We start from the raw sequence: 71,109 nt of genomic DNA, 5'->3' as shown, positions 1-71,109 counted from the left end.
CTGGCAGGGTTTTGGAGGTGTGATCTGGTTACGGTGTTTGACTTACCGGATCTTGAAAGGCTGTGCTTACAGAAGGCGTGGTCATAGCGCAAAGACCTTCCCTGCCTTATCATCCATTCCTCCCTTTCTCCCCTCCCTCCTCACCCCGATGCTCAGAGTGGTTTCCAGGTTTGGCCTGCATTCCCTCTTTATAATCTGATGGAGTCTGGCTTTAGCCCTGTTATTAGTATTTTTTTTTTTTAAATCAAAATTGATCCTAGGAAGATCTCAAATTTGTTCTAAGATGCTTTTCTTGGAGTCCCTTTCAGTGCCATGCACTATGATAAGAGTCTGGGAGATAAGGACTCCAGCTCCGGCCGTCCACAGCTTAGGAGTAGGAAGGCAGACAACAAGCAGGAAAAGGAGCAAGCAAGAGCTTGAGAGTGTTAAGATAGTGGTGGAGGAGGATGTGTGTATCTCTCTTCGTCCCCCTGGAAAGTGTTCTTAGGGAGGCATGAGGCAGCACCAAACCCTGAACAGGAAATGAACTTCATGTGTTTGAGGGACAATGAAAAGTCAGTATGGTAGGTACGCTTTGGGGAGAGACTGGCCAGAGAAGTGGGCGGGACCCAAGAACTGAATGGGGTACGATTGTGGAGTGACCTTTGGAGACTTAGGTGAGAATGAGAAATGATTGGATCCCAGAAGAAATGATTGGGAGTCTAAACCATGAGAACTGGGCGAGAGTGAGGGATCTAATTTTTATTTAAAAAGTGCATTTCTAGTGTGCATGGATTCTGCTGGTTCTCTTTGAGTGATCTCTTGGTTGTATTTTTTTTCCTTCTGCCTCTGTGGGTTTTCTCCAGTGCCACACCTTTTCCTTTCTGCTCCGCAAAGTCACCTCTTCTTGTTATTCCCAATCGTGACACCTCCTGGCAGACTGCCCATGTGGGCCGTCTTCCCATGGCCCATCTTCCAGTCCCAGCTGCTCTGCTTGCTCTTAACCACGCAGTCCTATCCAGTCTTGACCATAAATCCAAGCTGTTAGATTTCTTAAAAAAGCTTTTAGGTTTTCCTTTAAAACGACTCACTTTGCACTTTCCTGATTTCTGTCACTGTGCCTGTGTGGTCCCAGGAATCCTGCGTTAGCTCTGAGCCCTCCCACTTCCTTTCCTCTATAGTGGAACTGTCATCGAGACCTGCTGGCATTCCTGACTGTCCCGGTTCTCTCGCCTGCCACATGCTGGGTCATCTTCGGGTTACTGCCTTGAGCTTCTTTGGCTAGGATGTTTCTAGAGTTCTTGAGCGCTATTCTTCCCCTTCGGCCGAACTTACTTCCTGGCCTACCCCTCACTCTGCAGTCATGACCAGTGGGGTTTCTGTATTCTCTTTATTTCTAGAATTTTGCCCAATGTGCTGCAGCCCATATTTGGTTAAGTCCTTTAAGGTAGGAATGGGGTATGCTGATGTGATGTCCCTGTTCGGACAGTGGACATTTGTGCATCTGGTATCTTGCTGGCAGTTTTTTTTTCGGGCATATTTCTGCCCTGTGGTTTAGGGTACCACTTGGTATCTGCCTTCTGCATCCTAGGAACTTGGGGCAACAAACCAGATGTGTAGGCCCCCTTTGTTGCTTCAGATATTGTCTATAGCCTAAAGGAATTAACTTTTAAGGAGTAAGGCTCGTGTGAGGAGGATAACACCTTTGTTTATTAAAAAGAGAAAAACGACGCCCCAGATTACAGGAAAAAAGGGAAGAAAAGAGAAATTGGGAGGATTTGCCCCATCCACCTTCCCCCATGCCTTGACCCTCCCCACCCTAGTTAGTGGTTCTCTTGGGCCTACATCCTGCCAACATGTAAGCACCATAAAAACTTAAATAAAATTATTTTTTAAAAAGAGAGACAAGTGAAAATGCCATAGTTACTACTGTACACGTTGAAGGCACAGTGAGTCGCTTGGAACACAACAGATCCTTGGGTTTAGTGAAATAACTTTAAAAGGCAAGTATTTTGGGCCTGGCGGCGTGGCTTAGCAGCTAAAGTCCTCACCTTGAACGCGCCTGGGATCCCATACGGGTGCCGGTTCTAATCTCGATGGCCCTGCTTCCCATCCAGCTCCCTGCTTGTGGCATGGGAAAGCAGTGGAGGACGGCCCAAAGCTTTGGGACCCTGCACCCGTGTGGGAGACCCGGAAGAAGTTCCTGGATCCTGGCTTTGAATCGGCACAGCACCAGCTGTTGCACTCACTTGGGGAATGAATCAAACAGACGGAAGATCTTCCTCTCTGTCTCTCTTCTCTTCCTCTCTGTGTATCTGACTTTGTAAAAAAAAAAAAAAAAGAAAAAAAAGAAATTGTGAAACATCTTTGATGGTGGAAATTTGCCATTATCTTCAACTTTTATCAACAAATGAACTGTGGTACATATAAATCCCCTTCCCCCACAATGCAGACAGCAAATCGACTTCCATCTCTGTATTTAGCATTTTAAAAGATTTATTTATTTATTTCATTATTTGAAAGGCAGAGTTATAGAGACAAAGAAACAGAGAGATCTTCCATCCTCTGCTTTATTTCCCAAAAGGTCAAATTGGCCAAAGCTAGGCCAATCCAGAGCCAGGAGCCAGGAGCTTCTTATGGGTCTCCCATGTGGATGTTCTCTTAGGTGCATTATGAAGGAGATGGATGAGAAGTGGAGGAACCAGACCTTGACCTGGCACCACAGGGGATGCCCGTGCTGCAGGCGGAAGCCCAAGCACAATGGCGCCAGTATTGTCACTTTGAGAATATTGCATATGTGGAGTAATATTACATGCCAACTTTTGAAATGGGCTTTAAAATAGTATTCACATTGCAAAACACCCTTAGAATCCAGCCAAGTTGTTGCATGCATCAATGGTTCATTCTTTTTGTCCGTTTGTAGTAATCCATTGTATGGGTGTCTGAAGTTCAGACATTCACCCGTTTTAGGACATTTTTGGTTACTTTCAGGTTTTGGCTGTTGTAAATAAAACTGCTGTGAACCATTATGGGAGTAATTTTTGTTTTTCTGGGATTATTGTCCAGGAGCAGGTGGGCTGGGTTACACTATGTGTGTGGTCCGGTGGCTGTAGAGGACCCTCATTAAACTGATGGCTGTCGGGGTCCACCTGCTACCTTCACTGCAGTGGTGGGGCTGTGCATGTTGCCAGTTTCATGCTTTAATTCAATGATTTGAATGTTTTTTTAATCTTATTATTTGTTAAAATTATGTGTGTGTGGTGATGGAAGAGGATGGTATGCAAGGTGGCTGGTTCACTGGGAGAGCTCATTGCTACGCCCACAGTAACCAGTGCATGTTACTGTGTAGGCCTCATAATGATAAGGGCTCATTGTAGGTCAGCACATTCTAGATAGCACCTGCCCGTGACAAAGGACTTGTTTTGTGTCTCATCTCCTTGGAGGTTGCTTTGTGGAGAAGTCAGAGTAGACTGTCCAAACTGAGATGCAGCCAGTGCGGTCAGCCAGGTGCTGAACAACTGGGGACGATTAGTGCTAGATCATAAACTAAAGACTTTGAAAAGGAAAAGCCTTTGGATGTGAACATAAAACTATGGAAGGCAAGTTGCAGTCATGGAGTAACAAGAAATGTGGGATTCTGAGAGTGCACCAGTGTCTTAGAGAGCCTTGGTTAATTTGGAGAGCACAAAAGCATCTTGTGGCTGCACCTGTAAGCATCTCGTGGCTGCACCTGTTACTGTGTAGTCATTCAGTCTCTTCAGCGGGTAGTGGAGATTGGCTGGCAGGTTCCAGGTCCATCACGTCTGGGTAGAAGTCTCAGGATGGATCTGGGCACTTGGGCTGTCTGGGGCTGTCTCCTGGGGTGTTGGGTTGTTTTGGGTTTCCGTGCTACTGTTTGTCAAAGGGTGGCAGGGGCAGGACAGAGGGGACTGGAGGTTCGCATGAACAATTTGGGGGGGGGCAGTTGTCAGACACTTGCCGCAGGCATGTTGGAGGATTTCACGTTGTGGAAACTGAAGTGTTTAGATATTTCAGACCCACAAAACTTCTCTTTATGCCCTACAACCTCTCTTTGGTTGGTGACCATTCATTGCATGAGATTCTTTTTCTTTGTGAAGCGTTTTATGCAGAGGTGTGCATATCCCCGGAGCAACTGAAATCATGAAGGGGCTGTGTGTTTCCTTGCTCTGGACCTACATGCTTCTTCGGCAGGCCTTGCTGGCCAGAGGGTAGGAAATTGCCCAGCAGGAAGCAGATAAAGTCCAGTGTGCTGTCTTTAGCCTCCAAAATGGTTTATTCAAATGAAGGATATTCAGTGAACCCAGCAAAAACAAACAAACAAAAGCTAAAGAAAACGAAAGCGTGGTGATGATGGTTTTCCCAGGCCATTAGCTGCGATCTGGATGGAAAGTGGAGCAACTGGGGCAGGAACTGGCATTCACGGTGCCACAAGACCAGCCCCAACTGCTACAGTCTGAGTCACCACCACAAAACTGCAGAAAGCAAGTCCATCACCTCTGGGTTCCTTCTGCTGTCCGTGATCCCTGGCAACCACTAGCTTGTTAAGTCCTTCCCTATAGTTTCGTCTTCTGTAAAAACGGATGAAATGGAAGCATCCCGTAGGTAGCTTTTGGGATAGGATTTTTTTCTACTTAGAAAAGCACATTTCTCCACATTCGTTTTTGGTCATGAATTGTAGTATTCCGTTGTGTAGATGTACTGCAGTTTAACCTTTCACGTGTTGCATGGTGGTGATTATGTATAACATTGTGGTGGGAATCATGCAGTGATTGTGCGTAAAGCCACGCTCGCTGTTTCTGTGGAGGTTATGCTGTCAACATGAGATTTCAGCCTCTTTCCATAGAATGCTGACAGTACCGTTGTTGGGTCCTGTCACAAGCTGTGTTTAACTTTTTAAAAAGTGCCGAACTATTGTCTGATCTTCTGCTTCCATCTTGTCCTGCGTGTAGTTTGGTCCTTATTTTGCTCTAGTTATTCACTTAGGCCTGTGGTTTTATCTTGTCGAGGTTTTCGTGTGTACTTTCCCCGTGGACAGCGATATGAAACATCCTTTCATGTGCTTACTTGCCATTTATTGCTTTCCTTTGATGAGATGCCTGTTCAGATATACTCTTCCTTTTACTGAACTGTATCCCTATTGTTCAGTTGAAGAGTTCTGTGTGTAGTATGAATATAACTTCCTTTTCTGATAATGTGTACTTGTTTTCTCCTAGTCTGTGACTCATATTTTCAGTCTCTTAACCATATTTTTCACAGAACAAAACTTTTTTTTTTAAAAAAATTTAAAGTATGATTTGTCGATTTCTGTTTTTCAATGTGCACATTTTTGGTGTAGTATATAAATTCTTTGCCAAGTTCAAGGCTGTGCGAATATTTTCACATATTTCCTTCTATGAATAATGTAGTAGTCTTACATTTCATATTTAGGTTTTTGATGCTTTTGCATTATTTTCATAATTGTTTGCTCACTAGATGTAGAGGGGAGAAGGGGAGAAATCTTTTATCTGCAGGTTCACTCCCTAAATATCTACAGCAGCCAGGGTCAGGCCAGGCTGAAACCAGAAGTGTGTGCATTAATTAGCAGAAATCTGAAATCAAGAGTGGAGCTGGGACTTGGACCCAGGCACTCTGACCTTGTAGCAGGCACGCCAAGTGGTGACTTACCCATTGTGTTAAACACCATCCCTTGGATCTTTTCGTCTCTGAATCTCTCTGTACCTTGTGGTGGGGAGGGCTTTATTTTCTTCTACAATGATCTTAATTCCTACAATGCCGAGACCAGAAAGATGGATATCTTGCTGCCAAACTACTGTGTCAAGTTTCTCCAAAGGACGACTGTGTCTGGGACCCAGTTTTGCCTAGAATTTTGCAAGCATGTTAGCCAGTGGAGGAAAGGGAAAATATGTGTTTGGAGCTGGCACAGATTTCAGTGAACTTTCCCTTTCAGATTTTCAGCATGCCTTCGTTGTATGCAGAACAATAAGAAGTCCTTGTTAAGTTCACAGTACAGAGACATATTCCTATTGATTCCCTTCCATGTCTTTAAACTAGTTCTTGAGTTGCCCTTTTCTCAATTTCTTTGGAAGAAAAAAAATGAAATAAATAAACATGTTTTGGGGTTCAAGATCATTATTTTGTTTATTGGACTGTTGGCTAAGATTATTTAAATAGAGTCTGGCATGGTAGCCTAGTGGCCAAAGTCTTCTCCTTGCACACGCCGGGATCCCATATTGGTGCCGGTTCATGTCCCGGCAGCCCTGCTTCCCATCCAGCTCCCTGCCTGTGGCCTGGGAAAGCTTTGGGACCCTGCACCTGTGAGGGAGACCCAGAAGAAGCTCCTGGCTCCTGGCTTCAGAGCAGCTCAGCTCTGATTGTTGTAGCTGCTTGGGGAATGAATTAGTGCATGGCAGATCTTTTTCTCTGTGTCTCCTCCTCTCTATATATCTGATTTTTCAATAAAAATAAAAAATAAAAAATCTATAAAAATTATTTAAATAGAATGTAGTGAGCATTTTTGAGTTTTTTTGGGGGGGCGGGTCACCATTTATTGTGGTTTCCCAATGTATAATTCTCTCCTTATTTTGGGATAAATGCCATAAACCTGAGGATTTGAAATAAGAATACTATCTGGAGAGTAAACTTTTTGCAAAAATGCAGCAGTTCATAAACCAGTAATTATTGTGATTGGAAAAAGATTACATTGACTTCTGGTGTAAGCTACCATGGAAAACATGCTAATGGCTAGACTGGTGAAACCCATTGCTCAGGCAAGTGCGGGGGCAGCAGCTCTGATAAGAGATCGTCAGATGCAGCCAGGACTCTCACAGGACTTGGTGATTTTTCCGTGAATGTCTTGCTCTCTAACATGACTTACCTTTGCCTCTTGGATTGGTGAAGGATTGGCTTGGAGAGAGAGCGGTAGGTAGGAACACGGAAGGGGAAATGGGAGCGCTGTCGTCATCCTGGGATTGATGATGTCAGTTCGGAACAGACGTTTCTGGAAGAGCTGTTGCAGATGTTGTCTTCATCTGTGAGCGTCAGTGTCGTTAATGAGTCTGGAGACAGGCTGGCATTGTGGTGAAGCAGGTAAAACCAACTGCCTGAGATGCCAACGTCCCAAGCAGGTGCCAGCTTGTGTTCCAGCTTCTTGATAATGACCTGGGAAAGTCAGTGGAAGATGACAGAACTGGTTGGGTCCTTGCCCCCCGTGTGAGAGTTCCAGATGAGGCAGCTCCTGGCCCCTGGCATCACCTTGGCCTGGCCCTGGGCATTGTGGCCATCTAGGGAGTGAACCAGTGGATAGCAGCCCACTTACACCATCTCTCCACCCATCCTTCTCCCCATAAATCTGAATTTGAAATAAAAACCAATAAAATGTAAAATATAAAAAGGAGAAGAAATCAGAAGAGTGGGAAGCATGATGTGGTTTTTAGGGTAGAGGACAGGATCAGCTTTGGGCTGGCCATAGTGTGTATGCTTTGTTTGTAAGGCAGACTTTTGTCATTTGAGAATTAACATAGAATTTTACATGGTAAACTAAGTATTTTTTGTTCTCTTCTTGAGCAATAAGATTAAAAAAAACTATATATATATATATATATAACTCCCAAATTGCATTATCCCTTCTTCTCTTGTTTGGTATTATTTATGTTTTGTTGAGAGAGAAGTGAGGGAGAGAGACAGAATAAAATTTTAAATGACGAATGGGTGTGTTAAAATAGAAATAATGAATTCATCATCATCAGGAAAAATGAGGGGCAAGGAGAGGCTCAGCCTGCCTTGGATTTGAGACCTAAGTAGAGGAGTGAGCTGGGCGGTCCAGGTCGAGCTGGCTCTCCAGTGAGCGCTGTAACCGCAGCAGGTGTACTCAACCTCCCTGTGGCTCAGCTTCGATGCAGGGAAGAGTGAGGGCCAATCAGTGACCACCTAAAGAGCCTGGATCAGCGACTGGCACATAGCTGATGATATTATCGTAAACTGTAGGGTCACTTGATAAGAAAGGAGCTCTGAGGATGGGATTGCAGTCGTAGAGGCATCAGCCTGTGGGTTTGGGTGTTTACGATCCAGTGAAGAGGGGAAGGCAGTGCTGATGTTCTCCCAAGGCAATGCTGATGTTCTCCCTGCTGTAACCTTGTGGTGGCTTATTAAAGGTTCAAGCGGTGTGAAGGAAAATGACACTGGAAGTAATGACCAGTCCATTCCCAGGAAGACTATTGCTGGGCTGGCAGTGTGCCCACCTCGGCAGAGAATGCTCAGGAAAGTCCAGGAGCAAAGAAGGGAGCAGGCCAGACGAGGGTGATTGGCAGGAAATGCTTTGTGCTGCTTTTCTCATCAGAGTGATGATGTCTACACCTATGCCACTTCTAGGATTTGCGTGTCTCAGTGTGTATGGTTTTGTATTGCATATAAGTGTATATGCATACACATTTATCTAGATAAGCTTGCGTGCAGTCACATGTACAACTCTTAAGGGGACATATAATACATTTTTGTGAACATGTACTTCATTGTCATCATTTCCTAGATTGGAATAGAGAGCATTTCCAGTACCCCAGGATTCCTGGATGCCTCCTTTAGTCACTTCGTTTCTTAAGCTGAGTAGTGTTTAGACATGTGTCATTGAAGATTACTTTCATGCAATAAGAAATTTGGACAAAATGTTTTTTTTCCTAACATGTTGGTGCTGAAAAAGCTTCATCTAGACACAAAATTGATTAGCTTAGATAGAGAAAAAAGGAAAGAGAGCAAGATTCTTCATTATATGATCCTTACCAGCAAATTTACTCTTTCTGTAATATAAGGTGATTGCTTATTTATGAGGCCTTCTCATTTCTTATGACTCAGGCAACAGCGTCTCTCCCCTACTTGAGTCTGGGCTGTTGGAAGCAGGCTGCAGAGCACTGTCTCAGGCCAACAACAGAGTGAGTGGGAGATGAAACCCCAAGGTCAATAGAGATAGCAACCACAGGAGACCTGACACCCTTGGAGGCATTTTCTTGTCCCAGGTTGAGTCTGCGGCTGGCCATGGCACTGCCGCTACTGCTGGGCTGTGCTGCCACACCTGCTGATCTGCCCTGATGCTACCGTGAAGAGTCTCGAAGGACCCTGGGTCTTTGGGTCACCCGCTTCAAACTCAAGGCATGGGGGAAAACAGAGTTGAATCTAGGTATCGACTGCCACAGACAAGAGAGGCGATGAGAGCTACTGTACCTCAACTCAGACAGTGGGCAAGGAGCCCCTTGTTCAGACACCCTTCAGACAAAAACAAACAATGAAGAACCTAAAAGGCACTTGTCCGTGACATGCATCGAGCTTCTTTGATTGAGAATGTAAAATAACATGGTGTTATTGAAGACATAAAATAACTTGGTGTTTCACTGTTAGCTTAAAGCCATTATTTATAGCAAAAATGGATTGTACCTGTAGTCTATAGCATGTGCAGATTGTTTTCATGTGTTATGTAGCAGATCCCACGTAGGTACAGTCCAAGTATGAAGATGCCCATAAGCCATTCACTGTGGTGTTGAAGGCGTTCATGAGCTTTCATAGGTCTAGAGCCTTGAGTTCAAATAAAATTATTTCTATGAATCCCTTTGATAAAAATACACTGGCATTGCAAAGAAGTCTCCCTTGTTCTAAGATGAGGTGTAAGTGCTAAGCAGAGTTCCTTCTTTATGCACTGATGTGGCGTCACCTGCTGTGGCCCAGGAGCAGCTCAGAGCTGAGAGCCACTCAGATTGCGGTATTACAAAGAAAGAGCATAATCTCTTACTAAAGGAAAGGTTTGTTGGGAATGAAGAGCAATCTGCACTTAAATCACTTGCCATTAAGAAGTGAAGGATAGGGCAATATCCTAGGGGCTAAAGTCCTTGCCTTTGCACGTACTGGGATCCCATATGGGAGCCAGTTTGTGTCCCACTTTCCATCCAGCATCCTGCTTGTGGCTTGGGAAAGCAGTCAAGGATGGCCAAAAGCCTTGGGACCCTGAACCTGTGTGGGAGACCAGGAAGAAGCTCCTGGCTTCAGATTGGTTCAACTCCAGCCATTGTGGCCACTTGGGGAGTGAACCCCTGGACTGTCTTTTTCTCTGTCTCCTTTATGTAAATCTGACTTTACAGTAAAATAAAATAATTAAATCTTTAAAAAATGAAGGAGATAAATGAGATAATAATACTTTTACTGCCTAAATTGATTCCAACTCTAAATTTATTTCCTCATTTTTAATTCCTTCTTTAAAAACATTGATTTATTTCAAAGTACCTCCACTGGATCACTCCCCAAATGGCCTAGCAGATCAGGGCTGGGTCAGAAAGAAGCCATGAGACTGGAACTCCATGTAGATGGCGCAAGCGAGTGGCAAGGCCCCAAGCACTTGGGCCATCTCTGTTCTTCCCCAAGTGCATTAGCTGGAAGCTGAATCAGGAAGTCAGCTGTGACCCAAAGTGGTGCTTTCATGGGTAGCAAGGGTAGCAAGAGGTGATCCGAAGTCAGCTCTACTGAAATACCAACCCCCTGATTTAATTCTTGTCTAAAATTGGCGCCCCTGCTTCAGCGTTCTTGAGGGATCTTGACAGATCTTGGGAAGTCCTCCTTGTGTCTGCGTTGGTACTTCGCTTTGGTACATTTGTCCCTCAGCCTTCTTGGAGCGGTTGCTCTGGGACCCCTTTGGCTGTCAAACCCCAGGGCCCCTCCAGACTCTTCTGTAAATTGATACAGCATTGCCATGCAAGCCACACATTCCGCTGTGCCCTGTAAGTCGTTGCTGAGTTATTTGTAAAACCCAATACGTTACTGTTGACTAAGTGGTTGTTCTAGGGCATTGTTTAAGAAATAATGACATGCAAAAAAAATCTGTATGTGTTGAGCAGACACGCCTTTCTTTCCCTGAGTGTTTGTGATGGAGACGTGGAGGGCCTACAGGAAGCTGGAATGCCCAGGGTCTGTGTGGAGCCGCTGTGTTCCATTACCCGTGCTATTTATTGGCAGCAGGATTGTGTGACTGTTAAATAAGCCTTTGTTGCTTAGATTTTGCTTCTGTTTTGTTGTTTTGACTTGAGTAAATTGGGCAAAGATGGTACTCAGCACTGGTGTAACCGGTTGTGCTGGTCAGAGCCTGGGGTGCTGGTTGGCCAGTGTTTGCTGGAGGCCTCTCAGGCCCCTGGAGTGTCCTCCACAGGCTGAGCCCGAGCCCTTGAGAGCTCGTGTCTGTGTCTGCTTTGTTATGGAAACAGGGCCTCTTTTTGGGCAAGCCCAGCTGCCTCAGGTTCTTGGTGACCCCTTTGGGCTTTTCCAAAGGGTATGTTTTTCAGCATTGCCCACAATAATATCAGTGATCCAAGAAGGAGGTAATTTGAAGGACTGGTTTGAAGGCTTGGAGATAATGTCTGTTTCAGCTAAATGACCTTGCTTTAAAAATATTTAATTAAGCTAAATACTAGAGGAAACATTTATGAATGCGAAGGCCTTGTGAATATTACAAAATTCCTATTTAGGATGCAAATCTCATAACTAAAAGACGTCCTGTGTTTCCTGTGGTCCAAATTCCTATTTGTTTTCCACTGCAAGGATACTGTTGGGGCCCATGTTGGGGCATAGCGAGTTAAGCTACTACTTGCAACTCTCCCATCCCTTTTTGGAGCGGCTGTTTGAGTCCCATCCACCTGCTGCTCTTCCTATCCAGCTTCCTGCTAATGTGCCTGGGAAGGCAGCAGCGGATGGCCCAAGGACTTGCCAAGTGAGTGAGCAGGATGAAGTTCCTAGTTCCTGAAACTTTCAAGAGTGAACTGTTTACAAATTCCTCATAAAGTATCTTCTTTAACCAAATAATTGGTGAACTAAGGGAATTTATTGAAACATTCCAGAAAACGTCCAGCCAGGGAGTGGACGTAGATGAAGATGGTGTGATGATGCCAGCTCCTTGTCGATGCAGGGCTGCTGCCGCGCTGACGGAACGGCGGAACGTAGTGTGTTGGATTTGCTCCGTTGTAGACCTCAGCCCGAGCCCTGTTTTGTGTTTCTCTTTCTCCTGTTTTGGTTCTGGGACTTGGCCTGTTGCTTAGGTCAGGCCGTTGTTAGGGTCCTTTTGTTCTCTTTGTTTTTAACCCTGTCCTTTTCACGTTGTGATGAATCTCTAAGCTCCCTTTAGCTACTGCCACCCTCTCGTCTTTTCTGAGAAATATATAATATCAGCATGATATTTGGAAAACTGCAATGATGACAGTAAAGGAAATTGTCGGTCATACAACCACCGCCCATCAAAATATAGAAAAGTGATTGTGTTTTTTAATATTGAATGTTCATTTATTCATTATTATTTTTGCTTATGCAGCAAAATTTTATTGACTGCTCTGTGCATAGTAAATATTGCCCTAGATTTTGGGAATATAACAAAAAGCTCATTGCTTTCCATGCATGAAGATGGGATAGGAGAAAGCTAAACCGAAACTGGTGTATAAGCTTGTGAAAGACTCTTATGTCCAAGGTTGGGCTTTCTCAGAGTAGCAAAGAATTGCTGTTGCCGTGGAAGCGATATTACTGTTTACAGCAGTATTTGTGAAAATGGAATTTGTCTTCTGTATACCAGTTAGAAGGATTATAAGAGAGTACTTAGAACAGGTTAAGGAAAATGGAAGTAAAAGAAAAATTTATTTTGGTGCAAAAAATTTTGAATCCCATGTGTTTCAGAGTTCTTTAAAAGTTCATGCAGGCCCAGCGCAGTAGGCTAGTGGCTGGGGTACTTACCTTGCATGTGCCAAGGTCCCGTATGGATTCTGGTTCTAATCCCGGTGGCCTTGCTTCCCACCCAGCTCCCTGCTTGTGGCCTGGAAAAGCAATCCAGGACAGCTCCAAGCCTTGGGACCCTGCACACAAATGGGAGACCTGGAAGAAGCTCCTGGCTCCTAGCTTCGGATTGGCTCAGCTCCAACCATTGTGTCCACTTGGGGAGTGAATCATTGTATGGAAGATCTTCCTGTCTCTCCTCCTCTCTGTATATCTGACTTACCAATAAAAAGAAAATAAATCTTTGAAAGTTCATGCAAAACATAGTGAAAAGGCTTTGCCTGGGTTTCAGATTTTTGCACATGAACAAATAAAATCTCTCAATTTTACATTTTTCACAAAACATTGAAAAATCTCAAGATATACACAGATATGAGGAAATTTGGTTTCCTCATCTCCTCCACCTTCTGCTGCTGCTTCTCTTTCTAAGAAAAGCTTAAAGCTCCTGACCCTTTCCACCCAATACCAGGTAATAGGAGATAGCGAAAAGGGTGGTCTGATGCGGTGATGGCACAATCCATTAGGATTTGCCTTCTCAGTCATTCAGATAAAGTTGTCTCCCAAACAGATACTTCCCCCTGGGTTGCTTTCCTGGATGGTTTCTCTGTGGAGGTGGCAGGTGTCGGGGGAAAGAGTTGGGCTGGGGGATTCCCTGGCTTCAGCCCAGTTCTCAGGGGTCCCATCCATCCTTGCGTGCCTGGCACAGGTCTGTGTCTGCACTTGGGTGGTTGGGTCTGTGTCAGCCGTGTGCTCCTGGAGCTTGACTCTGCTTCTCAACCTTTGCCCTGCGTGTCCGTGTCACCCCATAGGATCTCTACAATCCTAGGACACATCTTTCTTCCTGTCAAACTGGGCCTAACACCTCTCAGCTCGCTGCTATCTCTGTGTTCTTCAGAAATGCACGGGAACTTCTGGCTCCATCTGCTCATATCAGAACTGAATCTGGATGGGGCTACCCGGAGGACACTTTTCCCTCGGCCTGGCTTCCACACTGCTGTGTCCTCTGTGCTCTGCCCATCTCCTGGGCTAATGCAAGAGCAGCTTCTCCAAGTCACAGCGGGCCAAATGCTACTCGTCCTGCAGTCCCTACACCTTTTCCATCTCGGTGGCTGAAATGTGAAGAAGAGATCAGGACTCTAATGTTTGCATCCTTCCCCTGCTTGTTCTGTGGGAGAGTGAGTTTTGGGGTTTCCCCTGGTAGTTCTTCCCTGTTCTGTCCTGAGGCCACAAACTCCATCCCTAGCCTCTTTTAGAAGTTTTGTCTTCTGTAAGAGACCTTTTTCTTAGAAGATTCGTTAATTTTTATTGAAAAGGCAGATATACAGAGAGGAGGAGAGACAGAGGGGAAGATCTTCCATCCAGTGGCTCACTCCCCAAGTGGACACAATGGTTGGAGCTGAGCCAATCCGAAGCTAGGAGCCAGGAACTTCTTCTGGATCTCCCATTTGTGTGCAGGGTCCCAAGGCTTGGAGCTGTCCTGGATTGCTTTTCCAGGCCACAAGCAGGGAGCTGGATGGGAAGTGGAGCTGGCGGGACTAGAACTGGTGCTCATATGGGATCCCGGCGTGTTCAAGGTGAGGACTTTAGCTGTTACACTATTGCACTGGGCACTGTAGGAGACCTTTGATCTGAAGTTTTCAGAGTGTGTTGCTGATCCAGCCTGCCCTTTGCTGCCCATTGCCTTGCTGCAAGGTCATGCTTTGAATGCCTCAAGCTGCTGTGTCTGTGTTTCTGAGTTACCAGTTAGTACTGGTATTGAGTTTCAGTTAGTATCGGTAACTCTAACTGTGCAAGTTTGAGAATATGTGCATCACGCTGGGATTTTAGGTTCCTGATGCTGAGGTGTGTAAGTACGTCCCAGGCGACTGCTAACTATTCCACTGACAATTCCGTAGCAGGAACACGTTTGTAGAAACAAGTTATTTGTTGTGCTCATGGAACAGAACATCATGATCAACTAATTTTAAAATGTTTTCTGGGGACTGTATTCTTGAGGAGGCACTAAATAACCACAGGCCAGGTGTCACACGGGGAAGCTCTGAAACACCAGGTGGTGGAGGCAGCTACTGGCCGAGGGAGGGCAGGTGCACGTTCTCCCATCAGTCCTGCCTGTTGGACCAGCAGTGGCTGTAACAGACAAATGCCTTGATGTGTTTTAGGGTACTTTGACTATGGAAATTGGTTTAAGAAAGGTTAAGAATGAGGTGCTACACTAAGTTATGCATGCTTTTCCATAGAGATACTAGATAATCACCATGCTGAAAAGAGTAAGTAACTCTATGAATAGATAGGACATGGGTCCTGGAAACATGACACCTTTTTCCTCGTTCATTTTTCTTCCCCATGACCAACTGTGTTTTACAGCTGGCATGTAAATCTGTACAACTCAGTGTTAATGTCCAAAGCAAACAGTAAAACTGAAATGCTAGCTGCCATGAAGTCAAAGAAACCTACCCCGCCTTTTTTTTCCCTTAAGATTTATATATTTAATTTTTGGTGGAAATTCAGATTTACAGAGAGAAAGAGAGACAGAAAGATCTGTCCGATGATTCACTCCCTAAGTGGCCTCAATGGCCAGAGCTGAGCGATTCTGAAGCCAAGAGCCAAGAGCTTCTTCCAGGTCTTCCACATGGGTGCAAGGCCCCAAGGCTTTGCCATCCTTCACTGCTTTCCCAGGCCACAAGCAGGGAGCTGGATGGAAAGTGGAGCAGCCGTGAAACGAACCAGTGTCCATATAGGATCTCAGTAGATGCAAGGTCAGGATTTTAGCCACTAGGCCCCCTTTTGTTGTTTTGCTGTCCACTTTAGTATCTGAATAACTGCAGGAATTTCAAAGATGCATGCCTGTTCAAAAAAGCATGTTACAACATACATTGAGTCTCAGATTTATTCATAGCAAGAAAAGCCTAAACTCATTTCATTTATTAGGTTTTTATTTAGTTTTAAATTGTTTCTATTTGAAAGAGTTACAGAGAGAAGGAGAGACACACAGAGAGGTCTTCCATCCCCTGGTTCACTCCTCAAATATCTGGAATGGCTGGAATGGCTCGAGTTGAATTGATCCAAAGCCAGGCGCCAGGAGCTTCTTCCTGGTCTCCCACATAGGTACAGGGTCCCAAGGTCTTGGTCCATCCTCTATGGCCCTCTCAGGCCTTGCTCCTGTGTCTGTAGTGCCGTGCGAGCTGTGTAAGTTGTATAAGCCCAAGTGTAAAGGCTTAGCTGAGTCCTGTGATGACTCCACTTTTGGCACCATGCTCATCTGGAAACCCTCCTGCAGACCTCAGCACTCAGCCAGTGGCTGCTGTCGCCATCTGGGAACCTGCCAGTTACAATCTTTTCATACCCCTCACTGTTAACTAAAAAAATTGATTCAGGTGCAGCTGGCAAATGTATCTGACGCATATGGGCCTATAGATACCAAAACCTCTATGCCAAATGTTTGTTTAGTAGACTAAGCAATACTTACCTGGCAAGGGGAGACACCATGATCAGGCAGTAGACTAAGCAAGAAGGTGCCTGTGGATATGTGATGCTGGCCTTTCAGAAGGAAGGCAGAGCAGGAAAGAGATAATTGCTGTGCTTAAACATGCCTGACATGCCTGACACTGTGTTGTCCTATAAACCTTTTATCTAATTCCCATGACTTACCTGGTGTGTTAAGTAGATTTCTCCCCTCTTTAAGGCTTAGAGAGATTATAGATGACGTGTCTAAAAGTCTCACAGCTACTTAGTGGATACCTGGGACTAAGAGAATGTAAGGACCAGTCAGTGTCTGGGAATGAATGCACAGAGAGATTGAAAAGTCCCAAGGCTCCTACCTTGTAGCCCAAGCAGGTTTCACACCATCCTGTTCCTTTTCTCATGGCGTGCCTTGCTAGCGATCCAGTACTGTGAATTTTTTTTGTTGATGAATTTATGGTTCTTGATGGAACCTGCAGAATATGACTTCTGATGTGAGTCTGATCTCCAGAAAAGTCTTGACAAGAACCATTCGGGGAGATGGCTGTCTATGTTATGATAAATCCTTACTAATTCAGGATTGCAGAGACAATGAGATGAAAAAGATGAACATGGATATCTCGCTACATATCCATTTATGTTACTGTGTAAGGCTAACCAGGTTTTAAAGTAGCCACTCATTGGTGATCTGCCCAAATAAACAGATTAGGCTAGAACTTCTTTTTTTGTTCCTAAATGTAGTCAGTCCCATTAAGACCTTAAAATAATTTAATATTCCAATTAGCCCAAACAATATTCTCTCTCAATAACATTAGTTTGCTAGTTGCCCTTTCTTATGTAATATGGAGATATATTTAGATCCACATTCAAATGGAAGAAAACTGGAAATCATTTTCAAAATACGTAGGAAAGAGATGAAATATTTCTGTGTTTTTCCTAGGTCCCTCTCATTTTCTCCATTAAAAATGAATATCACTGTTCCATTTGGAGAGAGAAAAATATTTCTAAGGAAGAACAATTTATTTATAAAAACTAGCCTGATTATGTCTTTTGAGTATTCTCAAGAAGGATTAGTTAAGATTTATTATTGTTATTTATACTCTTCTAAATGAAGAAGAGGAAGACAAAAAAAAAAAAAAGTAAGTAAAAAGCCAGTTCCTACAACAACAAAATAATAAGTAAAAAGCCAGTTCCTATGTTAAGCTTAAGAGAAACTTCTTTGTCTAGATTCTAACCATCTGTCCCCTGCGTGGTGCACCGTTCTGCCATTGTAAACATGCGGAGGGCCTTTGACTCTCTCCGTGGAACAAAACAAATTGGACTGGCGGCCACTTAGTCATGCGTGAATCCACCAACAAAGGCTTCAAGCCTGGACAAGAGGAAAATTAGAAGCGCTAGGCTAAAAGCAAAGTCCCAGCCAACTGCAGTGCGTCTGGGGACGATTCCTGAGGGTAGCAACTGGGACGGAGTGGCTTCTGATGCCCTTCCCTGTCAGTACCTCCCCATCTCCATAGAATTCTGTGTGCCATGGCTGTGGTTGCCCTGTGCTGTGCTTTGTGGGCACCCTATGCAGAGCTGAATGGGCTGAGCCTTTTATAATCTACACACCTCCTAGTAAAAATGCTTCATTCCTCAGAAGTCTGTGCCCAAGAGATAATAACTATGAAGTCTTTAAAAAAAACAACACCTTTTTTTTCCCCCTAGGAAGTATAAATGTATTTTGGAGAAAGAAATCTATAGAACCTCATGTGTATAATCTAGATGTGAACACACTTTCATGTCTGTAGGGTGATCTTTGTGAAGGGCAGGTTGACTAGGGGGTCATGAGCACGTGTATGGTCAGATGAGCCCCTTCTCTGGCACCATTGCTTATGGGCCTGTAACCAGCACTTCCAACCTGACATGGAATATTTCTGTCCCCCCGCTACTGCCCAGATGCCTGGTGCTGCCCTGTAAGACTCTCAAAATACTTTTGAGGAGCATCTTTGCAAGGGTGAGGTTTCTTTTGCCTCAGGTTGGATGCTCACAATTCAGGCTTGGGCGACCCTGTTCTTGCAGCATCTGACCGAAGTCGGCAAAGACAGAGGCGAGCCAGGAAGGTGGGAGTGAAGCTAGGTCAGACTTGGCTGATATAACCAACCCCGTCACCAGAACTGTCATCTGAGGACGAATTCCTGATGATCTAAAGCTGAGGTCCACCTCTCAGAGGCCATAATTAGATTAAATCTGCTCTTAATCCATCAGCCATCAACATTAGGATTTCAGAGCTTCAACGTCTGTGTTGGTTAGAGCCTCCAGGTCCTGTTTAAGCCATAGTATTTTGCTGCAAAACTCATGTTCTTCCCACGTACGACCTACAGTCATTCCCAAAGTCCCCAAAGCTTAGCTCAGTCCAGTATTAACTCAACCCCATTAGCCATGCAGTAACCTGCTCTCCCAGGCAAACTAGGACAATGTATAGAATCAAGTGCAAGTTATTGAGTTCCAAGATACAATGGCAGGGCAGGCACGTGCTGCGCATTTCTGTTCTCAGCAGCTGAGACAAGGAAGCAGCAAGGACAAAGCAAGAGGACAGATGTTAAAGTCTCCAGGTTCCGGGCCTGACGCTGGGGCCCACCGTGGTGAGGGCTGGGCCTCCCACGGCTATGCCACAGCCCATGATTCTGCTCTCACAGGCTAGAGTTTCTTCTCTGTAGTTCCACGGTGGGAATTCTTTGTGGTGGCTCCTATCCGACGTTTCTGTTTGGCATGGTCCTGGTGGGGACTCGCTGCCATGACTCTGCCTCTGTGATCAGACTCTGGATCCCTTCTTTGCCCAAAGAACTTTTTTTTTTTAAGATTTACTTATTTTTATTGGAAAGTCAGATGTACAGAGAGGAGGAGAGAGACAGAGAGGAAGATTTTCTGTCGATTGATTCTTTCTTCAAGTGACCGCAATGGCTGCAATTGAGCCAATCTAAAGCTAGGAGCCAGGAGTTTCTAACTGGTCTCCCATGTGGATTCAGGGTCTCAAGGCTTTGAGCCATCCTGGACTACTTTCCCAGGCCACAAACAGGGAGCTCAATGGGAAGCGGGGCTGATGGAATATGAACCGGTGCCCAAATGGGATCCCAATGCTTGCAAGGCAAGTACTTTAGTCACTAGGCTGCCGTGCCAGGCCCACAAAACATTCTTTGAAATCTAATTGGGGCCTTTTGTGCCTCCTTGTGGGTTGCTCTCTGAGGCCGCACTTGGTTGTCTGCAGTTTTCTCAGGATTCCCTGGCAGACTGCTTGCAACTTTGTATAGCAGGTCTCACGAGGCTGCACTGCTGCTTTTCTGGAATTTTCTCTGCAGCACTATGTTCACAGCTTCACTATCCATTGCTCCATGCAGGAGCACGTGCAATGCCATGCCGTAACTCTGGCCTCTCAGGCTTTTCTTTGAAATCGTGTTGGCAGTTGCCCTGACTCCATAATGCTTGCATTCTGTGCGCTTGCAAAACCAGTGTCGTATGGACAGTCCCAGAGTCTGCCATCATTAGGAATCATGCCTGGACTGGCAAGCCAGAATCTGCAGCTGGTCCTGGACGAGCAGGGTCCCCTGGTCCTCTCTGAAAGCTCTTGGCATTTCTAGGCCTTTGTGGGACGGCGATGGGAGCGGCAGCCTCAAGAACTCTGAAATGCCTGCAGGGTTTTTTCTTCTTGCCTTACCTCTTAGTGCAAGGCTCCTCCCTTTTACCTAGACTAATCTGCTTAGCAAACCCTTTCTCCTTATTATCCTGAACAGGTTTTTCCTTTATTCCTCCCCTGGCCAGGCTGCGGACTTTCCAAATCTTTGTGCTCATGTCCCTTTCACTTGTGAGTTCAGCGTGGACCTTACGATTGGCAGCAGCCGTACTCAGACCACAGCCTGATCACTACTGTGCTTGATCTTCTCGACCAGATCAACCAGTTCCCTTTCTTTAGATTCAGGGTCCCACAAAGTCTCAGCTTCCACCAGGGCTGCAGGTTCAAGGTTGTGACCACATGGGCTTGTAGCTGCTGTTGCTGTGATCGGAGGAGAGTAGAGAGACAAGCCCCAGCTCTTGAGGATGCCGTGTTGCTTCATAGGGGAGCCCGTGAAGGGCTGGATGTGGGGGACTTTGGGGGAGCGATTGACTCTGATCCTGACTTGTTTCCATCAAGTGTCTTACAGGTGCAGGAGAAGATTGGTTTAGGAGTCAGAGGCTGTAGCTTCCCCAGCTCACAGTTTGCAGTAGCAGGCAGGGGTTGGGTGCAGCATGGCAGGCTGCTCTCTGGGCCCTGATTTGCTGTGTAATGGAAGCCACATCCAGTCACCTGTTGCTGCAGGTCTTTGATTTCCTTACCTAAATGGAACATTTTTGCTCTAATGAGCTAGAAGGCTTCTCTCAGCTCTGCGGTCTGCAGGTTTCTTGTTTTCTGTCCCCCTTTGCGAGGGCTCCCTGGTTCTTTTGTCCTGCAGCAGGCATGGCCCAGCAGGCCTGTGAGTGCTGTTAACTGAGAGTGACCTGCCACACATGTGCGTCTGTATCCATGCATGTGTGAAGGTGTGTGAGAGTGTGTATGCATGTGAGAGAGAATGTGTACTGTGGAAGTGTGCGTGAGAGTATGTGTGTTAGTGTGTGTGTGTGTGTGAGAGAGAGAGAGTTTGAGACTGTGGAGTATGTGTTTGGGAGAGCGTGTGTGCATGCATGCACTTGTTACACTCCCTGGATATTCTGACTCAGAGGTCAGTGAAGGGCACTGGCCCTGCCTTTGCACCATAAGGACTTCAAGTGGAAAGGAAGGGCTTGTGGGAGCCCTGTGATCAGAACACCCGTAGTTACGCCGCTCTTCATTGCCCAGGAGTAATTCGTTCATGGAGATTTAGGGTCCTTTGTATTCTTGATAGTCTTGGTTCAGGCTTGGCATATTCAGTGCTGTCAGGTGACTCTCACTGACCTTCAGACAACACTTGGTTTGGCAACATCTCAAGTGTTAAACAATAACCATGTGCGATTATTGTCAGTGTGGGTTCAAGCTGAGTATGAAGAATTGTAATCCTGTGTTGCAAAGATAAAGCTTGTTTGAGACGTGAATTATAAGGAGAGCTTGAAGGAGTATTAGACCGTTAGTCACTGATTGTGGTAAGAATATTTTTGGCTTTTCACAGTACAACAGAGGAGGGCCTCAAAGATCCTGAGCAGGGGATAGGGAGCCTTGTATCTTGGTACAGAAATCTTTTTCATTTTTCCAGAGTAACATGGGGAAATACATGACAAAACTTGGTGAATACAAATGTGTTCATTAAGTTTGCATTGTCTGTATCAATTCAATAGAATATTGACAGGCTGGCAATTCAGGCCTTTTCCCATGCCTTGAAAATTGATGAATAATACATTTAAGTGAATAACAATCTTTTCTTTTTGTAATTGAAAACATATTTTTAAAATAAAACTTAGGTGGGTGGGGTGGTTTTAAACTCCCAACATCTTTCGTTAGAACCCAGGGCTCCCCTGATCTCAATGTGCAGATCATCTATATCAGAGAATGAAAATTGGCATCAGGTAGGGAGCTAGAAAAAGAAAGCAATGCGCAAAAGAGATTAATTTTAAAAAATTCCAATGATCTAGACCTGCCCATTTTTATATTAGAATTACTCATCAAGAATTAAGCATCAGATATTTTAGATTCCGACTCTGAAGATATGGCAACTGTTCCAGCTTTTTAGCCTCATCCTCTCTGAGAAGAAGCAGATCAGACAGAAAGAAAACAATAAGAAACCTCCCCCAATATCCTGGTGGTGCCTTTTCCTCCCGAGTAGAAGCAGTCCTTGAGGTCTTCAGACACTTCTGATCCTCAGATGGTTCTCCCTGGAGCTGAACTCTGTCCCCATTCTTCCCTCCATTGTTCTGTGCTGTCCCTGGGGGTCTGCGGAACATGTCTAATCCCTCGTCTGCATGAGTGACCCTCAGATATTTGCCATGTTGACTGTTTACCCATAAGTTGCCTCTTCTTTGGCAAAACAGTCCGAGTTCCTCCAATTGTTTCTCCTTCGACAATATGGCTTTTGCATCCCTTTGGCATCCTTGTCATTTGCCTCTTAAAGGTGCTGTCACTTTTGTCTATATTTATATCAAAGTATTCCGTGGCTCAGGAATGCCAGACAGGAATAGGGCTCATTCGTGCTTAGTGAAGTTCCTGGATTTTCATCACTGTGGAGTACAACAGAGCGAGTAGTTGTAGGTGGCTGTCTCAGTGGTGACTCAGGCCAGTGTGACTAAAACACCGGCTATGTCCAACTGTTCCGTTGCCTCTTGCTTTGTTCTTTATGTGGCTGATTGGGGATCCCGTGGGAGCCTGTGTTTTTTTAGGACGTACTAAGATAATGCAAGAGTGGAGATTAGAATCTAAGCTCTCTTTTAGCCAACCCGGTGCGTTTCCCTCTGTGATTCGCCATTTAAGTGTCAGCTGTTTATTTTCTGTTGGAATCAGTAAGTCCCTGATTTTGAAAAGAAAGGAAGCAAAACAGTTTTTTAAAACCCGCATCTGGTCTTCTGAGGAATCTGGGATTTATTGACCTCTATCATGATTTTTTTTTTTCTGTCAATTCTGTGTTAACAAAAACAAAAGTTATTTCCACTGTGTTGTGGTGACTCATTCCATTAAACGTGAATGACTAATCAAAACATTTTGATTTCTGTGTTTATGTGGCTTAAGTTCTGAATTTGCTGAAGAAGTCTGCCAATAGGTGGCTTTCCTAAATATATATACTTATTATGTCACTTTGAAAAAGCTTTATTTCAATTGAAATTCAGAGTTACAGGGCAAGAGAAAGAGAGAGAGAGAGAGAGAGAGAGAGAGAAAGACTTCCACCTGCTGGTTCATTCCCCAAATGAATGCAAGCGTTAGAGCTGGCCTGTCTGAAGCTGGGAGACAGGAGTTTCTTCTGGGTCTCCCACATGGATGCAGGGACCCAAGCACTTGGGCCATCCTCTGCTGCTTTCCCAGACCATTCAGCAGAAGTTTCTGTTTTTGCCTGTTAGCTCGTAAACTTTTCTCAATCTTTGGAGACTGTGATGAAAACCCTAAACTTTTCCTCTGAAAACAAACACACATATGCACACATAAACTGCCTAACTAATAATTTCAAGAGGTTCTCAGACCACTTGGAACCCGTTTACAGAATCTTTTCATGGCCCATTGGTTGTTAGGTTCTCTTCTGATGATGCAGTATTTGCTGAGGGCACACTTATGCCAGGTATTTAGAAATCAGATAGTTAAGGTTATTACCTGCCAAATAACAAGGTTATTAGCAGTGTCTAATTATATGCAGATGAATTGTCTCCTAAGAGAGGGTGAGAGGAAGGAGAGGGAGGAAAGGACGGAGAACATTAGAACAGGACTATTCGGTGATTAGACTAACCCGGTCCCTTATTTCTTCAGGCCATTAGAGACAGAAATGCATAAACCTATCTTTGGAACATGCAAATTAGTGTCACTGACTCTGCTTAAAGGCCATCAGAGGAGAAGTGGGAGGGCTGGATGAGGTAGTTTACAGTAAGTGGCACAAAGTTTAATACCTTTCTGAATCTTCGGGAACAACGCAGCACAAGGCCTGGCCTTTTAAGAATTATTAGTGACTTTTTAAAAATAGAATTTCTCTAGAGTCATGCTTAAGGTAAAAGTGTTATTTGAATTTGCTTGATTTTTTTGAATGTCCATATTGAGACAAATTAGTATGATTATAGTCAGGTCAATCTTTCCATTCTGTGTTTGTTCCTCCAGTGTTTCTGGAGGAGCGGTGGGGAGTTTTCTCTGGGCCTTAGTGGCTCAGAGGTGGTACAGTGCCACTAAGCAGCAGAGTGTGACTTTGATACTAACTGGGAAAAGGGAACGTTAGAAGTGTTCAGGTATGCAAGAGAAGCAAGAAGAGTAAAATTTTTAAAATTGACATTCTATTTTGCCACTGACAAAGTTGTACATTCAATAATAAATTTATGCAAAAGTAGACAGAAGAAAAAAGTATGAGTTAAATTAGTAATTAGTAACATTAAATATGATATTCACTATTCAGTAACTATGGATTAGATTACCATTTTTATCAGCTACTATAAGATACAACACAAAAGATAACTTGGGCAAGGCAGGGATGAAAATTATACTTTATCAGCACATGTGATGATGAAAAGGGTTTTTAAAAAAGATTAATTTTACTTGAAAGATGGAGTTACAGAGAGAGAGAGAGAGAGAGAGAGAGATCTTCCACCTGCTGGTTCACTCTCCAAATGACTGTTATGGCTGGTGGATAAGCCAGGCTGAAGCTAGGAGCCGTTGTGGGTCTCCTACATGATTGGCAGGAGCCCATGCACTTGGGCCATCTTCTGCTGCTTTCCTAGGCACATCATAAGTAGAGCAGCCAGTGCCCATATGGGACGCCTGTGTCATGCTTGGCAGTTTAATATGCTATGCCACAATACCAGTCTCTGAGATAATGAAAATGAATACATTATTGGAAAAACAGTTTAGCAGTTTGTGACATGACAATTTGTTCACTTTTTTGGGCTTATTTCTGAACTTTTCGCATAAGAGTATACAAGAAAATGTTTATTATAGTAGTGTTTATAATATTAACAATATGGAAGTATACTTCACGTGCAACAATAGTGGAATGTTGAAATAGTCGTAGGCTTGGACCATGAAATATTAGATGAAATGCGATCACATAAAGATCGCATTTTCATGGCCCAACTAAAGATCTTAACCTAGACAAATATTGTTGAAAGGAGAGAGGAGAGAACGTCGGTGTGTGAGTTTGTGCTGTGAGCACAGCTGTGTAATGATTGAGAATAAGAAAAGGACCGAAAACCTTAGGAAAAATGAAACCAGGTGGAGATGTTAGGTTTGGTGTCAATGTTGGAGAAAATGTAGCTGTCTTTCATTTCCATCATTTTGTTCAATAGTGAATGCTTTTAAATAGTCTTCTAATTTTTATGCCCTTATAGACTTTGATGTGAGATACTGAACTGAGACTTTAGCTACTTGATAGGAGATGTATTTTTGCCACTAATGAATGACCATTGTGTCAGAACCTTTATTTAATAGTCTACAGTTTCCTCACTGCTTGGAATGCCACCTTTATCATTTCCAAGGGTGTGTGTGCCTGCCTCTGGAGTATGCACTTCGTGGTCTGTCTCTATGCCACTATCACACTGTTTACCTTGGAGTTATTGTGGTTTGCTTTGTGTTAGGGCAAACCCTAACCTCCCCCTCCTCCGACAGCCCAAACATAATTCTTTCCTCAAACTTATATTTCTGTTTTTGTTATTTACACTTTCAGATGAACTTTAAAATAAGCCTATTGACTTTCATTTGAGCAAAATCAGTTTTGGCTTTAACTGGAATCTATTACATTCATAGATTCATTTGGGGACACTGTTTTGCCTAACACACCTCCTGTTGTTTTCAGATGTTCCAGTGGAATGTTCGAGTGCTTTTATTTGGGCTATAGTGAGTTGATAGAAACATGAGAGTGTAGCTCTGTTATGTGTGTGTCAAACTCTCCTGGTATCGATGCCAACAGATTGACTTAGAAAAGTTTATGATTTTTAATTGCCTGGTGTAAAGAATGTAGTGGGATCCAGATGGGATGCTGAAATTCCGTGCACTATAATTTATCTTTAGCAAATATGAAATTGATGATCTTTTTGGAAGAGGGGCAGGTTTCAGTGGCCACAGTGGTCAGAAAAGCTCTGATGTGAGCCACAAGTTGTCCCCTGTGGTGGATTATTGGCGCACTGTGTGTTCCATTGTCTTTCTCCCAGAAGTCCGCTCCTCCTGCTGTTTTTCTGTCTGTCTTTACCTGACTCTGTCTCTGCTGAGCTGTATCTTTTCTGAGTGTACATGTTCTTATTCATTTATCTTCACACCTTCTTCTCGTTTCCCTCTCCTGTTCACCCCCTTTTTATTTGAAAGATTTGTTTGTTTATTTGAAGGACAGAGTTACAGAGAGGCAGGGAGTGAGACAGAAAGAGAGAGACATTCTTCCACCTGCTGGTTCACTCCCAAATGGCTCTAATGACCAGGACTGGGTCAGACAGAAGCCAGGAGCTTAGATCTCCATCCAGGTCTTCCATGTGGGTGGCAGGGGCCCAAGGAATTAAGCCATCTTATGCTACTTGCCCAGCTGTGTAAATAGGGAGCTAGATCAGAAATGGAGCAGTCCAAAGCAGGTATTGGTGCCCTTCTGGGGTGCTGCGTTGCAGTGCCAGCCCTTCCTCATTTCTTCTATCTCTGAGAGTCTCTCTGGTTTTTGTATCATGTGTTCCCTTCTTCCATAATATCTTTAACTCTATCCTCAGTCTCTGTGATTGTCAGTAAGTGCCTCTTTACTGCTGAGTGTTATTCTTAGTGCGAGGGCTTCTAGGAGTCTCTCTCTTTTTTTTTCATTCTAATATGTTTATTTTCGCTAATGTAAAGCATGGTATGTGGCACATAATTATACATATTTATGAGATACAGTGTGACTTTTTTTAAAAAAGGATATATTTATTTTTATGTGAAAGTCAGATTTGCAGAGGGTCAGGGGCGTATCTTCCGTCTTTTCGTTCACTCTCCATGTAGCTATTATGGCTGGAGCTGGACTGGTTCAAAGTCAGGAGGTAGGAATTTCTTCCAGTCTGCCATTTGAGTACAGGGACCCAAGCACGTGGGCCATTGTCTTCTGCCTTACCAGGCCATTAACAGGGAGCTGGATGGGAAGTGCAACAGTTGGGACACGAACCAGCACCCATATGGGATACCAGTTCTATGAGTAGAGGCTTATCCTGCCAGGTCAGGGCAGCAACCCACTCTGTGATTCTTGAAAGAGAAGCACAGTGAATTGTGTGGTGAGTTTTGATTGTATTGCTTTGTATAGGATTATTCACAAGTTGTAGTCCTTGTTTAACCAACTAAATTGAAAATATGACCATTTTTCTGAATAGATGCAGATTAGATAGATATCCTTGGGACTTGTGAAAATCTTGATCTGTTTATACACTTTCTAAGAAAGCCAGCTGTGAACAGGCCAGCTTAGATTCTGTCCCTGGGTAATTAACAGTCCCTTTAGCAACCATGAACATGACTAATGCAAGATGTTCTTCCTTTTTTAGGAAATGGAATTTCATCGAAGTTTCCTCTCTCAGTCATGTTAGACATTTGTTATTGTTTTTTGCTTTTTCAGTTCTCCTTCCTGAACTTTGGTGAAGCTATTGTATGGCAGATTTTTCTTGGCCCGTTGTTTTCTATTGATTACGTGTGTGTGAGTGTGCCTGCACAGTTATGTAAAGAGAAAGGACAATTGAAAACTGAGGACTGATGATTTTCTCAAAGCTCTCCAATTTTTCCAAGTTCATCGTTTCAGAGACCTTGTGAAAGTGTGTGTATGTGTGTGTGTGTGTGTGTGTGTGTGTGTGTGATGGATTGCAAATGACTCAAAAATAGCTATTCCATTTTGAAAGCATTTGGACCCAAAAACCACATGGCTACTGGAAAAAAAAAAAAGAGAGAGAGAGCCTGACACTGATTTTGCTTTTGTTCTGATTGTCCTCGAGTAGCCTGGGAGGAGTTGGACTGATACTTGTCAAGCGCAAGTCAAGGAGACTGGGTGGACTTTGCTCACTTCTCCCCGGCTTGTAGGTGAGAGGACCTCTTGGGAGCAGGCTTGTTTTGGTTGGAAGAGCACATAACATCCCAGATGCTTCTCCACAAGGCATGCTAAGCTCTGACCCTTCTCCCTCCTGGCCGCTCCTGTAGGCTGGGCGGAATGTGCCCTCTCCTTGAAGTCTGGCTCTGGCCTGCCTTTTTGAGTTTCTAGTAGGGAGGATCGGGAATCCTTTGAAGCCTCCAGGGTCCCCAGGTGACCTGGTAGGCTTGCTTCTGTGGCTGGGACGCTGCCAAAGCAGCCTTTACAAATAGCCTGCCTTGAGAGCATCAGCCTTCTGTCCTACTTCCTCCGACATTTGTCCTCAGTGCCCCGGGCTGACAGTTCCCCTTGCTTGGCATCAAAGAACTCTGCAGGGCTTTGGGCCAACCGGAAGTTTCTCAGAGAAAAGTGTGAGGCCAGTTGTGAATAAAGATTCGGAAATTCCCCAGGAAAGACAGCTGGCAGATGAGACTGGACTGGCCAATGGGGTCACTAGCCCTGTGTATGGAGCTGTGTGGCTTGGTGGCTCTTTGAGGGTTCTTACATCCTACAATGCTGCAGTACAGGGTGAAGCCAGAACTAAGGCTAATGATTGTGAAGGTTTGTACTATTACTACTAGTTCATGGACAGGCTGAAAATGAATACGAGCAAATGATCTTCGGCAGCTACAACTTCGGGAAAAGACATCACACTCCTGCATCTAGTTAACGAGCAGAGCGTTTCTTCTCAATGTCCTGAGCTTTCTTAGCTTTGCAGAGCAAAGCAGCTCTGGCACACCCAACACCTACGCAGAACAGGAAGCATCTTCCTACATGTCAGGAACGTTGTTTTTGGAAAGCATTGGTGATATTTGAGCTGAGCCACCCAGAGTGATACATTGATCAACACTGAGTTGGGCCTGGGCCCTTTGGATTGTGGTTTCCTAGAGCCAGGACAAAAAAGTATGACTGTGCCCTGACTTACTCATTTTTTCAGGGACGGACAACTGTGTATGCGACATTTGGCAAAAATGTGTATCTCCCCGAAGATGCTGAGTTTTACTTTATCTATAATGGATCCCATCAGAGACACATCGTGATTGCAGAGCGTGTGGAAGCCAACGTTCTCCAGTCCAGCATTCCAGGTGAGGTGTCCTCCTCATTGTCAGTCCAGGCACAGGAGCCAGGAAGGGCCCAAGGAGGCAAACGAGGCTGTGTTGCAAGGCCTTGCATGCGGGTGTATGTGAACCTGTGGCAAAGACGCTCACCTAGTGATCTCCTACCTCTGTGGCCCTTTCCGCCGTGTCTGCACCTCCATCCGGAGCCCTGACTTTGTCTGGGCAGGCCCATCTTCCTGCCTGCCCCGACTCTCCAAGCTGTGTGTGCTTGGGATGCAGTCAAGTGCAGGAAAGACTGTATCTTAAGTGTTACCTCCTAATCCCAGAGTTTGTCTCCAGGACTGGCTTGAGCAGAATGGACACGCTTTGTCTTCGTTCCTGCTTCCTCATTCCACGTAGGCGGCCTGTCTCTCCCATGCCTCGCTCCCCTGGTGCCTGAGGTTCTCTCTTTGGCACCCTCTGCCGCCATGATCTTTCTTGCTTGATTTTAGGCTCCAGAACTTTTTCTCCTAGCCACCAAAATGTTGATGTTTTGGAATTTGTAATTCTTCCAGTTGTCTTCAAGTACCTTGGTGACAGATAAAAGATTAGTATCTTGTGAGTGAATAGCTCTTCTCAGAGGTGTATTTGACATTTGCATTGGCGTGTGCGATATGCATCTGTGAGCATCCAACTTTGACCAGTCTTTGACCTGGGCAGGCATTTGATGCAGTGGTTTGATGCTTTGTTTGGAATGCCCACAATTCGTTTTGGTGTGTCAGATTCTAAGCCAAGCTCTTCTGCTTCTGCTTTTGCTTGAGCTTTCTGTTAGTGTACACCCTGAGGGGCAACAGATCTGAGGGTTCAAGTCCTTGGGTCTTTGTCACCCATGTGGGAGCTGTAAACTGAGATCTGGACTCCTGGCTTCAGCCTGACCCAGTCCTGGCTGGTGCAAACATTTTAATCTGTCTTTGTCCTTTACACTTTTTTTTTCCAATAAAAAATGAAGATAAATACATAAGATGTTATTGCTTGTGAGATAAGGAGGATTTTTTTGGTCCTTATTAAAAGGGTTATTATTATTATTTTTTAACAGTGGATCTTTGAGGCCCTCTGAAGTTTTATCATCCAAGGAAGGGTCCTTCAGTTTTTCTGTGAGGTCTGGCTGCCTTTTGTTAAGCTTTTGATCGCGCATTATCCAGCCTCTCTCCTTCTTCCCTCCAGTGTTTCTAGCTCCTGCGTCTCACTATTCTAAATGCAGACTTGACTGTTTTTAAAAAGTGATCTGAGTGCTGCTGGGGTCCACCAGCTCACGTGGAAGAAGGTAGACTGCGAGCAAGAAGATAACATACCTGCAGTAGGAAAGATGTGACTGTTTTTCAGCCATGCTTGGTCTTGCTCTTTCAATTAGTCCATTGTCTAATTTCTGAGACCATAAGCATGTTTTAGCACATCTCTCTCTCTGGCCCATCAACTCCTATCTATATCGGAAAGATATAACAGGGACCAGATTTGTGATATAGTGCGTTAAGCCTCCACCTGCAATAACTACATCACGTATGGCCACCTGTTTAAGCCTTGGCTGTTTTACTTCTAATCCAGCTCCCTGCTAATGCTCATGGGAAAGCAGTAGAAGATGGCCCAAGCCACTGGACTCCTGCCACCCATGTGGGAGACTGGGTTGGAGCTCTTGGTTTCAGCTTGGTCCAGCCTAGGCTGTTGTGGCCATCTGGGGAATGAACGGGCGCATTGGACGGTATGTGGCTATGGCTATGTAGAGTATGTGGTGGGAAGGCTTCCCTTAGCTTCGTTCCGATTGGAGTATATGTGCTGCCCAAGTGGAGCACAGACTTCGCGTAGCTTACACTCAAATGCATTCTCTGGAATAGAATGAATTTGTGCCATTTTGTGGGGGTTGTCTTAGAAAACCATCCCTTCCATAAATATGTAAATATACACGGCTGAGCAGAAAATGGCAGGGAGAGGGGCAGCAGGCCTGTCCAACGACAGACTTGAATGAGGGCTCGAGGTGGAAGTAGAAGGCGAAGGCGTGCCAGGCAGCAGTGGCTGCAGATGGCAGGAGAGCAGACACTGGGGTGGTCAGGGCTCCTGACAGTCTCTTCTGAGATGTGGTCAGCTTTCCTCTGGCAGCAACCTTGTTCTGCTGTACCAAGCTGCGTGCTCAGGCAGGGCTAACTGAGCTTTTTGCATGATCCCCTGGGACTGACCTCTTTATTTTCTTGTCATGCAGGCCACGGGCTTCAGGAGACAGTAGTGGTGTCCGTGTGTCTCTGCTCAGAAGGCTATTCACCAGTGACTATGGGCTCCGGCTCGGTGACCTATGTGGACAACATGGCTTGCAGGCTGGCCCGTTTGCTGGTGACCCAGGCTGACCGCCTCACCACCTGGAGCCATCAGACCCTGCTGACCCCGTTTGCCCTAACGGCGGGAGCCCTGCCTGCTTTGGACGAGGAGCTCGTGCTGGCTCTGACCCAGCTGGAGCTGCCTCTGGGCTGGACTGTCTTGGGAAATTCTTCCCTTGAAGGTGGGTATTTGCCAGGGAATTCAGATGCCTCCTCTCAGGGTCAAGTTCACAATGTACTTTCTCGTTTGATGTCTGCTTCCCCGGGTGAGTGGGTATTCCTGTCCATTTGTTCCTAAAGCTTGCTTGGCTGTGGCTGTGTTCCCCGGGATATTCCTGAAACACTTGTCTCAGGGCTGGTTGATATTCTACTGTCCAGGAGGCAGGAAGGTGGAGGGTGGAGAGCCTTGCCACAAGTGGGGAAGGACTGCTGCCTTGACCAGTTCTGGATGCCAGGCTCTTACGCCCGTGGCTTTGGGCTGTGACCTCACCTGCTGCTGGCAAGTTTTATTGCTGTGAGAAGGGGATGTTGCTGGCTGATTTCCAGACAGAGAGGATCATTTGCACAAGGGAGAACACGCCACCAGATCTGTGAACGTTAGAAGAAATGTGGCCAGGCAGGAAATAACCTGTGGGTTGACACCTTCAAAAATGTCAGCGTCACTCAGACCATGTGTAAATTTAAACTTAAGCAAATTTTAAATTCACATATAGTAATTATACACTTATGACATATAGTGTGATGAGTCAGCATAAGGCATGGACTAGGAGTGGCTCAATCAGGGTGATTAGTATTCCCATTTTTCTTAAATGGTTATTATTTCTCCATGTTGTGTTTGTAGTCATTTTTGGATAGTGCTTTATGGGACATTGCCTGCAGCCCAGACTTGCAGTGGAGCTGCTCTGCAACCTTGGTGTTTGGGCACAGAGCAAACGCCTGTGTGAGAAGCTCTGTTTTTACTCCAGGGTTCATGGCTGTCCAGGGTTCATGGCCATCCAGGATTTGGTCCCGTCTACCCCCTTCCATACACCAGCACTGTTACACATGCAGGCTGTGGCAATTACTTGATTCTAGATGGCTGGGCCATGACTTAGCTCTCTATCAGGATATTTTTTTTTTTTCGTGAGATCTATTTTTGTGGTTTTAATCAGTTTGGACAGTTAGGGTCTTACTATGCGTGTTCTTAGTTTTTTAACTTTAGGAGTTATATTAGGTACTGAGTATAGGGGAGGCTGAAGCTTTTCTGACACTGAATCAATCAAGTAAATGGACATGAACTCATCATTCTATCATTTGGTGAAGGACTGACACAGATGCTCTGGATCTATTTAGTTTGTACTAGTAGTTTTAGGATGGACACACATTCTGATTCCTTGCTTATTAGCTCTGCTAAGTTTGGACCAGTCCAGATTTGTTCTTAGTTGTACTACTTAACTTTGAATTCAATAGAGTTTTATTCTCAGCAGTTTAGACTCTTACTCACTCTTATATCTACTTTTAGTGTACATGTGGTCTGAGTGTAGCTTGCCTGTAGGTTGGCAAAATATGTTGAAGTGAGAAATTGAGCTAAGAACCTTGTTAGTTTATAATACACGAGTGATCATCTTAAGTGGATGATAGTTTTTTTTCCTGGTATTTCTTTTGTAACTTACCCAAAATGTTTGAAAGCTTCACTATTTTTTTTTTAAATTAAGTAGCTGGTTAAATAATTTAAGAAACACAGAAAACATATTGACAGAGAAAAGAGCGAGGGAGTGAATTGCCATGTGTAGTTCTAGATGCTGACCAGGGCTCTCACTGTGCTAGTCTGAAGCCAGGAGCCAGGAAGTGAATCCACATCTCTGATGTGGCCAACAAACCCAGTTCCTTGAGCCATCCCTGGTGCTTCTGAGTGTGCAGTAGCAGGAAGCTGGAGTCCAAAGCTGGAGCTCAGAATCCATTCCGGACATTCTGATATTGGATGCGCCTTCTTACCTGCCAGGCTTCCCTGCTGCATCAGTTGCATTAAAAAAAAAATTCTCTGCATTTTTAATTTACCTAGTTATGATTTTTTGGGGGGACATAAATAGTTTCATTACTGTTTCTGTAATAGTTTTGCCTTTAGAATCTGATTGAAGCTCTGCTGTGAAACAGCCCTGTCTCTATGGGCGTTTCAGAAGAAGTGTGTCATCTCTTTTGCTTTGCAGCCGCTGGGGTGATCAGGAAGCCTGAACCCTGGAGAGGGGCCTGGTTGGAGAGAAGGAGGCCTTGTAGAGAAGAGAACCTTTTCTTGGCCTGCCTTTTCGCCCTCGTTAGTCGCAGTGCAACTTCCTCCTATGCTCAAGGGAAGGAAATATCCCAGGTTTTATTCAATTTGGGGCCATAAATAAAATTGGATTTTATTTCATCCAATTAAACCCATTCTGTTTGTGAAATGGCTTTCATGATAGCTTTTGCAGGGTTGCAGAACCCCAGATCTGAAGTAAACTGTTGAATAGTAATATCATTATCTGACACAATTTCACAATTTACCCTTTAAAAAAAAATTCTGTTCTGAGCTCTCTGCTTGTTTCGGAGTTTGGGCAGAAATCTTCCCTTGGAAATGGAAATAATGCTGATGAGGAGGTTAACTGAGCTGAAACATTCTAATGGTTTAGGCTTGGTGCTCAGTGGCTCTAGGGTTGAGAGCATGCCCTTCCTGCCGAGCCAGAGGACTTGCCCTCACTTGAGTGTCCAGGAGCCTGATGCTCCTGGCAGGCACCCAGCCCACCCTGGGAGGCTACGACTTGGGTCAGGGACCCAGGGGCCCTACAGATGCTATCTCAGAGGACTGACCCCATTGGCCCAGGAAACCCAGTCATTTCTCTCTGGGCCTGTTGGGTGGAGGTGGAGCTTGAACTGGGTCTATTTTCAGACTTACAAACACATTCCTAAAAAATTAATGTTAAAATTATAGAAGCAATGTATCCTAAAAAAAATTTGTATGAAGTTATTTCTTACAAATGTTGACACTTATAAATCAATGTAAGTAACAGTTTATTAGAGTCAAAATTCCCCCCCTACCCCCAACCTTTGGACAGAGGAGATTAACATTCCTGTGAAGAGTGAATTTATCTTCTGTAGTTCTCTAGGTCAAGGTGCTTACTATGAACAAAAAGCATCCTTACAGGTAGAAGCTCCTCTGTTCCTTATGGAAGAGGTGGGTTCTTTGTTACATCAATCATAAAAATCTAACAAAGTCCATTTTTTAAAAGATTTATTTATTTTTATTGAAAAGTCAGGTATATAAGGAGAGGAGGAGAGACAGAAATATCTTCCGTCTGATGATTCACTCCGCAAGTGACCGCAACAGCTGATGTTGCACTGATCTCAAGCCAGGAGCTCTTCTGGGTCTCCCTCACGGGTGCAGGGTCTCAAGGCATTAGACCATTCTCTACTGATTTCCCAGGCCACAAGCAGGGAGCTGGATGGGAAGTGGGTCTGCCAGGATTAGGACTGGTGCCCATATGGGATCCTGGTGCGTTCAAGGTGAGGACTTTAGCCACTAACTAGGCCATGGCGCCAGGCCCCAAAGTCCATTTTTAAAGATTTATTTTTATTGTTTTTTCATTGGAAAAGCAGATATACAGAGAGGAGAGACAGAGGAAGATCTTCCGTCCGATGATTCACTCCCCAAGTGAGCGCAACGGGCCGATACTATGCCGATCCGAAGCCAGGAGCCTCTTCCGGGTCTCCCACACGGGTGCAGGTTCCCAAAGCTTTGGGCCGTCCTCGACTGCTTTCCCAGGCCACAGGCAGGGAGCTGGAAGGGAAGCGGGGCTGCCGGGATTAGAACCGGTGCCCATATGGGATCCGGGGCGTGCAAGGCGAGGCCTTTTAACCACTTGCGCCACTGCGCCGGGCCCCAAAGTCCATTTTTAAAAGAGATTTATTTTGTATCAGAAAGCCAGGTCAGATTTATGAAGAGAAGGAGAGATAGAGAAAGATCTTTAATCAGCTGGTTCGTTCCCCAACTGGCCAGAACTGCCCTAGTTGAGCTGATCCAAAGCCAGGAGCCTGGTGCTTCCTCCAGGTCTCCCACGCAGATGCAGGGTCCCAGTGCTCTGAGCCATCCTCAGCTAATTTCCCAGGCCACAAACAGGGAACTGATGGGAAGTGGAGTAGCCTGAACATGAACCAGTGCCCATATGGGATCCCAGTGTGTGCAGGGTGAGCATTCAGCCATTGAGCCAATGCGCTGGGCCCCGAAGTCTGATGTTAGGGGTGATAACATTGATTGAATCCCTGTGGCAGAAATCTTGAACAAAATACACTTTGGTCTGTTAATTGTTTTTGTCATCTTTAAAGAGTGATTCATCCCTCCTGCCTTTGTAAGTGAGTCTCTGAGTGGAAGGAATGCTTAGGATTAGCTTGCTGAGGTCTGTAGCATTTCTTCAGGGCTTAAAGTTAAATATAGCTAATGCACATAGCGGGCAGGTTGGAGGATTGGAGAGCCGGCCCAAGGAGGACCAGCTGATGGAACTGGAGAGATTCATTGTGAATGATTTAAATAATTTAATATTTTAAGGACTTATTCCCAAAGATCTGATTATGAATATGCTTATTAACTCAGCAGAACAGCCATGCCTGATTTAAACTTGAAGCCGGAAATTAGAGGAATGATTCATTGCTTGCAGAATACACGTTTTAAGGAATCATTCAAGCATTGTCTTTTGATGAAGAAGGAAATCACAGTGTGTTGAAAAGTGACTTCAAGGGAAAAGAGAATGCCTTGTCGTGGCTGCAAGTGTCATGAGCAAGCAAAGTGATTTGACGCTGTCACTAAGGGGGTAGGTGGCGTGACGTTCTGATAACTGGGGCTTCCCGAATCAGTGTTTTCTTTCAGTGCTTTCCAACCACTGGGAGAAAAAGGAAATGAAATGCAGAGGCCAGGAAAGGACTTCAGAAGAAATTCTGTAAGAGTAGGACTAGGCGGCACCTGTTCAGTTGTGTCTTGATGGCTTCGTGTTCATGCAAGGAGTCTGAGGTCACTGCTATTGTTGTTCCTTATCTGTAGGAAAAGCCAACAAATAAGAACCAACAGCTCATTTGGAAGACTCAGGGGCGACTGCTGGTCTTGCGTGACAGCTCCATCTTGCTTCAAGCCACGCCCCCAGATGCTTCTCCTTCCAAAGAGAGCCAGTGTGTAGCTCTGCGCTGTGTGACCCAGGCGGAGCTCTCTGCACCTCTTTCTGTCTCTTTCTGTGTGTCTGTCTTTCACTAGGAAAGAGACCTGTGTCTGCTGAGAAACACGACTTGTTTACCTCTTGAGCCAGAGCTTGGTTTTTGATTTGATGCTGGAGTACGGTCTGCTGGCTGCGGCTAGAGAAAATGGCTGGGCTTAGGAGCAGGTGCTGTTGATGGGCACCGGCTTTGCTGTGCCTTTCTGGGTGTAGAGTTTTGGCTGTGTTGTTCTGCCCCAAAGCTTTGATCCTGGGCAGCAAGTTTGCGAAATCATTAGATGGAGCTCCAAAGGGTAAGAAGCCCCCCTAAAAGAGAGATTTAGTGTAAACTACACATTTCCATTACAGAAGTTTTAAAACTATTTAAATGCATTATGGTAATAACTGATCCTTGGGTTCTGTGTGTTTCCCTTGAAAATCCTAATATGCTTCAAGCAGTAGGTGCGTCTGTTATTTCCGGTAGGATCCGAGAGACGAAGGTCTGTACACCTCCCATTGCTAAACTGACCCCCAGGGTCAATGCTGAAGGTGGGAAGAATGTTTTTTAGAACAGTTCCTATGGGAAATCGTTACAGTAAATTGGTAAGATTGTTTCACAGTAGTTACTATGTATATGTATATAGTTAATAGTTAATTTTGTGTCCTTCATGTTACAATATTTTCTTGCCTTTTACCCACCTCCACCACTTTTTTTTTTTATTTTTATTTTGAAGGACCAGCAGTAAAGAGTTTAATACAGAGTGAACTTAAGGAAAAGGGCTTTATGAACCCTCAGATTTATTTGGCTTTATTTTTCAGTTTAGATCTGCCAACTTTTTTTAAAAAAGTATTTTTATTGGAAAGGCAGATCAAGTTTATGGACAGACAGAAAGATCCTCCCCTGCTAGCTAGTTCACCCCTACATGGCTGTCATGGCCAGAGCCGAGACAATCTGAAGCCAGGAGCTTCTTCTTGGTCTCCCACGCAAGTGCAGGGTCCCGTGGCTTTGGGCCGTCTGCCACTGCTTGCTAGAGCCATAAGGAGGGAGCTGGAAAGGAAGCGGAGCAACTGAGATAAAAACTGGCATCATATGGGATCCTGGCACATGCAAGGCAAGGATTTAGCCACGGTGCCATTGCACTGTGTCCCATACTACTGCATTTTAAAACACAAGTGAGGCATGGATTTTTAAAACTGCTGCTGCTTTGAGGTTAAAGGCCAGTTGGAGACAATAAGCAGGAGAAGGCCAGGGAGGCAGGGAGCTCGGGGATGCGTGCTGTTAGGGAATGGCCAGCCGTGTGTCCTGCTTCAGAGGTCCCTCAGTGGGTCCCAGTGGCATTCATTCACCAGGCCTTGGGGTAACTCTTAAGTCTCTTCCTTGGTGTGGGCTTGAGGTTGTGATGCAGAAACTTTCTCTTGACCTGGGTCACTTAAGGCCCTCTCTTTTACTGTCCTTTTGAAAAAGTCTGGTGTTGGCTTTTCTTGTACAGATTCTCCCGCAGAGCTCATGTCCTCCATCTGCCATTTGAAATAGCAGATACAAGGATATATAGCATTATGGGAATCAGTCTGTGATTTAAAAAAATATACATAGCCTTCAATTCTTACAATACAGACTCTCCCGTGTTTGCTTGCACCATTTCCAGCCATCCTTTGCATGATGGGAGGCACCAGAATTTAGAACTTGAGTTTTGGAGATAAGAAAAGGTTGGATTGGAGCCCTGGATGCTCTGTTTACTACGTGCTTGAGGTTGGGCCATTGTGTAATTGTGCCGAGAGTCAGTTTCTGCCCCTATAATGTAAGGTTAACAATAGAGTGTAAACTCTAGAGTAGCTGACAGCATTAAATGAGATAATGTGTATGGAGCCCAAAGCGCCAACTCTCTGTACAAACAAGCCACATAAAATCCTTGCCATAGTCACTGGTACCTGGTGAAAACAAAATAAAGTGGCTGTGGTGGTTCATTTCTCTGCTTTTGTTCCCGAATCCTTTGTCTTTTCCACCTCCTATTTCTTACCCCGGAGAGGCAGCCTTTTTAAAGACTGATTTCTTGTCCACTTATTTCCAGTTGCCTTCCTCCTCTACCCACATGGAATGGTTGTGCCCCCATGTCTGAAGGAGGACATGCAACCAACCCCCCATTGAAACCATGACTCGTACCCGTTGGCTTTAACAGTTCTCAGTCTGGGGCTCTGGCATGGCTCTGGTTCCTGGATGAATGACCAGTTTCCTGGCTATGCTTGACTTCAGACTAGCAAAGCAGACTCCAAAAGGTTTGTGGTAAGACATAAGGAGTCTGTATGTTCAATAATAGAATTAGACTATAGTGCACTTGCTTTGCCTCCCAAGCGGAACGCGGTCCCTCTAGGGCCAATGGGGAGGATGTCTGCGAATTCAAACTCACCTGTGCCATGAGGGGAGACATAGAAGGTGTCGGCAGAGGATATCTTTGGAAAGAATCAATGATAGGTGTGAACCATAGCCTTGAAAAAAAAAAAAAAAAGGAAAAAAAAATGTATCACCCAGGCTAGGCAGGAGGCCTGCGATAATTCCAGCTTACAGCACCTAATGACTGCCTGCCGCCTGAGGCATGGGATTATAGCACATTTGTCTTAATGGCAAATCTGCTGTTCTCTGCTGATACAATTATCATGTCTTCTAAGCAGGCAGCTAGTTCTCTTCAATTATACTTTTAAATCATAACCAGAAGAAAACTTTTCATATATACCACAAATGAATTTAGAGACTGTGTGTTATGTATATTTTTAAAAGATTTATTTATTTGAAAGGCAGAGTTGCACAGGGACACAATAACACACACACACACACACACACACACACACACACACACACACACACACACACACACACAGCTCTTCCATCTGCTGGTTCACTCCCCAAATAGCCACAATAGCTAGGACCTGGCCTAAGTCTGGAGCCGAATCTCCATCATGGCATCCCAGGTGGGTAGCAGGTGGCCCAGGCACTTGGTCCACTTTTAGCTTCTTTCCCAGGTGCATTAGCAGTGCATTGGATTGAAAGTGGAGCAGTCAGGACTCAAATCGGCACTCAAATGAAATTTTGGAGTCTCAACTGGTACCTTAACCCACTGTACCAAACCTCTCTCTATATTTTTTTGTATTAGAAAGATTAGACTAAGGGCTGGTGCCATGGCTCAACTCTGGCTAATTCTCCACTGTTCACTGTCTAGCAGTGATGGATTTGGTGCACGGAGCCAATAATAACATGTGTGGACTAGTGACTGATGGTCAATAACTGAAGTTTATTAACAGCATCAGACTTCTTAAAGTCTGAGGGTCATGTAGGCTTTGGGGAGGAGGCTTTGAGCTATTTACATCTCAACAGTGAGTGAGAGTTGACTTGAGACTATGGGAGTTCCCATAAGCCCATCTATCGAACCCATCAATTGCTTTCCACACCCTAGCCTGGAAGTATCTCTGTTTTGTATATGCAATCCATTGTCTTCCTACACTCCACCTGTAAGCACCAGGGTCCCATAAGGATACTGGCTTGTGTCCTGGATGATCCATTTTCTGTCCACTTCCTTGCTTTTGGACTGGGAAAGCAGTGGAGGAGGGTCCAAAACCTTGGAACCCTGCACCCATGTGAGACACCTAGAAGAAGCTCTTGGCTCCTGGCTTCAGATTGTCTCAGCTTTGGCTGTTGCAGCCGTTTAAGGAGTGAACTAGCAGATGGAAGATCTTTCTATCTTTCCTTCTCTAGTAAATTTGCCTTTCTATGAAAATAAATAAAACTTAAAAAAAAAAAAAGCCAGAGATATCAGACTGGTGAGTACAGCCATTGAGTTCCTTCAACACTACCCTCGAGAACCCTGTCCTACTTGTCGTTTCATTACAGCTCCTTGACGTTCCTGGGCAGATAGCTCTCCCCTTCTATGAGTCAAGTAGTTTGGAAATTGAGAGTTAAGTGGTTTCACCCAGGTGTTCAAATCCTAACTCCCCCATTGTACCCCACAATGCTCACATTGTAGGATTCAGTCTGGAAATGCCTCCCAAGGTCCAGACTCGTGTTGCTATCCTTCAGTTCTGTTAAAGACTTTTATATTGTTTCAGTTGATGTAGCACCAATTCCAGGAGCTCAAATGAAGTCTAGCTTATGTGAAATGCAAAGATGCGTGGGGTTCGCTGCAGTGTGGAACATACGATGTCAGTTTTCTGGAATGACTGTAGGAGTGATGTGATGGGTATGTTCCTGGACTGTTTGCTGCTGAGGGTGGTGGTTGTCTTGAGTTTTCAGATGCTTCTGAGGCAGAGAGAAAGTTTCTGAGAACTCAGGGTTGCCATCATCCTTACTTCAGTTTCTTTCTCTGCCTTTAGCTTTATGACCCGCTCAATGACTGCCAAGTTCATCTTGTACTCTTTGGGATGGCCCGTTTCCATGATTTTCTTTTCTTTTTTTTTCTTTTTTTAAAGATTTATTTATTTATTAGAAAGTCAGATATACAGAGAGGAGGAGAGACAGAGAGGAGGATCTTCTGTCCGATGATTCACTCCCCAAGTGAGCGCAATGGCTGATGCTATGCCGATCCGAAGCCAGGAGCCAGGAACTTCTTCCAGGTCTCCCACACGGGTGCAGGGTCCCTAGGCTTTGGGCCATCCTCGACTGCTTTCCCAGGGCACAGGCAGGGAGCTGGATGGGAAGTGGAGCTGCCGGGATTAGAACCAGTGCCCATATGGGATCCTGGGTGTGCAAGGTGAGGACTTTAGCTGCTAGGCCACGCCGCCGGGCCCCATGATTTTCTCTTGGATGTGTTTAACTTTGCAATTCCCATCCTGCACTCTGCACACCCCGCTCTGCTGTGAAGAAGCCCAACTCGACTTACTAGCCTGAGCCTTGCGTATGCTCCATGAAGCAGAAGGTGCTGTTCCATTCTGCCATCCTTGTTGAGAATACTGAATGCTGTCAGATTGTGTGTGCTGTTCCTGGCAAGCTCCCTCTTCTATTTTCTTCGTGTGTATTTTTTGTATTCTTTTTTGGTTCAATATTTTGTAAACACTTGTGTGTTTTCAGATAGTGATACAAGCTGTAGGTTGAATCAGATAGTTAACCTACAGATGAGCTTTCTTACCTGCCAGTTGGTTTCCTGATTGCCACGCAATGCTGTTTGTGTCTAAACGTGCAGGTACAGTTCACCAGACAGCCATTTCCTGGCCTCTGTGTGTATATTGTTCTGAATGAAATTATCTGGCTGCACGCATCTTGCACGCAGGAACCGTATTCATCTTTGTGCCCACAGGCTCTGGCAGTTAGTATTGGTCTCAGTCGGTGTTTGTTGAGGAGCTTAGATGTACAAGTTGGGATCACCGTGACGCTCCAAGGTGGCTTTGGAAATCAGAGTAGTACTTGATCAGTCAGATTTATGTGAATTAGAGAATAAGCTTGGTCTTTTAAAAAGCTGAGAGTACTTCATGGCACTTCTGGTTCCACTCAGGCTTTCTATGTTACTGCAGTAGAGGAGTACTTCTGAATGAATTTGAACTTAAAACTATAATTTGCTCCTAAATTATTGTACCCGTCACGTTGTAGCTTTGGCTTCTTGCTAAATGTGGAAGGCTTGTTCCTGGCTTAGCAGTGAGTAATGCAGACTAAAAATGTGAGAGTCACAGAAGACTTTTCATTATTGTCCTTTGAAGTATTTTACCCAATAGCTCTTCAGAGCTATTCAAGAAGATAATGTAGACAGATATATGTATTGTGCTAATCACCTACTTTTTAAAAATAAAGATTTCTTTTTATTGGAAAGGCAGATTTACAAAGAGGAGGAGAGATAGAAAGAGGAAGATCTTCTGTCTGTTGATTCACTCCCTAAGTGGCCACAATGGCCAGAGCTGAACTGGTCTGAAGCCAGGAGCCTCTTCTGGGTCTCTCACATGGGTGTAAATTCCCAAGGCCTTGGGCCATCCTCCACTGCTTCCCCAGGCCACAAACAGGGAGCTGGATGGGAAGCAGGGCACCGGGGTACAAGCCAGCGCCCATATGGGATCCCAGCCTGTGCAAGGCGAGGACTTTAGCCACTAGGTTATGGTGCTGGGCCCTAACCACTTGATTTTTAAAGTGGTAGATCCATCCTTGCCTCTGTATTAAAGTCACTTAAGAATCTTTAGAAAAGACTTAATCTTGAGATCTAATGCAGAAATTATGATTTAATTATTTGTGGAGTGGAGTCTGTTGATATGCATATGATTTTAAAAATATTCCCTGGTATGAGTGTATATGGTTGAAAAAAGAGGGAAGATAGATACACACACATCAGTGGTCCCTAGAAGTAGCCATAATTTTGATTATTTTTTAGGTTATATTTTTCTCTTTCCCTTCAGAGGTGTAATGTTGGCTTATATAGTAACCATTTCCTTGCTTTATAAACATTATCTATCTATCATCTATGTATCAGCTGTCATCTATTTATCCATCCATCCATCCATATAGCCCTAAGTATTTAAGTTTAGTTTTCACTTAAAACGAATCTGTTTACTTGGTAGATAGAGTTATAGAGAGAGGTTGGGGGCGGGGAGAGGGAGATCTTCCACCTGTTAGTTCATTTCCCACATGGTGGTAGTGAAGGGGCCAAGCCACTTTGAAGGCTGGCACCAGGAATGGCATCCACGTGTCCCACGTGGTTGGTGGGAGCCCAGGTACTCGGGCTGCTTTCTGCTCTTTTCCCAGGCCAGGAACCATAGCAGAAGAGGAGCAGCCAGGGCTTGAACCTCTGTTGATATGAGATGCTGACATCAGAGGTGGTGGCTTAACCTGCTGTACTACCATGCCGGCCCCTGGTTTTACTTTCTTTTTTTAACAACTTCCTGTTAATGGAAACACATGTTGTTTGTAATTTTCTGATTGCAAAATGTTCTGTTTGTTACTTTTCTTTTGGGTTACTGGGTTATTGATTTTTACTGTTAGAATACTATTGCATGATTATACTGCAAAATATTGTTGTTCAGCATTAAGGATACTTCTGACTTGGGTTATTTTCGATTTTTGTCCACAGAAGCATCCCCCTTGTAAAGGTTTGCATGTAAGCATGGGTTGGATTTGCTATGAGGCTTTTTTTTTTCCCTTCAAATTGATTAGATAATACTATTCTTTGTTCCAAAGTGATTGTACAAATTTACAGTTCCTCTAGCAGTGTCTATGAGACTTGGAGGGCTTGGATAATTAATTAATTGTACTATTTTTAGTAAGTTTTGTTTTTTTGAGAACTCTTAGGCTCCCAGTAAACTTGAGTAGAGGATGCTGAGGTTTCTCATGGACCTTCTTTCCTTTACTCACTGCTTCTCCCGCCCCCTCCTAAGGCCCCGGAGGGGCACGTTTGTTAGAATCGATGGGCCTACACAGACTAATTTCCGGTTCAATCTTGCAAACTGAGTTTTCTGTTCACTGAGAGATATAAGCCAGGCCTTGTGTTGTTGTGATAATTCAGATAATTGTATACATTCTGAATTCAGACCTAGCAGTAAACAAGCTCAAGTTTGGTAATAACCAAATTGCCTGGCAATCCTGGATCCCCCAGCCCTAAGTCCCGGAAGTGCTCCTGGCGTGGTCTGCGTCTCCCAGAGTCCTGTTTTGAGTTCTCTTAGCAACCTAGGAGCTGTTTGGGGGAATCTTCAGAAAGGTCATGGAAAATGTGGATTATGAAACATCTTGTTGGCACCCAAACAAGATTATCTTTCACTTCCACCTTCCATGAACTGTCTGAGATGTCTTCATTCATGGGCAGAGAAACTGATGCTTTGTGGGGCGAGGAGCAGGGACCCGGAGCTTCCTGCCTGGTGTGAGCCAGGTGGGCCCCGTGCTGCCTCAGTGGGCTTGGGAGCAAGCTGCCCTGTGCAGTTCCTTGCTGTGTCTGCATGTTCGTGCTCTCAGGATGGTGCAGGGCAAACCTTTTAGTGTCAGCCATTAGAGCAATTATTAGTAATTCTGTCTTTGTTACACGAGGCTCATACAACTGCTGGCACCAGCTAAACAGGAAAAGACACATTTACTGAGTGAAAAAGCCAAAGCAATTCATTGTAATTAACTTGTCCTCCAGCCCCACCTCTGCTGAATTGTAAGCCCCTTCCCAGTTTGTTTTTTCTGTTACTGGTAAGATAGCTGGCATTCTGTAACAGGCAGAATGACTCAAATATATCAAGATGTTCCTGTTTCAAGCTGTTGGCCTTCATCTGCCCCTCTATCCCATACTGAATGAGGATGTCTTTTTCTTAGAATATTCTGGTTGGCTTTTATTTGTTTTCTTTAAACAGCACAAGATCCTCCTCTTTGGAGTGGATGGAGTCTCCGGAAGACAGAGACATTTATCTAGGAAGTGATTCAGTCCAGTACATTCACTGTCTCTGCATTGGTTGAGATGTAAGGATGGAGGCAGAAAGAGAGCCTCCATCTGCTGGGACCAGCAGGAAGATCTGGAAGCTCTCTTGGTCCAGGGGAGAGCATGCTTGGCCAGGCACGGGAATCGCAGCCGACCTTTTAGCGGTGTTTAGGATGTTGCACCAGGCCCTATAGGGAAATGCCCTTTACACGATTGGTACCATGCTGTCATTTGCCAGTGGCATTCTTTCAAAAGGGAAGAGAAAGAGGTTAGATATAATTTTAGATTATCTTTTTCTTGGGGAAAAATTGCAATCTGAGCAACCTTGAGGCGTTTTTCTCCACACTCAAATGGATCCATGACTTAGAACCGCCCTGGCGGCTGCCTCGTGTCTCTCTGGCTTGTCCTGCGGAGCGTAGGCACCCACCTGTGTGAACATGCGCTTGTTTGTTTTGTTACCTGATTCTCAGAACTCTCTGCCTGGTTGTTATTTGAAAAGAAAGAAAAGTATAAATGTCACAAAACATGCCTGGCTGAGTAGCTGTTAAGAATAAAAACCTGGGCCTGGCACAGTAGCCTAGCAGAGAAAGTCCTTGCCTCGCAGGCACTGGGATCCCAAATGGGTGCCAGTTCTAATCCTGGTGGCCCTGCACCCATGTGAGAGACCCGGAAGAGGCTCCGGACTCCTGGCTTCAGATTAGCTTGGCTCCGGCCATTATGGCCACTTGGAGAGTCAATTGACGGACAGAAGAACTTCCTCTCTGTCTCTCCTGTGTATCTGTCCAATAAAATAAATCTTTTTTTTTTTTAAAAAAGATTTACTTATTTTTATTGCAAAGTCAGATATACATAGAGGAGGAGAGACAAAGATCTTCTGTCTGATGATTCACTCCCCAAGTGACCTCAGTGGCCGGTGCTGTGCCAATCTGAAGCTAAGAGCCAGGAGCTCTTCTGGGTCTCCCACACAGGTACAGGGTCCCAAGGCTTTGGGCTGTCCTTGATTGCTTTCCCAGGCCATGAGCAGGGAGCTGGATGGGAAGTGGAGCTTCTGGGATTAGAACCAGAGCCCATATGGGATCCTTGCACATTCGAGGCGAAGACTTTAGCTGCTAGGCCACTGTGCCGGGCCTAATAAAAATAAATCTTAAAAAGAAAAAAAGAATAAAAAGACTACTTCTTCATCAAATAAATGTAATGGTAAAAAATAAAAACCAAAGATAAAATAGTTGAAAATAAATTTTTTTTTAAAGTAGCCAACACAGCTCTGTTGATTTACGTGAAGATGCCAAATGTATTTAACAAACATGTGTGTGCTTGGATGTTTTAGAATCAGAGGTGTGATTTTACTGGAGCCACTGTGCTGTGTCACTAGGCTCCTGGAGCCTGGGCAGAGAATCCGGTGGCATTTCGTTGTGATAAGGCCTGGTTTGCAGATGGCGAGCATGGAGCTTCATACTCGCTGAGCTAGGTGTTGACAAGCAGCATTGGCCAGTTAACAGTGCAAACTAGGCCAGTCCTCTTTGGCAGTCCTGTGCGGTGGAGTATTTCCTTCTGGTTGCTTCAGATTCCAGCTCTGTTGGACGTTGGCTTCTCAAGTATCACTCACGAAGCCAGCTTCATTGTCTGCCCTGGGAAGAGAGAACCCCACCTCACCACACTGCCTCTCCTGAGCCTTAGCAGTGTGTGAAAGGGGAAAGGCAAGGTTGGAATTTACTGAGTCCGGTTCAGTGAGGGTGTCTGAATCTGGGGGGAAGGCAGGTGATGAGGGGGCCTTGATGAGGACTGAATGAAGATCATTATATGAATTTAGGATTGGTTTGGTTCCTACTGAAGAAGAGTCTTGAGAGAAGACCATGTCATGAACAATCATTTGCTGGGGCAAGTCTGCAGGAACAGAGTGGCGACGCCAGTGAAGACAAGGGGCTGGTGAATCATTGGTTGGTGTGGCATTGTGAGAGGTCACAGCTTCTGCTCTCAGATTTTACTTAAGGGGTATCTGAGTGAGAGATGTTCCATATGGCACCTGCAGACATATATTCAAAGCTAATGTGTGTGGGTATTCACCAGGGAAAGGAGTGGCAGTCGTTTATTCATTGATCTCACAAGCCAACATTTATAGATCACCTGCGTGTGCCAGTCTCTGTGCCAGAAGGGGGATAGATAACACAGGACAAAAGACAAACTCCCCCTCTCTTGGGTTTACATTCCAGGGTGGTGCCATGTTGTTCAGGTCTCTTCTGGGCTACAAACTATCAGTAATGTGGTCCAACTGGAGAGATTGTGTGGAGTTCAAACTTTTACTCATGCTCATTGTAGCAGGTTGTGAGTGCTAGGATGCTATGTTTCACCTGTTAAAGTTAGGCATGTTTGAAGATGTGCCTTGATGCCTGTGAGGTTCATGGGCTTATTAGGGTTTTTAATGCAGGCCATTTATTCTTTCACCTTTTTAAAATGTAAGGTTTATCTTGGACCGGCTGTGTCTCAGGCAATAGGAACACAGGTGTACAAGCTTGATTCAAATTAGGTAATTTAAACATATACAAATAATTGAGATTTTTAACAACCAGGTACTATTCAACTGCACAAATACCAAATAGCTTTGGATTGCCAGACAGTGAGTTAGGAGTGAAATACAAAGGGCAGAGTCAGAAGACAGTTCTAATACAGAGCTGCAAGTACCACGACAGAGAGATGCTAACCAGCCAGGAACATTCTTCCCACAAGTGAGCAGTGAAGGCCTTGTTCTTCAAGTGTTAGGTGGCTTTGGGCGATCTTCAGAGGACTTTAGGGATCTAAAGCACTGCTAGAAAGAGCACAGTGTCCAGTTTTCCGGGCAGATGAGGCCCAGTCTCTCTCATCAGAGGAGGAGCAGTTCTGAGAAGGCTGCATATCTCCCTGGAGGACACCTTGGTAAGTGACACACGTCCGCCTGCGAAGGGTGGCCTTTCCCAGACCCTCTTTTCGTGGTGTGACTCCTCTGTGCCTTCAGTAACAGGTGCTGTCGTGTCCTGGGTGGAGAGAACCATGCACCAGAGGACATTCCTGGCTCCATCACCTACTGGGGCTGCCTGCTCATAGACCAAGCCCTTGACCTCCCCACACTGTAGAATGAGGTGCCTGTGCTGTTCCTGCCAGCTCTGACATGCTTATTAGGCTTACACACACTGTTTCCGTGGTACAACATGCAAACCAAGTTTTGTATATGGAGGAACTAATACTGTGTGTTCTCTCTTCTCTTCAGTGTCTCTGCACAGGGAGTCTCTTCTGCACCTGGCTGTGAGGTGGGGCCTGGCCAAGCTCTCCCAGTTCCTCCTGTGTCTGCCTGGGGGAGTTCAGGCCCTGGCTTTACCCAATGAAGAGGGCTCCACACCGTTAGACTTAGCTTCCCAGGGCGGACACTCCAAGCTGGTGGAAGATATCAAGAAGTGAGTCGAACTGTGTGATAGTTAATCTCTTTGTATAAAATCTGCTAAGCTTGATAAAGAAAATGGAAATTCCCAAACCATAGCTAGTTCTGATTTATTTTACTCTGAGTAGATATAATAAAGCATAAGGTACACAAAGACATAAGAAGATACTTACATATATTTGGGGTTGACATTTTAGGGGGTGCTGAAGAATAAAGCACAGGAAACAGTAGCTTAACCCATCCTTAGCTTATGGTTTCAGTTTATGTGCCACTTCCTCAGAGAGGCTGTTTGTTACGATTGCAGTAAATTCACAATATCATCGCAATATATTGGTTTTTACATATCCAGTCATTTGATTTATCTCTAGATCTCTCCTAAATCATTTGAGCACTGGGATTATGTTTATCTTTCCCATGGCCCCTATTTGCATATCATATATAGTACATCATTTTCATTGAAAGAATATACATGTTTGTTGAATCAATGAATAACAAAAGTCTTGAAGTCAGGGAGAAGGTCATTACCATCCAGTACAATCATGTAAAGGGAATACTTTGTAAATTTTAAAGTTTTCTGTGTTGATAGTGGTGCTGGTGTTTCTAATGAATAATCACTGTGTTGTTTGTTATTAGAATGGTCCAGATTAATCATTATTCTTGAGAAAGAAGGATTCATATATAGTGATTTTCCTTCACATGTGGCAAAAAAAAAACCAAATGGGAAGATAATAGTGAAAGAGCTATGTAAATATTAAAAATTATTACTATATTTTAATATATAGTAATGCGTGGCATGCCATTTCAATAAGAGACTTTTTCTTATTTGGCTTGTAGAAATACATGAAATTAATTCATGGCTACATGGTCATCAATAGGCGTTAGAGTAGCCATCAGAACTTGGTCTAATTTCCTTCCTCATTTTGTCAAGTGACCATTAGCCACGGCCAGACTTTCTAAAGGGAGTACCCTTTGGTCTTAACATGACCCTGCTTTCTCGGCTGAAAAGAGCAAGGCAAGAAAGCTGTCCTTGACTTAGTCACGTGGCTAGTTCAGTATTCTACTGAAGTCCTGATTTTATCTTTTGGTACTTTCGTATCTTTTTTTTTTTATTGTATGCAGGACCTTAAAATAGTATGTGCTTTAAAAGTTTACTTGTCTAATATTCTCATTCATGCCTGAGATTAGAAGTAGGCTGTACGCTAAATTCTGAGTGTATGATGAAGTTTCCATGTTCTGAGTTACTAACACTGATCTTATTGTTCGGGCCCAGCACCCGTCACTTTCATGGCTTGTTGTCAGCACAGGGAGCTGTTGTCCAGACAATTCTGGAATCCTGGCCAGTAATTAGTATCAAGCATCTGGGGAGATTCCTCAAGTCTTACAGTACAATTGTTCTTTATTAGAGCATTGTTAAGTCTGTATCAATGGGGATTACATCTGTGTCATTGGAGGTGAAATCTATTTTTGTAAAGCAGACCACTCATTAACAGGATGAGGTCCTATCAGAAGCACCAAGGAGACAAGAGGCTGTCTCTGTGCGGTGCAGGACCTGGCAACAGCCTGTTGCGTGTGACAACGGGCCGAGGTGGGCTCTTGTCTGGGTCATCCATGTTGACCTCCTGAAGCTTCTTCGCAGTTGCTGTTCCGTGACTCAAGCCATCCAGAACATGGTGACGCTAAACATGAAGCTAATGAATGGGCAGTTTTCTTTCTTTGCCAAGAAATAGAAAACAAGCTGATATTCAAGAATTTAGTTGAGAATACTGTTCCTTTGTTTATGAGTGTATTCAAGAATATAACATGATCAAATTTATGCACATTTTAATTTGCATGAGAGCTGATTGACCGCACTAGTACCAGCGTATTATGAACAGTGCAGTCGTTTGTAACATCCAAACCTCACTGTGTTCCCTGGGGATCATGTCTGTTTTCCACTGTAATCGCCTAATAAGCTGTTGGCTGCCAGCTAATTTGTTCTACTGGTGGCCCCGGGAAAGAACAAGGCATCGTTTTAGATGAAAAGGAAAATGAAATATTAAGATGAAGTACCATGTTTAAAACTCAGTACTGCTTAGCAGGTAGCACCTGTCAGTGGTTTTTCAGGCTTTTTCTCTGCGTGGAGAATGAAGGGTGGTTGTGTTACCATCTGCTCACGTGATCTCCCGTGTTTATCGTGTGGTTGTGGCAGTGAGGGTGCGGGGCTCTCTGGTCAGCATCTCTGGCAGTGTGTGTGGCCTCTCACTTGTCCTGTTGCAGTTTCCAGGGTGGGCAGTCGCCGGGCTTCTCCCGAGTGCAGCTCAGTGAAGATGCCTTCCTGCAGTATGTTCACTCATCGGAAACGCTGACCCTGACCTTTAACCACACGGCCGAGCATCTGTTGGAGGCAGATATTAAACTCTTCCGGAAGTACTTCTGGGATAGAGCCTTTCTTGTCAAGGTTTGTGTCCAGTTACCTACACACACACACACACACACACACACACACACACACACACACACAATCACACACACTCCTTACGAGATCCAGTACTTCACACTGGGGAGAAGGTTTTTTGGGGGTGTAGTATCTTTAGCTTTTCCTAGTGAAATTTTGAGGAGACATAGAACTGGAATGTGTTGGATCAGTAGAGTGAAGATTATTATATGTTTTTGCAGTGGTAAAATCATAGTTTACAAAATGACCTTGTTTCCTTTAGTTTTAAAGGAGCCTTACTCGAGATTGAATTTTAGTATCCTACTATTGGATGTCTACTCTTGATTTGAGAATATCATTCTTATCAAAAGCATTTGCATTAAAAGCCGCTTGACATATTTAACATGGACTCCTGAGCCTTTTCATGGCTTAGATGTGGGTAAGCATTTGTTCCAGCCTACAGATGCTGTTTGACTGAGGACAAGAAGAACCAGTTTCTTTCTCAAAGAGGCCTTTCTCCTCCCACCACGACGCCAGTGCCAGATTTGAGTGCTACGTGGGCATTGCTCAGAAATCTGCAAGACTGTAGAGCAGCCACCACACCATCTTGTTGCAGAAACCCGAGCTTGCCTGACTAAGTCCCAGATGCAATGGGATAGCATCCAGGGGCTGTAGGTGTCCACACAGGGAAGGATGTTGTGTTTCCACGCTGTGTTACAGCTGAGGGTGTAGCATGAAAGAATTCCCATATTTAACTTAAATATTCGAACGAAAAAGATACTAGGAAAGGAAGTTATAGGCAAAATGTTGACTGTATCTTCTGAATGTTTTTATGTTATTTCATAAGAAAGTCTTTTTTTCTTAAACAGAAGGTTCATACTTTAGTTCTGGAATTGGGCCGAAGATAATAAAGCAGCTAGGAAGTTTGCATTTACTAAAGTTGCATCTAAAAAAAGTCGCAAGAATGAAAAATTAAACTTTAGTACATTCTGTCTACAAACATAAAATAGGATTCTCTAGCAACAGGTTTTGTGGTATAATCCCCAAACAGCCCGAGGGGCCGGTGCATGAGGGGCACAGCGGTGAAGCTGCTGTCCACGAGGCCCACATTCCATGGCGGAGTGCTGGTTTGAGTCCTGGCTGCTCTGCTTCTGATCCAGCTCGCTGCTAACGGCCTGGGGAGGCAGCAGAAGACAGCCCGCGTGCAGGGGCTCCTGCTGCTTGTATGGGAAGCTGGGTGGATGCTTGGCTCCTGACCCAGATCTGGTGTGACCCAGATCTGCCTTTTGAGGCCGATTAGGGAGTGACTAGCAGGTGGGGCATTTTTCTGTTTCTTTCTGTCTCTCTGTTCTCTCTCTCTTTCTGAAAAAGAACAGCTCACACTCTTCTTGTAGGTTTGGTAGTTTCCCTAATGGCAAGACCTGGGTCTCAGGGGGCTGCCCGCACTGACCATTGGGAGTGCTGGTTACCCTAGGCCTGGAGCTAGTACGGTGACCTCTCCTCCAGCCCAGGTATTCTCACTGTGAACTCCTGTATGCTGCCCAACACAGGCTCCCTCCTGTCCACACCTTAATTCCATCCTGGGCTCCGGTAGACAGGGTGTGGTGTGCTGGCTGAGGCCTGGGGTGCGTGAGTAGCCTATGCAAGGTGGAGGACAAAGTGCTTGTTGTCCCCTGCCCTGCAGTGGTTGGGTAAATTATATATACTTTTATTTTTTCTTGTTCTAGACTCAGGATGCTCTTCTGAAATAGTCACAGTGAGATCCTCAACCCTCTGGGCTCTTACCAACATGCCCTGTGGGATTTAGTGGCATGTGACACCTGGGTTGTTCCCTGCCCGAGGGTGCTGATGGCTGGAACATGTACCACTACAGTCGGGCGATGTTGCATCATTTTGGCACATCCACACGTAACTCTGTGTATCTTTGCATGTTCATTGGCTGCAGAGAAGCCATTTGAGAAGAAAAGCCAGGCAGTGCTGAAAGGGCAGCTCTTCTCTGAAGGCTGGGGGTGGTTCCTCTCCTTGGCTTCAGGCAGGGATCCCCTGCATCAGTGTGTGGCAGCCTGCACCTCAAGGCACACGCTTCTGGATCCTTCCCTTGCTCACGGTCCTGCCTGTGTCTTGGAGTGTGATGGGAGTTGGTCCAGGAAGGCAGGTACATAAACTAGCAACCTTTGTTTCTGGTTTCAAAATTCCCTGTTCCTTTTGTTGTTGTTGTTGTTGTTCCTGCCTCGAATTTCTGAGAATCTCGTGGTTTGTACGACCCGAGGAAGTTGGGAAGGTTTTAGCGGCAGGGATGGTCTGCCCTCTGTCCTCCAGGGGAGCTGAGGTGGCCACTTTTACCCAATCTTGTTTTCTCTGACTTCCTGTCACTGAGATTCAATTTTTTTTTAAAAAAGTTTATTATACTTGAAAGGCAGATTTGCATAGAGAAGGATTGGCAGAGAGATCTTTGATCTGTCAGTCCAAAGCCAGGAGCCAGGAACTTCTGGGTCTCCCATGTGAATGCAGGAACTCTAGGACTTGAGCCATCCTTGGCTGCTTTCCCAGACCACAAGCAGGGAACTAGATCAGGAGTAGAACAGCCGGGACATGGGCCAGCGCCCATAGGGGAGGCCAGTGCTGCAGTTGGAGAATTAGTGTGCTGTGCCACTGTACCGGCCTTCTGAAAAATCTTGAAATGTAATTTTGATTTCTTCTTGCCCAACTAAAGCCTCAAATGAATTTCAGTTTCCACCCCACACACCTTTTCTTTCTTTTCTTAGGCTCTTGAACAAGAAGCCAAGCCAGAAGAAAGACCACCCATACCCTCCAATGCTGCAGAAACCGAAGAAGGTATACATACATGCCCCGCTTAGGGATCCCCAGAGGTGCTGGGACTCCCTGGGTGACTGGTTTCTTGTGGGTGCTGAGCCAGAGCAGGAAGCAAGGGGCTTCGAGGCAGCGATCAGGGGTTGTCAGACATCATCACGGCCCTGGGTCCTGTCCAAGGTGTCCATGGTGGCGTCGTGTTTGCATGGTGTATTCAGCAAGCCCTTACTGGGTGCTGTGTGCCAGGCTGTGTAGCAGGGTCCTCTCGCCTCCCTGATCCCTGCAGGCTTCTCCGGATCCCCAGAAAGGGCTCCCCTCACTGCAGGCTTCACATTGTTCATGCGTGCAGTCGTTTGGTCCGTTCTCTCACTGTGGAGCTCCTGCTCTGGGAGGGACCTGTGGGATGTACCTGGTGGCTCTGCAGCCTCAGCAGGGATGTTTTGGCTGTCAGCAGGGCCAGGAGCACTACTGACGCCTAGAGGCCAGGGCCAGCAGTGCTAAACCATGTCCTGTTGCCGTCCCATTGCTGAAGGTGATTTGAGACTGAATGTACACTCTGCTCTTGGTGGGAGCTCGCAGTAGAAGGATATTTTTATTTGCTTGCTTTTTTTCCCCCTTTGTAATTCAGTATACTCCGCACTGCCTGCAGTTGTTGGTACAGGCTGGGCCAGAGCTGTGGGACTGGAACACAGCCGCAGGGATGTCAGGGGCCTACCCACCTGAGCCATCTCCTGACCCCTTCCAGCTCTGCCCTGGCGGGGCAAGTGGGAAGTGAGAGCTGGAGCTGAGAACTGCATCCCCGTCGTTCCGCAGGGTCGAGGTGTCTAACAGGCATCTTAAGCACCAGACCAAACACTTGGCCCTGAGAGAGGTTTTTCTTCGTAAGATTTCATCACTTTTCCATTCCACTTGACAGTGTGTGGAGTCGTAGCAGTGTCTGTAAGGCGCCCTTCCCCACTGAAGCGTGCTGTTTCGCCTTTTCTGCAAGAGCTAGTAATAAATATGAGCTTTTATTCTGGGAGACATTGTCATCTCTGTTTTTTTTTCCATATTCCTATACTTCCTGTCTGGCCCGGATTCTGGTTTTGTTTTGTTTTCAACACTCAAAGCAGTTGCAAAAAAAGAAAGAATAATAATGTCCCCTCTGGGTGTGTCTCCTGGAGTAGTTTGGGCAAAGGTTCTGGATGTTGAAATACTTAGCATTAGCAGTGTCTTTGCTTCCTATATTTCATTAGGGTATTGTATTGAGATTTATTTTTTAAAGGTTGAGTTACATATATTCTGGAAAGTAGGGTTGTGTTATCTGTTCATGTATGTACAGAATGGCAGAGGGACATATCAGGGAACATGTTAAAGTAAAGGGACCTTGTTCTCACAGTGCTATGCCAGAAGCTGGAGGAAAAATAATGTCTGTATTCCTACACTGCTGAGGCTAGTAGTTGGGAAATGCCACTGATTCTGCTTTTTTTGTGGGCAACATGGAGTAGTTGCATTGCAAGTAATGGTGAAGCAGTGTAATCTTGAACTTGCTCCCGTGTCTCTTAAGAAACAATCTTTGCAAAGGGAGATTTATGGCCTGTTGCTGGGAGTCTGCATGGCCTCGCTCCCTGCACCTGACGTGGAACTAACCAGCAGAACTGTCTGCTGCGTACACTGCACCTGCCAAGGCCTCCAGGGTGCCCTTTGCCACACTGCCCTGTGGGAAGCTGTTGCTGGCTGTGGGCAGGGAGCTACAATCTGCCTGGCTTGCTCAAGCAAGCAAGGTTCACTTTACACTCTCCCGGGGAGGCACGGTAGGGCCCTTTGGGGCTACCTGGGGAACCCTGGCGGCTCCTGAGTGCTTAGCTCATGGTGGCTGCTGTAGCTGCAACTGATCAGGTTTCTTCCCTGCGTGTTGGCTGGTAAAAGAGCTCAGAGCTGAGTTTCCGACCTGCCAGAGGGCACTTGTGAGCTGCATTTTCACAGGACCTTGAGATTCTTGCCTGCTTTTGCTTCTTAAAACTCCCAATTTTTAAAACCACCTTTGAAAATCATCTTGTGTATTTCTCTTCGTTATAATCCACCTTCAACTAATTTAGAACGAAATGAGGTCTCAACGAGTGATTCGGCTGCAAGTTTTTGTCCTCAAGGACCTTTCTGTTTATGGTTGGGGCAGAAAAACAAGCTCTCCCAGCCCAGGAAGACAAGTGCTCCAGGAGTCATTTGCAAATTGCAACAGGAGCATGTTCTAGACTGTGAGTCAGGTGGTCAGAGTGGGCTTCCTGGAGGGGGTGACCCTCCTGGAGGGAGTGACCTTGTGATCTGATAGAGGGTAGGAAATCCAGACAGTGGAACTCCTCGCAGTACAGAGTCCTGAGCCATGTGACGCGCAGGGGACAATGTAAGTCAGTTTGCAGTTCTAGTAAGTGAGTGTGTCCCTGTGTTTGTTGTTGTTGGTTGTGGTGGTGGTGCCAGGAACACAGTTTTGAGAGGCAGACAGATCTGTAGGGTTTGTAACTAAGCCACAGAGCCAAAACTCCACCCTGACATTCTGGGACTAGGTTTAAGCAAATTAGATCAGGCCACTGTTTTAATAAGTTCACCCTGGAGATGTATATAGAACAGGTTTGGGGGCAGGTGGAAGGCAGGAGATAGGATGGGAGGGGACCGCGAGTTCCGACCCGAAGGAGTCTGTGGTGAAGGTCACCAGTGATTCCTGCATTCCTGGGTGCTGTAGGCGTTACAGAAAGCAGGGTTTGGCAAAACAGATCACTCCGTTTTAGACAGGTTGAATTGGATGGGTTCTGGGACAGCCCAGAGGACAGCTGGTTGCCTATTGGCCTCAAGTCACTAAACCAATAAGCAAAGGTATACCAGCTCTTAGTAATTCCTGTGCAGTTACTTCGAGGAACTTGGGAAACGTTGTGCATATGCCAACAGGGGGCAGTGTTCAGCCAAAGCAAAAATGCTCCTTGCTCCCATTCAGGAGCCCTGATGAGACTATTGGAAGAACAAGACACGTTGAGCAAAAGCTTCTTATTTTTTTAGATTCTAAAGAAAGCTTTCTCTTTGGGATTAACAGGATTTTTTAAAGTAAATCATGCTTTTCTTCAGGAGCAGCGTGCTGGTCTTGATTAGAAGACTGGAATAACTTTGGCCAGGAAATTAACTGCTGTCTCTTGAGAGTGAATGATGCTTGGTTTTGTTATTGCCAATGGACCAATTATGTTTCTGTAACTTTGTGATTATAATTGTAATTCCAGGATAATGGGGAGCTATTCCAAATGAATTGAATGGCTGAAAACATCCCATTTTAACATGCTCATAGTAATAAACCAATTAATAAGGTTTATTAATCCACAAGGCAGCTCTTCCTGTCTCACAGGCTATAGTGAGTCCCCTGTGGCTGAGGGATCCAACAGGGCTCCCCAGTGGATCCCAAGGAATCTTTTGTGTACTGCTCAGTGCCATGTGGCACTGCAACATGCCACTCATCTTCATTTGTTGCTGATTATCCCCTCTGTGCCAGCTTCCTCCTGGGCTCTTTCACTTGGGCCCTCACCACCCACATGGGCAGTCCCATTACAATGGGAAGGGAGCAGGGTGTGGCTGTCACACCTCTCATGATCACCTTCAGTCTCCAAAATCCTCTGCCTCACTCCCCCGCCAACATCCCACTTCAGCTCTGGCTGGTATCTGGGGCTGGGGTGCCAACTGCCCATTGGGTCAATGGCAAACTGGGAATCATGGCCATCCTACTCAACACTCCATGAATTCCTTGTCTTTTCAAATCTTTTGTAATAAAAACCTTTCTAGGTGATGTGCTATTTCAGCTGTTGTGTTCCTTGGGGCCCATAAACCAGCTTGTGTATGTTCCTGAACAAGCAGTGGGGAGTGGGGATTGGCACCTGAGTTCCAATGGAGAAGGAGAGAGGAAGTAGCTTCCTGCAGGTTCAGAGCGCCTTCCCTCTGGTGAGCTTGAGCAAGACAGGAGAGGCCGTGGGTCCCAATATTAGTCTGGGCAGCCAGACTTTTCTCCCTTACTTGTCCAATAGTAGATAATTTTGGCTACCCACTTTATACCACGCTTGTTCTAGGCATTGATGATATAGCAGTAACCTCAAACAAAACAAAAACAAGAGAAACTCCTTGCTCTCAAGTTTACTTTTACTTCCTTCCACTCAAATGTTGAAAGTGGCACTGTCCTTGGCACTGGCCAAGCACGGGTCAGTGGACCATGTACACTCATGGGGTGTTCACACCACTGGGGACGTGAACACGCATGGAGCGCTTACACCAGTGGGGATGGGCAAGTATGTTTCCATTTTATACATGAGGGATTAGCACCCCAGAGAAGATCTGGTGGCCCCTCTGGGCTAACAGTTTGCTCAGGTTGTTGGAACTCAGGGAAGAAGCGTCTGTGCCATCGATGCCCGTGCTAACACATCCTGGCCCCTCCTCTGTCACAGGGGACGTACCTGTATGATGCTGGGACTACTGCTTTGGCCTTGTGTCCAGCATTCATGTGTGGGTCCTTAGAAGAGTCCTGTTCCAAACGGTCCATCTCTCCCCAGCTGTTTTGGCCTGGTGGAGAGCAGCCATGTCTCGTGGCCACATGCCTGCAGTGCACAGGCTCTGCCGAGAGCTTTGATGTGGCCCCAGACCAGTTTAGGGGTAGAGGTGGAGGATGTCATTGAATGAGCTGGAAATGAAGAAGTACAGAGGCAGCACCTTGTCCAGTAATGGACGGAGTGGATGTTTAGCAAGTGTTGTCTGCTTGGCAGAACAGGTTATAGAACACGTGCTGATTGTGATCTGAAGGTATAGAGGTTTTCAGACACCGGAACATGACCAACTGTGGCTGTCGTGGCTCGAGGGGGCAGATTGTTCACCATTTCTCTGTGTGCTTCCATTTGTGAACTGTGGAGGTGTTGTGTGGTCAATTCTTCAGGGAGGTATCGTGGGAAAACAGGAGGGCTTTTACCTGGGTAGAGATCCTGTCCTGGCGATTTACATTTGAAGAACTCTGACTTGAGGGCTTTGAAGAAGAGCTCTGGCACGAGGCTGCAGTATTTTACCGTGGCAGAGGTCCTTTAAGTGAGGCCAGCTGCCTGGTGGCATGCTGGGACAGTCATACAGCAGCGTGGGAGGTTGCTGTGTAGGGCAGCAACTCGCTGGATCCACAGCTCTGCCTAACACTGGTGTGGGCAGTTCACCCACGGGCTTGATGTTGCTCTCCCGGAGGTATGGTGTTTTGGTGTTTTCAACACAATGAAATGGGCCAGCTCAGCAAGATAGAAGGCCATAGGGTCTCAGATATGGAAGTGGAAAAAGTTGATCACGTGGAAAAGGAGAGTCAGAAGGGGGATGGGGGCAGGTTGGAAACCAGGTACCAAATTAAGGTTAGCTGGGAGAGCAGGTTCTGGTGTTGCGTAGCACATAGCAGGTGGTTAGAGCACACAGCACTGAATTACAGGGTTTGTAGAGAACTTGGAGAGAGGAATATGTGGCCTACAGATGCAAAGAAGTGAAGAATTGCTGGAAATGTTGATTACCCAGATTTGATCATTGCACATTGTATGTATGTAGTGAATTGCTACACTGAACTCCGCGCAATGCTTGTGTCAGTGCTAAGGTTTGAACAGGTTGTAGACTCCCTCTGACACTGAAACCCCACAGTCATAAGTTGGTGGTATGGAGGAGCACACCTAATCCGGCGGTGATGTTTAAGAGGTGGATCCAGGAGGAGGCCTGCAGGCCACTGGGGGGCTTGCCCTCGACAGATGGTTCTAGCAGGAAGCTGGTTGTAGGAACTGAGTTGGGTCAAACTACTGTCTCTGCTTCCTTGCTGGTGGTATGATCCTGCTACTCTGCTCGCCCCACCTTTGCCATGGCCGTGTTTTCCAGACCTTGGGGTCCTGGGACTACCTCATCTTGGACTTGAGTCTCCAAAACTCTGGATTAAGCCAGGATTTCCTAGGTTGGTAGTGTGTATTGGGCATTTTGATGCAGTGATGACGAACTGACTAGTACAATTGAACATGTTCAATTCAAGGACAAAGCAAGGACACAGACAACGTAGCTAAAGCCCAGAAAGCGATGTGAGGTTATTTCCATCACCATAAGAGGAAGTCAGCTCTTCTCCCAATTCCCACAAAGAACTTTGGCCAAAGATAAAGATAGGGTGTCAAGCGCGTCTGGTGAGCATTTTTTATTACTGTAGACGCATTAGTATTTTCTCTCTCATAAGTTAAAAATTCCTCTCACTGCTTAGTTTATCAGTATTAAAAAATTATAACCTGAACTGGGGAGAAATCAAGTTCTGCCTTTGAACTCACAACTTAAGAGCTGGGCCAGATGGGATAAACTGAAATGGATCTTTTGTTTGGGCTAGGCTGGGTCAAATTAGGAGGCCACAGAACAGACACGGATTAAACGGCCACTAAGGATGCTAATAGAGCTGAAATGAACTTAGCTTGAAAATACAACTAAGGAGTTCACATCTTTATTGAATTGAAATACAATCTAAGTTTGAAGTCTTGGGGATGTAAACGTAGTCCTGAGACAAAATTGAATTTTGTTTCTTTTTTTTTTTAAATCTTTCAAAGAGGGTTTGCCTTATTGAAGCAATTGATCAAATTAGGAAAAGCATTCCTTGACTTCACTTTGAAATGTAATGACTTAGAGCTTCTGCTTAATTGCAACCAAATTTTAGGCCAATAATATATTTTTTTTCCCCACATGACTGAATTCTTCTGAGACTTTAAGGCTAGGGGTATCACATAGAAAACATGAAAAATCTTTCTTTTATTCTAAACATAGATTAAATGTGGTTACGTGAACCCACAGTAGAAACATCTGCAGGGAAACTTGGGTGTGGAGGTTCATTGCAGCAGCGTCCCAGCAGATGCTGGAGACCGCTCGGATGCCCGCCAGCTGAGCAATGGAGAAGCAGGATGTGACACAGAGATGTCCGTGTACAGACCTGTGTATCTCACAGGTGTAAGTGTGAAACAAGGCAGTTACGAAAGCCATCGGTGGCGTGATTCCATCTGTATCAACTACCCAGTGAGCAAATCCCCTGAGACGTGGTAGATGAGTGCTCCCCTAGGGCTGGGGTGTAGGGGGTGGGTGGGTTGAGGAGAAGTGAGGGGACTACAGTTTCTCTGCCTGATGACAGACAGTGCTCTGCAATTGAGTGCGATGATGCTTGCACAGCGGTTGCAGCTGTGACTGCGCTAGAAGCAGCGTCATGGCTCACTTCAAATGAGTGAATTCCATGGACCTTTTAGCAAAGGTGTTTATGCATTTACTTATACGTATCCATAGTCAGCTGGAATATTGTGTGTGTGTGTGTGTGTAAATAACAATATAATTGTATTTAGTCATATTGTTATTTTTTCTTAGTTTTTCCCAAATTTTTTTGCGGTTCAGAAGAAGTGCTGAACATTATTTAAATAGATATTTTGAAGGGAGTTCTTGCTGGGATAATATGGAGCAGAAATGTAAGAATAACCCCAACGTAGGAGCACACTTTAGTGCTGCGCAAAGGTGGGACTTCCGGCATCTTCTTTCCGGCTGCTGTTGAGCAGGGACCAGTCGAGCCAGTTGAGTAATGGGTTAAGGACCTGAAGGACAGGCTCATGTGGCTGTGGCTCTGGGTACCTCAGTGGCTCTGCCAGCCCATATCTAGAGTGCACATGCAAAGGAAGGTTTGTACAGAGTCCCATCTGAGAGGATACTGAGGTGGGAGTGCCGAGTGTTACAGTGGCTCTGCGTTAGGAGTGAGGGAAGCTTCAGGAACATGCTTCCATGTGATCTCCTTGCTGGACACTGGTCAGTCATGGTTGCACTCTAGGATTCAGCCGTGTCACAGTGTGTACGAGCGAAGAGTAGTGAGCAGTGACATCTCGGTAGGGGTCGGGAGGGTGGCTGGACGGTGGGGAGGAGCCCCGGGAAGAGCCCCTCTTCTCTCTGCCCCCGTCTCGCTGTTCGGAAGCTGTGATGAGGCTGGGGGGGCATGGAAGGCTTTGGGTTGGTAGCTCCAACAAGGAAACAGCTTGTTTCCTGGTTTGACTGCCTGTCACTGTGACTCTGGGGAAGCCTGGCCACGGGATGTGGGTGGAAGAGGGCGGCTGCTGAGTGCCTGGTGTGTGCCTAGCACTGGGGAAGCTTGTGCTGCTGGGCCCAGAAGTCCCAGGATGCGTTCAAGGGCCAGGTAGTAGCCCCTGTGTGCAGCCGGGGGAGATGCCAGGGGCTGCTGTCATCAGGGTGTGTTTGTGGCACAGCAGTGTGAGAGCGTGGCCCTTGGTGGTTGGCTGTGTTTTGGACACTGCCTTGCAAGTCTTTCCTAGATGTGCACTTGGCCGCGGACAGGGAAACTCGTGAACCTGTTGGTGGCCTGGCTGCCTGTGCGGTGGAGGAGTTGGGAGGGCACGGCCCAATGAACAGAGAACTCTGAGCATCCTGTAGGTTTGTGTAAATTTCCCCCATGCTTTCTTCTGGTCTCAATGGCCCCATTTGACTAAAGGAGGCAGTACGTCTTTCGGACAGATCTGCTTCTTCGTAACACATTGATACGCATCTTATAGCTACTTAACCCTGTATTTAAAACCCTGTCACTAGGTGCAGTGTCACTCGTGAACACTAAGTATTGGAGATTATCTCTTCTTCCATTATAGTTTGGCAATCAAAAGAACATGTTTATCAAGTTTGTTAAGTCTGATTTAGGAGGGGTAATCCTTACTTCTGGGTGGGCCTAAAAGGCAGGAATTATGGGCCTTTAAGAGAGACTGGCTAGAGTTACCGATATCATTATCTGCTCAAGGTTGCTATGGCAATCAGTGGTTTGATTGCACTGTGTAATTGGTGGCACAGTGGGTAGTGTAAAAGGATCCTTCTAATTGAGCAGAAACTCTCCCGGACCAATTTAATTAAAGTCCAGCAGAATGAGTGCCAAATTCTTTGAAAGCTCTAAGATACGGCTCTGTTTAGTCCTAGATTAACCAAAGATAGTTATTGTCCTGAATCTGCACCCTGTCCTGAATATTTGATCAAGCCTTTATCACCAGATCATTAAAACTGGCAAGTTAGATTTGAAATGCGGAAGTGTGGCTTTCAGGAAGGCGGTGTGAGTACAGTCTGTGGAATTTTGAAGTGACTTCGAGGAGAAGTGTGGTTACACATGGTGTTGTGCAAAGGCCAGCTTGTGTGGGGGGCGGGGAGGAAGTTGGGACCACAGCGTGCTGGCAGGTGGGACTGCAGGCTGTTATCAGAGCCGTCCTTCCTGGGGATACGGGTCCTGGATGAGCACTCCTCTGCAGAATGCTGTGCCAGCTTAAGAGCTCATGGTCCGACTTGCCTTTATGGACAGAGGATAAGTGTTTGACGCTTGATGGCGTTACACAGGTGCCTGTTGAAACTTTGGTTCTGAATATCCTCATATTCTTACCCCCTCACCTTTTTGTTTTTTTAAAAAAAAATTTTGGTGATATTTTCAGCGTTCATTCCAGTTTTCAGTTTGGGTGTGTTCATTTCAAAGACATATCATATACTGTGTACCTGTAATGTGGCAGACACATCATGGTGGGTGCTGGATGTCAGGTTTTTAAAATCTGTGCCATGCAAACAAAAACTTTTTTTTTTAAATTTGTGCTTTGAACGCTGAGGCTTAAAGAACAGTTGGGCTCTTGAAGGCTGTTCACCCGATTGTATTTCCCCCCCAACCTCTGGTAATGCTATTGCTACAAATGGGACTCTGCTGCCACCTGGAGGCGTTATGTGGGTTGTGCAGGATTCCCTATGCATTGCCGAGAAATAAGCCACCATGGAGTGCAAATGTGGGGTTACTTGCTCGATCCTAGCCTTAAGCGGATTTTACAAACACTCCTGGCTTAGTTGTTTGGCAGTAAGAAGAACTTAAATAAATCCACCGGGAGGGTGGAAGCCTTAGGGAACTTAAGTTAGTAGGACTGGGGCTGGCATCTTGATACAGGTTGCAAGGCTGCTGCCTTCTACAGTGATAGTATCATATAATGGGTACCAGTTTGTGCCCTAGCTTCTGCACATCCAATCCAGCTCCCTGCTAAAGGACTGGAAAAGGCAGGATGACCCAAATGCTTGGGCCCCTGCCACCCATGTGGGAGATCTGGAAGTAGCTCCTGGCTTTCTCCTGTTTTAGCCTAACTTGGGGAATAAGCTAGCAGATAGAAGATGCTGCTGCCTGCCTGCCACACCCTGCCCCAACTCTGACATTCAAATAAATAAATTTTTTTTTGGAAAAATTAGTAAGGCTGTAAAAGTAGAGTCCAGTCTGTTTAATGCGCCTGCTGGGACAGTTCGTGGGTTTCCCCAGGGTTCAGGAGAACTGTGGAAGGTTGGGAAGCTGAGCTCCAAGCAGAGTGAGAGGTTTCCCAAAGTTATGTGTTCCTGTGCATTTGGGGCCATAATCTGCAATCTTTTACTCTCCAGACCCAAACCTGCTCTCGGGGTGGTTGTTGCCATGGCAGTAGCTCTTGCTGACAGGCAGCTGAGCATTTGGGAAGAGAACCAATCAGTCCAACCAGGGAGAAAGAAAATGCCCCATTCAATGAGCCTTCCTGTTCATCTCAGAACAGCGGCATGTCACTCCTGCTTCCAGGAAATCCCTTGCTCAGAGGGGGACATCCAGTGTGCCCGGGGCTGCCCACCACTCAGCCTCCGCCTTCAGGCTCATGCAGGGGGGCCTTGGGGACTCTAGAGTTTCAACAAGCGGGAGGCAAAGCCAGCCACTTCTCGAAAGAATGAAGAAAGGGAACGTGGCCTTGCTGTAAGGCCTTGAGTGGTAAGCAGCCCTCCCTGGAAATCTTTTTCCCCCAAAGATATCCCGCGTGAGCTCCTGGGCGTGTTCACACCTGGTCTACATGCATATCATAGCAGAGTTTGTGGGCAATCGGGTTATCAGGTGTCGGAATGTTTTTGAGAAGCCTGACCCAAAATCCTGGCTCAGGGGGAAGCCTGTTGATATCAGACAAAAATTCTGATCAGCACAAGATGATGAGGTTTCTTCTTCTTCTTGCAGAGGTTAAGCACTTGGTGCCCAGTGGACCGTCACCTGCCGAGGAGAACGCCAAGGTAATGGTTGCCCATCCTGCTTCTTTCTCAGCACCGAGGGACGGCGGGTGTGAAGATCTAGTGGTGAAAAAGAAAAAAGAAAAACCTGCAGAAAAGTAGAGATGTGTCCCAAGTTGCATTTGGAAGAATTGAGGGCCATGATTGGAGTTGAGTGCCTGCTTTTTTATGAGTAAACCTCACTGTCTTTCTGAACTGTTGCCACAAGCAAGGTGTATGGAAGCATTTTCCAAAGCAGCCGTGAACTTGGCGTTTGGTCTTGGTGGAGGTTGGCTGTCCGTGGGATGACATGCGTGGTTTTCACAGATACTCTGGACAGAATTTGACCTGGATGGCCCTCGGGCTTGTTGCTGCTTGCCTGCGGTCCCTCTATTTCTTTTAAGCTCTTAAATGAACATGGAGTAGACGCCTAGCTTTCTGTTTATAAGAGGTGATACATATTTTACTGCTTTTTTTTCTGAAGTGGCATTTCTAGTTCATGAAAATAAAGGAACATGTAGAAATATAGCATAAATATTAACTAAAAATTATCCCACTGCTGGACCTGCCTTTATCTGTTTCAGGGTGTCAGCAGCCTGGAGGGTCAGCTGAAGGGACACGAAGAACAGGCCAGCCTGGCATCCGGTATGTTCCCAAACAGAGCTTTCCTTGTACTTGTCCTGTAGATCCTACAGACGTGAAGAATATAGACTTTATTATCTTTTTAATTCACAATTTTTTACTTTTCGAGATGACATTTCAAACTGATGTTGTAGTCAAGGGCTTATAGACACCAATAAATAAAGCGTTCAACAAGCATAGAAAGCTAGAACGTATCCAGTGTGAAAATAGGCAAGGGCTGTAACAATAATCAGATGAAAGGATGTTCAATTTCACTCACAGAAAAAGGAAATTTAAAATGTATTTTTGTATGTTGTATTCCTTCCTGGGAAAGCTACTGAGCATTGGCTACAGTAGTGAGATGGTAACTGTGCTTGGGGCTCCGAATACAATGTAACAAAGCCAGCAAACCATCCAGGCTTGCGGGGCAGTTTTACTCCCAGCTGGACACTGCTAGTTACTGCCTGGACTGCCTTGTTCCTACAGAGTCGACACTGCCCACTGGTTGCAGGTGAATCCATGCAGCTGTCAAGGGGCGAGGAAGTGGTGGTTGGTGACCTTGATGTTCAGAGCTTCACATGGGCTGGCTTCAGGCTCCCCTCGCTCGCCCGCCTCTGTCCCCCCACCTTACCTGATACCCACCGGGAGTACCCGCTGCTGAGCTGATGTGCTCTACCCGCCCTGGCCTCAGGACGGGGGCTTGCTGTCTTAGCGACCGGCAGAGCCCTTGGCAAGGTGGGGAGCTTGCCTCCCACACTGGGACGTTCCTGTCTGCGCATGGTGTTCTAGCTCCCGGTGCTGTGAGGATGCCCCCATCAGACTCTCCCATTGCATTTGGTTTCGTCCACACTGATGGGGGGCCTTGGCCTTGAGTCATGTGGGGGTGAGCAGGGCATAATGAAGTTTCTGGGGTCAAGAACATTGTTCTGGGACCCTGGGGAGTCTCGAGACTCTTGGAATCGGAAGTGGCAAACAGAAGGGCCTGAACCTTCACAATTGCTTTCTCTGGATTCAACGTCACAGAGGCAGCTCACACCCATGGGGACTACACGCAAGTGAAGCCAGCCTTGGAGCTGCGGGGTTGGGCCAGTGACCAAGGGCTCAGACGCGTGTGAAGTCAGAGAGAGCCGAGGTGAGGCCCAGGGTAGAGCTTAACCTTGAGCCTGCAAGGCAGGGACAGTTTTGGCTCCCTGGGCAGGCACCCAGTAGAGCACTGGGAGGGTTGTTGTGCACATAGAGACTGTGTTGGGTCCCCTGGCCACAAGCCCAAAGAGATTCTGCTGAGGCGAGGCAAAAACGAAGACCTGTGCCAGCAAAGCATGCACCTTCGATATTCCTTCTGTGTGATGCGGGCACACGTGTACCTGCCAGAGGACAGGAGGAGGAGGAGAAGGAAAGCAGATGTCCCTATGCAGACACCTCTGTGGCCTCGCCGTCAGGCACACAGCTGACACTCACACGCATAGAGTGTCTCAAAGGCAGTTTGCACCCGGGAACGTGAGCTCCGTGATGTGCTTGCCCTAGCACATCGCTGGGCGGCAGTGGACAACAGTTCTGGCAGTCAGTTGCATTGCATAGTAGGACCATGCTATTTTACAGTTGGTAGTCCTATCCAAGTCTCAGACTGGTGTCCTCGCCGGGTGAGAAGATTCACCCTGGAAGCCCTTGTGGCCTGACCTGCTCCGAGTGTTTGCCCGGTGACATCAGCGTGTCTGCAGAGGGCACACGGGGGAGACTTTGATCCGGTGATTTATGAAAAGAACCTCGTGCTGCTTTGTTTATTTAACACTTTTACATAAAAAGAAAAAATGAAAGTGCCTGAAAAGCTGTGTGGAGACAGAGGGGAAGGGCAAGCATTGAGCAGTACTGGGACGGTGATGTGCGGTCAGCAATGGATGTGGTGTCTCCAGAGGCCCACACAGAACTCTTTTTATTAAAAAAAATTTTTATTTATTTTTATTGGAAAGGTAGATATACAGAGAGAAGGAGATACAGAGAGGAAGATCTTCTGTCCGATGATTCACTCCCCAGGCAGCCACAATGGCCAGAACTGAGCTGATCTGAAGCCAGGAGCCAGGAACTTCCTCCAGGTCTCCCATGCAGGTGCAGGGTCCCAAGGCTTTAGGCCGTTCTCCACTGCCTTCCCAGGCCACAAGTAGGGAGCTGGATGGGAACTGGAGCAGCCGGGATATGAACCAGCACCCATATGGGATCCTGGCGTGTTTAAGGCGAGTACTTCCGTCACTAGGCTGCTGCGCTGGGCCAGCTCTTTTATTTTTAAAAACATTTTTATTTGAGAGGCAGAGAAAGCAAGAATGAGCCCTCCCATGTGCTGGTTTACTCCTCACATGTGCACGAAGGCCAGGACCAGACCAGGCTAACACTGGGGGCCTGGAACACAGTCCAGGGCTGTCATGGGATGCCAAGGTCATGACTGCTTGGGCCATTGTGGATCCATTCAGGGTCTGCATTAGTTGCATGGAGTTGGGAATCCAAGCCTAGTACATTGATGTGAAATGCAGCTGTCCTCGCCAACACTGGAACTGCTGGCTGAAGGTTGTTCCTGCTGCACTTTTCTGAGGACCATGTTCTTCCCTGTCAGGGAAGACAAGGCTAAGTATGTGAGATGGAGGTGTAAGTCCTCGTGACCTCTACTGTTAAGGTTCTTGTGGTGTTAATTTTAATGTGTGTGATCTTGCCAGTTTCACCAGAGATGAATGACCAGCTGTCCAATTGTGCTGTCCAGCCCAGTGGCCAACCACCGTCTGTGTCAGTTGAGCTCCGATTACTGTACTGAAGAGCTGCATTTTCAATTGAATAATTTATTTTTCAGAAAGATTAATTTATTTGAAAAGCAGAGTGACACATACGGAGAATGAAGAGAAAGAGAGAGAGCCATTTTCCATCTGTTAGCTTACTCTCAAAATGGCCACAACAGTTAGGGCAGGGCCAGGCTGAAGCCTGGACCGTTTGCTGCTGCTTTCCCAGGGACATTAGCATGGGGCTGGATTACAGACAGAGCAGCTGGGACTTGAACTAACACTGATATGGGATGTTGGGGTTACAGATCTTGATTTATCCTGAAGATTGTATTTGCTTTGATTGTATTGGACAGGGAGGACCAGAGTACATTCCACTGTGGTGTTCTGATTGGCTGCCCAGAACATCAGGGGTCACACTGGCTGTTGGTTTACACTCTGGGAATGACAGTTGATTGGAGACATCCAGTGTTGGAGCGGTGGTAGCTGGTAGGTAAGGTCATCTGAGGCAGCAGGAGGAGATAGTAGGGTCGCATCTATGCTTGCGCTCTTGGTTGCTGTCAAGGCCTGCCGTTTGGTTCATGCTTGCGCTCTTGGTTGCTGTCAAGGCCTGCTGTTTGGTTCAAAGGGGGACAATCCCAGGCTGAAGGGCTGGGGTCAGATTCTGTTGCTGAACATGGGCCCCTTTGATATCCTAGATGGCTGAGTGAGGAGAGGAGACAGCGCACTTGAAGGATGTGGGGGGAATGAAGGCAGATGATGTGAAAGGGGCCAGCATGGCGAGGATGAGGGGTAACAGGGCCGCCTGACTCATGGGAAAGGGATGGAGTGGGGTCATGGAGCAGGAGCACCACTGTAAGCAGAGTCGACATCAGTGGGGCTGTGCTGAGGAGAAGGGGAGTGGACGTCTGGCAGGACCAGGTGGGTGACCAGAGGGCCTGTGGTTGGAAGGAGGCACCCTGCTGCATGGTTGGACTCCCAGCCTTATGCCAAGCTTCCAGGACCATCTCTGCGTTAGTAAAGCTGTGAACACGTTAGGCTTTGTGCTTTACAAGATTTTCTCTTCCCTCTCTTCCCTCTCCCCTTCTCCTGTTCCCGTCTGCTTCCCCTTCCTTTTCCCTCCCTTCCCCCTGCAGGGCCTCCTCTGCCCACCGAGCCTGTACATTTACTGCACTGGCATTTACATAATTTGAACTTCCTGCTCTAAACTTCACAATAAGCACCCAGATTTGGCATCACTTTATGAAATCCCAAGTTCTGTTACGTATTTCTTTGGAAAGATGTGAGTACTTAGTTGAAAAGCTTAGTGTAGAGAGAGAGTGAGGGAGAGATCACCTACCCGCTGTTTCAATGTCCAAATGGTTGCAACAACCAAGGCTGGGCCAGACTGGAGCCGTGAGCCGGGAACTTCATCATCCAGGTCCCCATCATGCGTGGCAAGGGGTTCAAGCACGTGGGCCATCATCTACCACATCCCCAGGAGCATCAGAAGGGGGTCAGATTTGGCTCTGATATGGGATGCTAGTGTTTCAAGGAGCTGCTTAGCCCACTGTGCAATGTTGACCACGCAAACTACTTTTAGAGGGCCGCTCCTGAGACAACGTGAAGCTTTGCGGTTTTGGTTAGAAATGAAGATTTCCAGTGAAGGGCCCTGTTGCTGGAAGGTGGTGCTGTAGCTTCCTCAGAAAGTGGGCTTGTGGTGGGCCTGGGAGGCTGTGGAAGCCTGGCTGGATCAGCCATGCTGCTACCCAACTGATTACCCTGCACTGGACTGTCTCTCGCCATCCACACAGCACTAACAATGACAGGAAATTGGTTTCACTAGAGTTGCATGTCAGTGACAAGTTGGATGGGAAGAAGTGAAGGCTTAGTGAAAATGACCTGGCAAAAGGGGCACTCAGCGTGTTTTAACTTTCTCCAGGAGAGAAGGTAGTGATGAGACAGGCAGCAACATCAGTGGTGGGCGTTGGGGGATGGAATTGGCTGGCTCATCCTCTCGGCGTGGGGCCTCTTGCATAACTGCAGCTCTGGGTGTACGGAAGTCCAGATCTGCCATGACAGGGCTGGATGCAGGAAATGGGCTTGGCTCAAACACCAGCGAAGGTGTTCAAGACATATTACTAGATAAGCATTTTTGGAACAACAACAAAAAAATAACACTCTTGTAGAAGAGGTAGAGATAGTGAAAGTCCACCAGAGAAAAACTGGACATTTTGTGAAGAAAATTTGGGGAATTCTTATCTCTCACCCAAAGACAGTTATTAATTTTTAGGTGAATTTCCTGCTAACATTTCCCCTATGTATGCATTTCTTTGACATTGCTGTGATCATGCGAATGATAGAATTTCTAAAATGATGCTGTGCGAAGACTTCTGGATCATTTTTGTAGGAACAAAGATAAAAAGCCATCCATCCTCCCATTAAGGGAGGGCAAAAAGGGGCTCCCTTTTTCCCTGTCTTACGTGAACGGTCAGTTTCGTAGGCTGACCTGGTCTGCGTGTGCGACGCTCTCATCTTAGCACCCTTTGGTACTTTGGCTCACGGCCTTGCCTCTGTTGTTCCTGATTTAAGTGTAAAACGAGAAGAAGATGCGTGAGTGGTTGCCGAGACTGCGAGGGTGAGCACTAGGAGGGCAGATGAGACCACGCTGGATGTGGAAGGAAACCCAGCAACCAAGCAGGGACCCAGCCGACCTCACACAAGCAAGCGGAAAGCCAGTTGGGGAGAGAAGGAAGCAAACATTCGGACATGAGGTTCAGATGTCCCCAACCGCAAAGACACAGCCTGCATTGGTCATGCATAGGGCTGGGAGGAAGCTACCCCCTGGGAGCTCAGGACAGAGGTCTACCCAGGGACACGGGGAGCACAGTCCCCTGAAGCAGCCGGGACACTGGGGAGCACAGCCCCCTGAAGCAGCCGTGACACGGGGAGCACAGCCCCCTGAAGCAGCCATGACACGGGGAGCACAGCCCCCTGAAGCAGCCGTGACACTGGGGAGCACAGCCCCCTGAAGCAGCTGTGACATGGGGAGCACAGCCCCCTGAAGCAGCCGTGACACGGGGGAGCACAGCCCCCTGAAGCAGCTGTGACACGGGGAGCACAGCCCCCTGAAGCAGCCGTGACACGGGGGGCACTGCACCCTGAAGCAGCTGGG

At 45.9% G+C, this 71,109-nt stretch overlaps 1 protein-coding gene across 1 annotated transcript; it reads left to right on the top strand.

Annotated features, from left to right (window-relative positions):
• The first annotated feature begins 28,457 nt into the window (after positions 1-28,457).
• Positions 28,458-67,993, top strand: LOC121160228 (rho guanine nucleotide exchange factor 28-like). Its single transcript, XM_040985874.1, has 9 exons — positions 28,458-28,505; positions 28,882-29,029; positions 31,233-31,526; positions 48,117-48,300; positions 50,541-50,721; positions 53,463-53,532; positions 64,547-64,599; positions 65,160-65,220; positions 67,899-67,993. The coding sequence occupies exons 1-9, from the start codon at positions 28,458-28,460 to the stop codon at positions 67,991-67,993; spliced, it is 1,134 nt and encodes a 377-aa protein (XP_040841808.1).
• Positions 67,994-71,109: the final 3,116 nt, after the last annotated feature.

Source organism: Ochotona curzoniae, unplaced genomic scaffold, assembly GCF_017591425.1.
Source record: "Ochotona curzoniae isolate NIBS_2020 unplaced genomic scaffold, NIBS_Ocur_1.0 contig_4501, whole genome shotgun sequence".
In the NCBI taxonomy this organism is placed as follows: Eukaryota; Metazoa; Chordata; class Mammalia; order Lagomorpha; family Ochotonidae; genus Ochotona; species Ochotona curzoniae.
Note: the sequence above shows the minus strand (reverse complement) of the source record. Positions and strands in the feature narration are given on the sequence as shown.

What these genes read in the sequence shown, in the direction of transcription:
- LOC121160228 (XM_040985874.1), top strand. Translation starts at nt 28,458, where the DNA reads ATGCTGCAGTACAGGGTGAAGCCAGAACTAAGGCTAATGATTGTGAAG. An exon ending in ATAGAGCCTTTCTTGTCAAG is followed by an intron (nt 50,722 to 53,462) that starts GTTTGTGTCCAG and finishes TTCTTTTCTTAG; the next exon opens with GCTCTTGAACAAGAAGCCAA. An exon ending in ACAGGCCAGCCTGGCATCCG is followed by an intron (nt 65,221 to 67,898) that starts GTATGTTCCCAA and finishes TGATCTTGCCAG; the next exon opens with TTTCACCAGAGATGAATGAC.